Here is a 72,089-nt window from a genome sequence, read left to right on the forward strand (position 1 = left end):
GGACGGGACCAGCGGTGGAGGCTCTGTGCTGGACGGGACCAGCGGTGGAGGCTCTGTGCTGGACGGGACCAGCGTTGGAGGCTCTGTGCTGGACGGGACCAGCGGTGGAGGCTCTGTGCTGGACGGGACCAGCGGTGGAGGCTCTGTGCTGGACGGGACCAGCGGTGGAAGGCTCTGTGCTGGACGGGACCAGCGGTGGAGGCTCTCTGCTGGACGGGACCAGCGGTGGAGGCTCTGTGCTGGACGGGACCAGCGGTGGAGGCTCTGTGCTGGACGGGACCAGCGGTGAAGGCTCTGTGCTGGACGGGACCAGCGGTGAAGGCTCTGTGCTGGACGGGACCTGCGGTGAAGGGACCTGCGGTGAAGGCTCTGTGCTGGACGGGACCAGCGGTGAAGGCTCTGTGCTGGACGGGACCAGCGGTGAAGGCTCTGTGCTGGACGGGACCAGCGGTGAAGGCTCTGTGCTGGACGGGACCAGCGGTGAAGGCTCTGTGCTGGACGGGACCAGCGGTGAAGGCTCTGTGCTGGACGGGACCAGCGGTGAAGGCTCTGTGCTGGACGGGACCAGCGGTGAAGGCTCTGTGCTGGACGGGACCAGCGGTGAAGGCTCTGTGCTGGACGGGACCAGCGGTGAAGGCTCTGTGCTGGACGGGACCAGCGGTGAAGGCTCTGTGCTGGACGGGACCAGCGGTGAAGGCTCTGTGCTGGACGGGACCAGCGGTGAAAGCTCTGTGCTGGACGGGACCTGGGGTGAAGGCTCTGTGCTGGACGGGACCAGCGGTGAAGGCTCTGTGCTGGACGGGACCAGCGGTGGAAGAAGCTCTAGGCTAGCTGTGCATGCGACTGGCCCTGGATCAGCTAACTCTGGATCAACTGGTGCTACAGTGAGAGAGGAACCACAAACCCAAAGAGCTCTGTCCATAAACTCTATAAAAGGTCAATTTAAGTCTTTGAGCAGCAGTATCTGGGCTAGAAAAACTCCTCCTCCCAGTAAACATCCTGATGTAGATGCAAGTTAACTCCAACAAATTCCTCCAAAGAACTCCCATTCTGATTAAACAGAAATGCATCCATAGCGTCCCCCTCCATTACTTTATTGGTCGGTCTTTCTGTCACGGGTGTGTGCGGGTTGAAGAAGACGATGGTCAACAGGTTCCAATTCAAACATAGATTTATTCCATTTCCAGAATCAGGTTAAGACACAAAGCATACACACAAAGGTGACATATAAACCAAGAGCGACCAGGAATGACTGGACAGAGGGAACTAAATACACAAACCAATGAACACTAATGATGTGCAAACAGGTGAGACAGATGATGACGAGGAAATTAGGGAGTGAGATCAGGTGTGGAGACAAGAGGGATTCTGGGAGGTGTAGTGCAAACACAGACGAAGAAGGCGGTGAATGTGACAAAAATATGTCAGTGGGTACAATTTAAACCCTAGCACAATGTCATGGAATGGTAAGGCAGATCGTCAGGATATTCTGCTCCCTAGATGTGACTTATAGCTTACTGACTGATAAAGAGTTCACTGCACTAACAAAGTCTGTGCCTTGTGCAGCGGCTTCATTGTCAAGACCTATTTAATCAGGTAAACGGCAGGAGCTAATGTCTTCGATGGTGGGTTGACCTTTGCCTTTTACCCTACATCTCGGTGCACTGCCCTGTCTTCTCTCATAGTGCCTGCATCCACCTCTTCTCATCTATGCCACTATACAGTAAGTCATTACTGTATATGTTTTGTTCCCCTTAAACCTGTAGAGCCTGACATATGTAACAATAGTCAGAAAAATCTGTTTAAAGATTTTTTTTTTTTGGAATAGTTTATTGAATCTTTAGACAAAATCTAAAAAAAGAAATTTAAATAAAGTTTCCATACAGTACTTGTTTTTTTGTTAAACACCATATTTGAAACACAAGGCTTTTAAGCTTATAAATAGAAGAATATGGAGTTCATACTCGAAGAGAAAAGAAACACCTCATAGGCCCAAACTGAGCATAAATACTGTATGCAATTTGGTGCAGTTGCTGATATTTACTGTACATTGCCAACAAGTAAGAATAAATTCTGAAAGCTTGTAATCTAAATCAATGAGAAATTTATAACAGTATAGCTGATTACTGACATAAAATGCATATACATATCATGGTAGTTGTTGCGAGGGGGGCGTGGTCTCGCGAAGTCTGTAAAGAGAGACGAGTCAGCGAGCTGTGCGGTGAGTAAGTAGGTCAAGTGCAGATGATGAACACCTGTGTCTGATTGTAGTGATCGGCGTGGAGACCGCATATAAGCTGCCAGGAATGAGTGAGCGGGGAGAGAGAGGCTTGGGACTCGCACGCGACCCGCAGCACACGCAGCAGATTGGACTGAGTTTACTCAAGGGGAAAGAGTTGCCGATCAAACGGACTGAGTTTTGCTAAAGTGGAAAGAGTGGTCATCTGACTGAACTGTGAGAGCTGGAGACGATCGCCCCTTTTTGTTTCTTTTATTTCTTTGTTTATAAATAAAGTGTGTGTCCCAATTCCGCCGACCCTGTCTTCTTCTTCCTACACCCACGCTGAGTTTCACTACACTTGTGGCAAAACCCGGGAAGAAGAAGACTGCCGCCACCATGCAGAACCCGCCAGGAACGCCATTTGCGGACCTCATCCAAACGCGCGCGGGTCTTCACAGGGAGCAACACCACGCCCTGCTGGCCGTAAAGGAGGAGCAAGACCAGCGATTCCACATGCTTCTCCAAGGCCAGCAAGAAGACAGCGAGCTGTTCCGGAGCTGGCTCGACCAGGAGATTCGGGCTGTCCCCGATCCAGCTACGGCCTCGAGGATGGCCCCGAGCGGACTGGCCCATGCGACTCATCCCACTGCTATCGGGAGGGTCGCAGATAGCCGCCCACCAACTGCCAGTCCAGAATTTCATGGTTTATAAAGACCTGAGGCGCGCCATTCTTCAGCGGGTCGGCCGGACCCCTGAACAACATCGCCAGCGGTTCAGATCCCTGAGCCTGGAATACTCCGGCCGACCCTTCGTCATGGCGCAACAGCTCCGGGACTCCTGCCGCAGATGGCTGATGGCCAACGGAGGCGACGTCGAGGACGTTATCAACAAGGTGGTACTGGAACAATTCATCTCCATACTGCCCAGGAAGACTGCCCAGTGGGTCCAGTGCCACCGCCCGACGTCGCTGGACCAGGCCATCTACCTGGTGGAGGATCACATGGTGGCGTGCTCAGGGGTCGGCGAGCCCCTTCCATCTGTCTCTCTCTCTCCCTCTCTCTCTCTCTCGTCCCCTCCTCTCCCCAAACCTGTTCCCCTTCCCAGGTCTCGTGGGGGGCTGATGCCCCGGCCGGCGCCGAGATGGAAAACAGGGGCTCCGGTGGAGCCTGTCCCCGCATTCAGGGCCCCACCCAGGGGGGCTGCGTCTGTCGACCACTCCGCTCCGGCTCCGGCAGCCCTGCGCTCTCCATGCCAATCCCTTGACCCTTGGGAAAAGAAAAGCAAGGGAAAGACAGCGGTTGTTCAGGTGGGAGATGCTGAGCCGGGTTCTCCGGCTTCTGCTGCAGGGGAACGGAGTACTCTGGATAGAACTATCCTCACAGAGCACGATGATTTTCCCCTGGAGCAGTCCCAGGACGAGACTTTAAAACATGCGTTTAATCAGGTCCGTTCTATCGACGGCCAGGTACCAACCGCTCTCTTATCCCTATTTTGCTATTTTAAAAGATAAGCTGTATCGGGTGACCCAAGACACCCAGTCAAAAGAGGATACAACGCAGTCATTAGTTCCTAAAAGCCGCCGGGAAATGCTTTTTCAGGCGGCTCACTGTAATCCCATGGCCGGGCATTTAGGTCAAACGGCGACACTAAACCGTCTCATGGCCCGGTTCTTCTGGCCGGGCATTCACGAGAATGTGTGCAAGTGGTGCGCGTCTTGTCGTGAATGTCAGTTGGTGAATCCACCGGCCAATCCAAAAGCACCATTGTGCCCCCTTCCGCTAATGCAGGTCCCCTTCGAACGGATTGGTATGGACCTCATTGGGCCATTGTAACGGTCAGCACGTGGGCACCGCTTTGCATTAATCCTGGTGGATTACGCAACGCGGTACCCTGAAGCAGTCCCGCTTCGTAACATTTCTGCCAAAAGTGTTGCGAGTGCGCTCTTCTCGTTAATCTCCCGGGTGGGAATCCCTAAAGAGATTCTCACCGATCAGGGCACGGCGTTTATGTCACGAACTATTCGCGAACTTTATGAATTATTGGGCATTAAATTGATTCGCACTAGCGTCTACCACCCACAGACAGACGGCTTAGTGGAACGGTTTAATCGCACTTTGAAGTCCATGATTCGGAAGTTCATTCACGAAGACGCCAAAAATTGGGATAATTGGCTAGAACCCCTCTTGTTCGCTGTGCGCGAGGTCCCCAAGGCCTCCACGGGGTTTTCCCCCTTCGAGCTTCTCTATGGGCGTCAGCCCCGCGGGGTGTTAGACGTTCTTAGAGAAACTTGGGAGGACGGACCGACCGCTAGTAAAAACGAAATTCAGTATGTCTTGGACCTGAGAACAAAACTCCACACTTTGGGGCGGCTATCAATGGAGAATTTGTTACAGGCCCAGGACAGACAGAGTCAGCTGTACAACAGGGGGGCTAGACTTCGTCAATTTTCACCGGGAGATAAAGTGCTTGTATTACTCCCTACTTCCAGCTCTAATAGTTTTCCAGCCCGATAGTTTTACTTCCTAAGACCGACGGCTCGGTCCGTTTCTGTGTGGACTACAGAAAGGTGAACGCGGTGTCTAAATTTGATGCTTATCCAATGCCTAGGGTTGACGAATTGCTTGATCGGCTGGGTACTGCTCGTTTTTATTCGACACTGGACTTAACAAAGGGTTATTGGCAGATCCCCTTGTCTCCCATGTCCAAAGAAAAGTCAGCTTTCACAACGCCGTTTGGATTACACCAATTTGTCACCCTTCCTTTCGGCTTGTTCGGGGCTCCTGCGACCTTTCAGCGTCTGATGGACAAAATTCTCCGGCCGCATGCTGCATATGCCGCTGCCAACTTGGATGATATTATCATCTATAGTAACGATTGGCAGCGTCATATGCAGCACTTGCGTGCTGTCCTGAAGACGCTGAGAAGGGCTGGGCTCACGGCCAACCCGAAGAAGTGTGCGATTGGGCGTGTGGAAGTAAGGTATCTGGGCTTCCAGACGATGTACAGCACCATTGAGAAAGAATGTTTAGCCATTAGGTGGGCTGTTCTCACCCTCCGCTACTACCTCCTGGGGTGGGAGTTCACCCTCTGTTCGGACCACGCTCCCCTGCAGTAGCTCCACCGCATGAAGGACACCAACGCGCGGATCACCCGTTGGTATCTTTCTTTACAGCCTTTTAAATTCCAGGTCGTCCACAGGCCGGGTGCATAGATGGCTGTAGCCGACTTCCTCTCCAGGAGGGGGGGGCTGCAGGCCGGATGGCTCCTCGGCCTGAGTCGGGCGGTGGGGGTATGTGGCGAGGGGGGCGTGGTCTCGCGAAGTCTGTAGAGAGAGACGAGTCAGCGAGCTGTGCGGTGAGTAAGTAGGTCAAGTGCAGATGATGAACACCTGTGTCTGATTGCTGTGATTGGCGTGGAGACCGCATATAAGCTGCCAGGAATGAGTGAGCAGGGAGAGAGAGGCTTGGGACTCGCACGCGACCCGCAGCACACGCAGCAGATCGGACTGAGTTTACTCAAGGGGAAAGAGTTGCCAATCAAACGAACTGAGTTTTGCTAAAGTGGAAAGAGTGGTCATCTGACTGAACTGTGAGAGCTGGAGACATACAGCGTGAGCTGGTACAGCGGGCAGAGTGGCTCATATATTGTGCTGTAGTGTTTCAGTACGGTGAATGTGCACGAGTGCCCCTTTTTGTTTCTTTTATTTCTTTGTTTATAAATAAAGTGCGAGTCCCAATTCCGCCGACCCTGTCTTCTTCTTCCTACACCCACGCTGAGTTTCACTACAGTAGCATATTACAATAAGGTTTCATTAGTCAACTACACTAGTTGAAACTAAGATAAACAAACAATGAACAGCTGTAATTGTATAACTTTAACAAATATTAACAACTATAGTAACAGATGTATTGCTCATGGTTAGTTAAATAAATCAACTAATGTTAACAAAATGAAACCTTATTGTAAAGTGTTACCAATATAATTTATCACTCTAGATCTTCCAATAAGGAACAACTTTGAATTGACTGAAGTTATATGGACCAGATGTTTTAGGCTTATGGTGCTGTTTGTTATGGTGTTATTATGTAGCTTGCCAGTCCCAGTCCTCATTCCATTTTATCATACCACAAAGAGTGACAGGGGGATACTTCAAAAACTACCCCTTTGTGATATACAGAAGAAATAAAAAAGCAGGTTAGAACGAATCATATGAACCACATTTTTTTATTCTTACACCAAGACTTATGGTGCTTGTTTGTGTCATTTTGGATCTTGAAATCACAGTTCATTCATGAAATCATTTATTTCTATTATACTGAAAACAGTGGCCAGGGTATTCTACGAAAACTCCCATTGTGTCACACAAAAGAGATAAATCATAGAGGTTTGAAACAATGAGTATGTGTAAGTAATGACAGACATTTCATATCTGGGTAAACAATTTCTTTAAACTCGCCTGCTTTGCTCCATCTGTCTTCGAAGCACACATCATTATGCCAGTTTTGCTTACATGTGTTTGAAACAGTGTGCAGGCATGTGCTTCTCTCTCTGTGTGTGTGTGTGTGTGTGTGTGTGTGTGTGTGTGTGTGTGTGTGTGTGTGTGTGTGTGTGTGTGTGTGTGTGTGTGTGTGTGTGTGTGTGTGTGTGTGTGTGTGTGTGTGTGTGTGTGTGTGTGTGTGTGTGAGATTGACGTACGGCCAGAGGAATGATACTGTCTCTCAGCCTCTGTGCTGGTTCAGTGAGCATGGCACTGACCCACATTCACCACCATCACATTTGCTCTTCCATCCTGTCTCTCACACAGACATTGCGTAACACTGCGGCTCTTCTCTGCACTCAAGTGTTCCACTTTCACTCAGATTCCAAACTGCCAACGTATAATGTGTGTGCAGTAAATGTCTGATATGCATGTGAATACATATGTGCATGCCTGTTTATGTGCCAGTGGATGAGCTGGGCTCATTGTTCTGCATAAATATAAATAAAAATAAATTAAAAAAATTATACAGCATCAACAAATCCCTGCCTTTTCACAACATAATGTGCCTGCTGTTTACAATAGCAGCAAATTATATGTTGTTTGTTACATCGGACAGACTTAATGTAGTTTATGTACTGACCTGGGACACTTTTCATTGTGATGAGCAAAAAAGCATCCTATGCCTTTTCAGAGCCCCATAATTAAAATAAAAAATGTTGATGTTATGCTACGGACTGAGGACAATACAACTAGGAATCCTGCTCTTTAAGTCTGCAGGAAAATCTTTTTATAAATACAGCTTAAAGTACACACAACACACAATACACACAATTTTCCCTCATGGATTTTATTGTTCACACTTTAAAAAAAAATAGAACAAAACTGAAGAATGAAACTATAAATCTTTTAATTGTGTGTTCGCTTTTCAGAACCTTCTATTGTGTTGCATCTTTGCTTATATATATATATATATATATATATATATATATATAAAAAATTAAACAAGTAACACTGCCCCTCAGTGGCTAGAACTGTAAAGACTCTACTTTTCTATTGTTCCCTTTATGTTACAGTCTTTATATCTTATATACTATAAGATATTCCTCGACTAATGCTGTCAGATTTAAGAATTTTGTCTTAATAAAATAACACATTTCCTATGGATACACACACACACACTCACATACATACAAATTCATCTTAGCGAAATGTAAGATCATTAGTGTTGCTTGATTAAGACCTGATTCTGTGGGAGCGCTCAATTTTACAGTCAATGCACATGCAAATTTCCCCATGGCAAAGCGGTGGGAAACAGGTCTGCCCTGTTGGTATGGTACAACATGCTCATCATAAGAGGATGACACTGGAAGAACGAAAGAGAGAGAGGGACAGAGAGACAAAGAGGGAGAGATAGAAAATGGGATTCTAATGAGTCAGCCATCCAGAACCACAACTGATGCCCTGGGGATGATCTGGGGCATACACTCTACCAACACTGTTTATTCTTTCATTTCCACAGGTTAATGGTTTCCTTTATAAAATCTTCATTTCAATATCATAAGGGGATTTAATGGGGCATTTCTGGATTTGACTGACACAAGCAAGGGCAGTCTAAAGGTAAATGTCATTTTCGCATAACTAACAGCCTCAGACATATGTTAAAAAGTATCTGGCAAATGAGTTTGTTCCACTCTACCATTTGAAGACCTTATAATGAATATACATCTCTGGCATAGACACTGCTCTCCTCATTATTTTCATATTATTATAATAAACTCCTCATTTTTAAACTGTCACAGAGGAGAGTAAAGACTTAGGGCTATAGCTACAGCAGCATTCCATGAGGCTGAAATGTTAGGAAAGAAAATTTAGATTTCCTTATTTGGATAAAACCAATTTTGTAACCAATTTTATGGGATTCAGAATGATACAGAAAATGAATAGTAGGGAAACCCATGAGATTAATAGTGCTTGTAGTCACTGGTGTGGTGCACAAACACAAAGCACTTCATCACCTTGTGTTAGTGCCTATGTGCGGGTCAGGGTCATGTCCCCAGAAGAATAGCAAAATATTAAATCACATACATATGGGCCAGCAAACCAGTGTCACGCACCATTCAGAAATTAATGCTTTTTAAAATTCTGATTAAATTCACGAGTTTAAATTGAATTTGAATGGAAGTAATAAATAGGTTTTCATTTTGAACTTGAAAGCAAATAAATTAATTTAAACCATTTCATTTTTCAGAACGGCAGAACTATAGATTGATAGATCGTTAGAACTATAGATTGATATAACCATAGAAAGAACATCAGAAAGAGCGATATAATGACAGAAAGAATAACCGATAAAACAGCAGATAGACCTATAAAAGGAACTATAGACAAAAACAATAGAATGATGGATGGATAGAGCCTCAGTAGAAAGTCTCCATCATGTACAGACTAAGAGTAAGTGTGTTTTCAAAGAGGTGTTACAGTAAGAATGAGAGCTCGTCACATAATTAGTTTTGGCCCTACCATGGAGGAACAGAATTGTTTACCATACTTCAGCCAAAATAACAGTTCCTGATCTGGGTGAGTAATTGCTAATTGCTGTTGCGCTAACTTTCTTTGGACTGTTGCTCCTGGCTCTGAGTACTGAGGCCTCCACTGTATTGCTGTGCATTGAGCGTCTAGATGTGTCACACAGTACCAATAACCCATTTGTCTTCATAACAAAGTATGTGTAGTGATTGCTTTTTGAAAGCAGCGCGTCCCATCTTTTTGTCTGGCGGCAAGCAGCAAGCGCCACTTTTTCAGAAAGACACATTGCATGAGTGGCGCTGAGTCAGCAAACCATCCTGACAGAAACACAGTGCTCTGTCTCATCCAAAAATATGTCCCATGAGACCACAGCAGCTAGACAACAACAACAACAACAACAACAACACGAAGTGGGACACTCATCTCTCACAGGCTGTGGCAGAGTCATGAGATAATGAAGCTGTTGAGAGACAAAGAGTGTGAATAGGAGGGAGGGCGCATGAGTGTGCGAGAGAATGAGTGCGGGTACGAGAAAAAGTGATCACTCTGAAAAAGAGTGACAGTGTGGAAACGACAAAGGATGTGGAGGCACAACAGCATTGCCCTTTCAAGGTCATCTCCTCAGGTATGTGATGTGAGAAAAATGAGCTAGCGATACAACAGCGTGGTCCCTGCTCACAATGAGGCCCATCAGCTCCGCTGTTGGAATATTTTGCCGTGACGAGTTTCATTTATTAAGTGGAGGGCTTGCGTATGCACTGCGCTTGCCGGCAGTCACCTTAGAGCATCCCAATTAACTCCTCTCTAATTGATGTTGGACGTATTAAAGTTAATGAGGCAGCGGTCCATCTGTTGCGTGAGGAAGCAGAGAGGGTATTGTCATTGATAGGGTGAGCGTGAGCATAATGCAGCAAGGATGGTGGTTCTGACGGTGTGCAACAAGACAAAGAGCTGTTTGGCGAGCGGGATCCATAACGCAGCTTTGAGATTACCTCACATCGCTCCATGATGATCCCTCAATTCGCCTCTCATGCATTTTTACGAGTTTCATATATCAGCTATATGAGTCTATATAAGGGAAGTATGACACAATGAATGATTCACAAGGCCTGAACAGCTCAGTATGTCTAATAAATAATAAATCAAAATTTTACTGATGCACACACTGTGTTTTGCTCTCGATTAAATTTTAATCGAGGTGATGGTGGCCGCAGTGGTGTACATGCCATTGTGGCCTGCGCAAATCTATATCACTCTCTCTCGTTGCTTTGTTGTTGTTTCATCCCCCTGTGGTTTATCAAAGAGAAAGATTTCAGACCACCTCATGGTTTATGTTTCTCTGTGCGTGTGGCTGTACTTGCAAGCATATGAATGCGTGTGCTAATGGAAGAGAAAAAATGGGAAACTATAATAAGGCAAAAAGTCTCTTATTATAAATGTATTCTTTGGATCTTTACCTATCCCACTGTATGACTCTTTGGACTAGACAGAAGTGCTTGAAGATTGTTGGTTGCACCCTGGGACAGCAAGAGACCAGTGTCATACAAATCGCACAATATCCTCTGTTTAAAACTAAAGACAAAACAGCTGTGGTTTGCAGAACATTTACAGTAAAAAATATGGTAGCAACATTTCAAGCCCCTACCCTATTTTTTTCTCTCTTTTTTTTATTTTTTATGATTCATTCATCTATGGATTTGCACTACACAAAGAACATTTCAAGAACTACTAACATTCAACAATCCCATCTAACATTCAAGGCAAATGGAGTATTCACACCCCGTTCCTTTCACTGCATTGTGTAACAACTTCCAGATGAATCCACATGAGAGTGCCTGAACTGCTGAATTATGTAACCTCAGTTTTACAGGTCTGCTGAATGGTGTTATTCCTTAAAACAAGTCGGTTGTGAACAAAACAAAAAAAATGCAGGGCAAACAGTACTAAATATAAATAGGCTTATCAACTTTATTTTTTTAAGGAGGAAATGTTTCCCATATATTTTGTTATTGAAACCACAGGTTGAGCATCCAGCAAGAAATAGACCCTATGGCTGAATCCGAAATCGCCCCCTAAATCCTCATTCACTATTCCCTATGTTAGTCCACTAAAACTGTTCACTTGGAGGAGTAAATGAAAAGGACTGAGCAAATTAGGACAGCCATTGAGCGTACATCGGTTGTACACTAGTTATTGCAGTGCAATATGGGATTGAATAAATGCACTCAACAACGTCCACTATGGTTTCGGACACCACTTCAAGTGGCTGTCCCCTCAAATAACGCCCTATTTCGTAGGTATAGGGGGCGATTTCGGATTCAGCCTATGTCACCACTGTCCACTGAAGACAACCCATTTGCTGTTTATTAACATAAATGGAGACAAAATATACAATAAACAAAGACTTGGCTTGACCTGAACCATGAACCAAATTTGTAACAATGGTGACTAATGAGCAATAAGAATCAAATGTGAGTGTGAACAATCAAGACAATAAACCAATCACAAAACAGAACAGAGAAACACATGACCTGAACAACCAATCAGAATATTATACATGAGACTATAGGGGAGCACATGACATGATCACATGATGGAATTAGGGAATCACATGACAAAACAAAACCAGGAAACAAAGGAACGATGACTAGAAAGTAAAAGACATGAAAACATAAACGTGAATCAAAACCAAACGTTAGACTCTATATGCAAGCTGACTGCCTATTAGTATTTCCAATTAAATCTTTTTTATGTTTTGTTATAATATATTATTAACTTAAACAACATTTTATTATACAGTATATTAAACCATGACTTCTTAGTAATCAATTCCAAAAGCTTTAAATACCTCGAGGGTGAATCAAATCAATATCATTGTCATGTTGTGCGTCTCTTCCTCAGTATTCTATTTTGTGCTTAATTTTCCTACAATTTCCATACACTCCGCTACACCGGAAGTTGAGGTGGCCCACTGAGGCTAAATAAGGAAGTGATCATGCACAGAGTCCATTCATCTGTCTATTGGTAGAGGCAGCCAGATTATACAGATACCAACATGGAAAAGTTGTGTGACATGTTCTGAAAAACCCATGAACGAAACTAAACAAGGTAAAATAAAATATGACCCGGACTACATTAAATACAGATTCTCATGTAACAAGAATAAATATGGTTTGTGCTAAGCACTGTTTTGTCCAATCAATGAAAAATAAACATCAAAATGTATGAATTAACAAATATAAAATTATATATTGCATATATTTTGGTATTGTGTCGAGTTGCCACTGGACCCCGGTTTGAAATCTGGGTCCTGAAGGAACACTATATGGAAGCACTGCACTAAAGAAAATTCCTGTGAGATGGTTCAAGACTGCTTTATGGGTCTGGACTTCACAGTCAAAGACATATTAGGAATAACATATGGAGAGAGATATCCATGGATTCTGTGGCTCATTGAATTTTAAGATTGGGTACTTCCCTTTTCCCCTTTGAACTATAGCCAAACTATTTACAATCATCCAATGCATTAACTTTTAGAAGGCCACAGTGAGCCATCATTCTTAATGCTTGAAGGGTTAGTTCACGCTAAAATGAAAATGAAGTCATAATTTACTCACCCTGGTGTTACGATATGCCCTACTTTTTTTCTTGGACCACAATAGGAGAATAGGTGCGCTCACCTATTTAATGACAGTGAATAGCGACCATCATCATACTTTTTTTTAAAAGACGCAGAATGTGAATATATCCGTTGTATTCGTCACAATAAAAAGTTATCGCATTTACGTCCATCAACTGTCATTCTGACAGTCAAATGGAGTTCCAGTCCATACTAGATAATCAACTAGAGGTCAGCCAATGTCAGGTTTTTTGTATACATTACATTTCGGTTTGTTTTTCACCAAACCCTACATCATATACAACCAGAATACCTTTAATATACAACATGTGTCACATGGGACCATTCTGTGATACTTTTGCATCTTTTTTTAAGCTTGGTGCTTTATCCTTGTGAGGTCCAAAAAAAGAAAGAAGAAAGAACAGCATACTCCAGAACAACACCAGGTTGAGTAAATGATGACTTGATATACATTTTTGTGTGAACTATCCCTTTAAGAAGACACTTGTAATGCATGCCTGATGAAGCTAAGAAATTAGAAAAATGCATTGAAGGGGTTTCACCACAAAGATCGAGATTAAGGTAGGAGAAGAGAAAAAGATGGCCTGGCATCAGATGCGTGGCTGGCATATTTAACCTGCCCATCTGCATGAAATATGGCCAGGCGTTCGTCGCTTCACTTCAGTGCTCCCGAGCCCGTACTTAACATTTCCGTAGGTGAAAGGGGAGGCGTCGTTAAGGGGAGCCACGCTCCGGGGATGCTCATCTCCAGCTCTCTCTGAAGCCATTTATTGCATGAGAGCCTCCATATCATGATCAACCCCTGGAAATAACCAAGAGGGTCCATGCCACCACAGTGGCTCACAGTTAGGCCTTTTTTGTCCCCAAATACTTCTCTATTCTATCTGAAAATAAATTCAGGAGCTTATTTGAGACTTTTAGCAATGGGTAGAACTTTTTAGCACTTCATTTGATTCCATTTATCAAATATCTAGGGGAAAGGCCTCTGATAGCTGAATTACGCTGGAGTCAAGCTCCTTTTCTGACTTTAACAATCATACAGTTTATGCTATAAAACAACAGTTTATAGTGACCACAGCTGGCAAGCCCTAAAACTACTAAAAACACCATGCAAATATCATAAAATTACTTGTACGCTATATTCCAAGCCATGCAATAGCTAAAATTAAGATATATATTATATATTATAGATTATAGTATATATATTATATATAGCCTATATATGCATGCACACAAAATCATTTTACACGCTGTTCACAGTGTCTCATGGACAATGTATAGAACAAAGGAATAAGACTGTGAAGCACAGCAATGCCTCTCTCTCCCTTTCCATAAACTGTGCTAGGCACTTCTCGTTGATCTGATATATAGGCCTAGTCGCCTATGGCATGATGGACCAACTTGAATTAATATGCATTTGCTTATGGCTTCCTGTGATAAATTAATTCTAGGGGAGACAATAGAGGTCACAGGGGAGTCTGTTTTTAGGCAGTCACTACTGCCTCTGTATGCTGCTCTGCGCATTCCATAATCCCTCACTATGATGAAAAGGAAAGTCTCACAGAGGGATTTACAGGCTGTGTTTACAATGTGATTATACTGACTGCTGTCAGAGAGGGTTCTATTGTGGTCTTAATAAAGTAATAGGACTGCCTGATGTGTTTTTTTCCCCTATGACTATTCGCATACGGTTTTAAGTGTATTTGTTTTCTCCAGATGGTGAACTTGACAAAGGATTTGTTTTAGAAGACTGGAACCACAGTGTTTTCGTTGTTAATGATAAAATAAATCAGAGTTTTCACTTGCCTGATCTTAGCTTTGTCTAATCAAATAAAATGGTCCTGAGATTCTTATTCTGAGCCATTATGGTAACACTATTTGTCGTGGTGGTCGTATACTTCCTCATTAGAGCAGAGCTGCTTGTTTTGCAGGTTCGCAGGTCGTATTATTGGCCAGCCTATGACAAGGGTCCCGTCCTGGGAGGAGATCCTTAATGACGAAATGCCCCTCTGGATCATCACAGCAACTACGAGAAACCAACCATGCATCACCTGAGTTCCTGCCCTGGAGGGAACAGATAATACTTAATCTAGCCAACCTCATTACGGCTGTCCATGTTTTACTGGCTCCGCTGATATAGCTGAATTTTCTTTCGCTTGGGACACTTGCCTTACTTATGATGAAAAAGTGTCCACCTTATATTTTATTTCTCCCCCTCCCCAAAATACAGGACTATGTCTGGAGGTTATTAACTGCTTTAATTCCTAATGATGTCTGACAGGTGCTCTTCTTGGGGAGATTAAGGACTGGATGCGTTAATGATGGGATTGGCGAGATTGTCATAACTCACAATAGGACCATTAAAGTGATATTACGAAGAGGGCTGCTGTTGATATGTGTTTAACTCTGGCAAGGTGGCACCAGGCAATTTATCCATTTTTTTTTCTTTATGTGATTTTCTCGCCTGCAGGGCCCAGTCTTAGATGTGTGAGGAATCTCAAATAATGCTGGCCATGAAAATCGGAACGCGAATAAGTGGAAATGAGATTGAGTGAAGGTAAAGGAAAAAAGTATAGAGCAAACAGAGTTGTGAAAGATGCAACAATTTGCAGCTAAGCTAATTTTATATTTGTAAAAAATACTAATAGGAGTAGGAAAAGGTAGAAAAGATATATATATATATATATATATATATATATATATATATATATATATATATATTTTTTTTTTTTTTTAGGTTCTTCCAGCAAATCTTCAAAATCATTTGCTGAGGGGATTTTATATCTCTTTGTTTTGTTTTCTGATGGATAAAACTGGACAAAGACATTTTCGTCCTCTAAGGGACCATCAATCATCTCCAAGTATCTAAGATACCACAATGGTGAACCAGTGAAGCCATCCAACCTGAGAGCCTTTGCACTGCAATACTGCCCTCTATTGGCAGATACATTTCCTTTGGTACAAAAGAACAAAGGAAACCACACATTAAAAAGTACACAAAGGAAATTTAGGAATATGTACAATACCTGATAGGTAGTGATCAAAGTCAACCTTAAAGACAGGAATTACCATATTTTTGGTACTACTTTCTCCTCGACCTTTTCTCTGTGGATACTCTTTGACCTTGGAAAAATTTTATTTAATTTTTGAATTGGTGTCATGAGTACATTTCAAATGACTTTAGCTAATCATTACCATTCAGAAGCAAGGAAAACAGTCAAATGATTGTTATCATAATGATTCTCATGAGTATGGGATATTTTGAACCATATGCATTTAAGTAACATCATGGAGGTAATCCACATTGGAAACCACTCTGACTTCAGGGAAATGCAAGTCAAATGACACTCAAGCCACATTAAAGCCACTCTAACCAGCTATTTTATATCCAAACCACACCCATCTTACCTGTTCAAGTCTCTTCCACTCTTTCCCCCTCATTCTGTCTCTTTTACATCTCTGTCTATTCCTCACTTAACAACTCACTCAACATTACATCTATTAGTGCGCTTTGGTTTGAAACAGGTGAGTTGCTTTTACATAAGCTAAACAAAATTGGATTCAAATGGATTTAAGCGAAAAGGAATCACTTACAAACATGTCTGGTATATGTGTGCATGTCTGGTATATGTGCAAGTGTATGTGCAAGTGTGTGTGTGTGTGTGTGTGTGTGTGTGTGTGTGTGTGTGTGTGTGTGTGTGTGTGTGTGTGTGTGTGTGTGTGTGTGTGTGTGTGTGTGTGTGTGTGTGTGTGTGTGTGTGCTTGCGTGCGTGTGTGTGTGTGTGTGAAAACAATCAAATTATGAAATGCAGCTCTGAATCTTATTTATGTTTATTGCTTCATTACAGAATAAAATGGGCTGCTTCACATTTGTCAAAGTTGTGATGGTTGTGTTCAACTTGCTTATCTGCGTAAGTATGCTTTAGTTTCTCATTAAATGTTTACATTTGAGTGCGGGGAGAGGGGTGTTTAGAAGAATAATTGCATTTCTTTATTCATTGACTGAGACTTTTATGTGGGGTGTAAAGAATGAAATAGATTCAGCCTGCCTCCGAATGAGCAATAAATAATTTATCCTCTTCTCTTTACAACAAACGCACACAGTACACACATAAATTGAACTAATGCAAACCGATAACACAATCCATTAGAAAATGTTTCATTGCTCCATGGTGAAGTCTTGATGATCACAATCAAAGTGTAAATGTGAGTAAGTCAGCCACACTTGCTCACATGCAGTTTTCATCTCACTATTGTTCACAGCCACTTTGTTTGAGAGTTAAAGCCTGCAAGTGCCTGAAATGATGGGTATGCTGGGTTGCTGGGTGGGACAGGAGGTTTTTAAGGCTGTAGATACTGGAACAAATGAAAGCGTACATAATAGTGTGCAATATTTCATTCAAAGTATTGCTAGAACAGCATACTGTTGGTTTCTATCTGGTGAACAATTTATCTAATCTACAACTGACGTTGTACTGTCTTTATACTTGTCAAGACTTACATGATATGCTGAATAAGAGGTCAAGGTTTTCTGCAAATAATTTATTCGATGTTAATTAAAAGCAGAAAAAAGAGAGAAATTTATAACTGTGCTTTTTGTTCTTTTTGTCAGAATTCAACATACAGTAAATCAATCAGTTAGTTAATTACTCTTAAGACTGACATAGTGATTCGAGAGCAATGGTTGGTCAGCAATAGATAATCATCACAAATTAGAATCTTGCTTTGTTTTACTGCGTCCACTGATTATGGAGCGCATTCATGGTTAGTAATGCTGTGCGCATTGGCATTATGTGAAATGTTTATTTCCTGCATTAAGTATTTAAGGCCCGTTCACACAAAGGAGAATAACTATGATGGTAATAACTATAAAGTTTTATTAATCATTCTAAATCTATGGAAGTTGTAAAGTCTACACCACAGCTATAACAACAATGACACAGAGGAACTGTATCATTTAAATCACTTCAGAACTTCATTTTTTCAGCTAGTGAACAATAAAAAACATTGACAGCCAATCGGAATACAATCCTACAATGCTTGAGCATTTAATACAGCCGATGATATAACTGCAGCGGTTGTTTATAATAAACAGAATATTATCGTTTTTGATGTTAACTGCCCTGTACTGTCAAATATGCTGCAAATAATGCGGATTTTGTGTGGAGGATGATAACCATATTTTACGTCATTAAAGCTGCTAAATATGAATCAGACTCACAAGAATGCCAAATTATGCAGGTGTTCACGTTTTTGGAGGTTTAGTTGAATGCTATATGGGTATTTGCACCCTATGGGTTGGGGCTTTATGTATGCAGCCTGAACAATCACTTATGCATTTACATTTACTGTGTTCGGATTGCTATCCATTTCAAATGCATCTTCTAGGGTATTTGCACTTTAGTGTTACATGATAGGATAGCTATCATTAAAATCAATGATATCAATAAAATAGAAACATATGAAGTGTTCAAGTGCAAATACTCCCATAGAATATTACTTAAAGTCCCCCTGTGCTGTGGTAAAAATCACACTTTTAATGTTGTTTACATGTCTATGTGGAGTTTTTAATAAGCTTTAAGACAGACCATGTGCAAATTCATTCAAAGTCAACACCATTGGTGAGAATTTTCTCCTTAAAACTCCAGTGAATCAAAGACAGTCTCAAAAACGTGGTTTGAAATAGCTGGTGTTTCTGATGTCACAAACTATGTAACAAATCAAGTTAACGTGTGATTGACAACAAGTGGATCTCTGAGCTTGTGTGAGTAAGTGGAGGCGGGGCTAGTTTGCAAATTCATAGAACCGCGTATACTAATTGAGGCAAGGGTGTAGAGTAACATTAACTATTATAATAGAGTAATATATAACTTATTAATTATAAGGCATGATTTATTTTTTTACAAGGGAATTTTTTTTTAAATATGTCATTTTGGTGATTTTTGACAAATTATTGACTACAGGGGGACTTTAAATAGTTACAACAACTGTTTTTTATTCCTGTTGTTGGGTAAAATACAACAGCTCATATTGATACAACTAAATTAAGGGTTCTTTTGTTAAAAATAGTTTACCTATTTCGTCTTACATTCAGCAAGACAGCCCATACAGTCTTTTTTTTCCTATTTAGATCCCGCTGCACAGTGGTCTTCATAAATCCTGATGTAATAACATGGAAATCCAACTTATTTTCCTCTCCTTCCATGCAGTGTGCCAATTCCTTTCCTGAGTTTACCCTTACACACAATCTGATTTCCATGTAATCTCTCCAGGTGCATGTTCCTTTGACGTGCAATTCCCAACATTAAGCCATACATGGTAGCATTTTATCAAAGCATTACTCACAAAAAACAAAACAAAAAAACATCAGTAATAATTTTAGCAGAAAGAAACTTTGAAGTAAAGAAGTTGAAGATAATATGCCTGTCACATTATATTTGCTTAGAGATCTGCCCATTATCAAAAGCTGACAATTAAACTGCTAAAACAATTCCCAAAGCTCCATGAGCGCAAACGGGAAATGATAAAAATGAAAATTGTTCTCATGCAGAAAAAAAATTAACATTGACAGGAAGGAGTATTGAGTGTTTCATGTTCAGCTGTCAGCCAGCTGAGTTAGATTTGAACGGCCCTGACAGCCATGATTGAGTCTGACAGAACATATCAGGTTTCATAGTTGGTTATGGCACCAACTGTGAATTAACATACTGACACCAACCCACTCATTAACCCAAACCACCCCCAAATGTGTTCTGGGGCTTAGACCTTTTGATATCTGATTGAATGGTATCATTCTGCTTGAAGACATCATTTGAAATAGGCAGAGCCGATGAATGAACCTTTTCTAAGTCTCACAGTTAAATGAGGCAACCTTGGTATTGCATCTGGCTCTTGATACATCAGAGAACACCAAATGACAAAAACACTGTATCCATCATTACCAGGAGATACATGCAATAAACAGACCTGGTTATGTGTCAGACATATTGTCTGTGAAGAGTCCTGGAAGTGACATAAATGCGCAGTCGAGCACCTAGTCCTGCAGGCTTGTGGCCATTAAGGGTACCCTTTGGTTTTCTATTGAGCCATTGCCGTTGTTGAATGACCTACCTCTATGGCAGAACACACATAACTCAGGTACACTCTGGCAATAATGGGAAATCCATGCAGGGCCTCTTATCGTACAACGTAATGGTGAGAATAAAAGGTCATGGGAAAATGCAAATGATAAAGAAGCCGAATCCAAATGACTATACACTATACATGCTATACATATATTATACATACATGCCTCTATACATGCTATTCATGCTATACAGACTATACATGCCTCTGGTCATAAAGCTTTTGTGTGAACTAGATCTTATAGCAAAAACTTGAGCATGAGGTATGGTTATGTTTCATGAACTAAAATATGAGTTACATATATATCACTTAGTATCAGATTTCAGTTTTTTTTGTAATATATAAAAGGTTGTAACCTGCAGCTATAGTCACATCACTGTCCTTAATACAGTTCATATGCAAATATTTCTTTTAAGATATTTTCATATATCATTTACTCTATTTATGAGAGGATTTTGAAGACTACATGATTACTGTGATTAACAACAAAAAGACACTTACGCTGCTCTGTATTTGATACCCCATTATAAACATCAAAAAGCGTGGTTGACACTTAAAAAGACACATGAAGTTGATGTCACATGTCCTCTACAGTGCCAAAACTCCGCTCAGTGCTGCCCATAACACTAGAATGCTACAAACCCTCTGCTTTGGTGCGTGTCTGTAGCCAGTGGGTATAATCTGTCTTTTTCAGCACACGGGCAATATAATCATCATATACAGTACACACGCAATTACAGCTGGGAAGAAGCAAGCTTTGTTTCCAGATCCCCAGAGTAAAGATAAAGCATCAATTTACTTACCTTTTGTAAACACAGCCAGTCTGTCTGGCTAAATCTTAAGTATTTAACATTTACAACAACTGCAAAGTTTACTATTAAAATGCAAAGGTGTACGGAAGTAACATTTTTATCTATTTATTTTTTTGACAGCTGGCAGGCATGTGTTTGACAACTGCAGGGATATGGGCGACTGTGAATATAGATTTCTTTATGGAAGTTTTGCCACCCTTTACTGATGAGTACCTGAGTCATGTCAATGTGGCAATCTTCAGCATCACTATTGGAGCAGTTATGACTCTACTCGGAATGCTGGGGTGCTGCGGAGCTCAGAAAGAGAGCAAATGCCTTCTTATAATGGTAAATCTCAATCATTTTATTACTTAATATCAAAGTGCCATATGAATATAATGTTTTTACGTTAGTGTTGTTTGTATGTTCACTCTCTTCTACTTTGTGCAACCAGTTCTTCTCCATCATCCTGATCATTTGCATTGCTGAGGCGGCAGCTGCAATAGTATCACTGGTTTATTCTTCATATGTGAGTCTCGGCCTAAATCACTGACCTCTCTGCCAAGCCTCCCCATCCCCCCACTCACTCTTTGTCTCTCTTTTCATTTTAGCCTCATGTAAATTCCCATCATACTCTGGCCATCATTAAATTAGGGGGTTTGAAATGGCTCCAGCACATTCAGGCACTTAATAACTCCCAGATTGCCTCAGGCGCTATGCCAGCACTCTCACTTTGAGCAATTTATTGCACTACAATATTGACGTTTAGGCATTTTATATGCAAAACAGGCGATTTACATACAGAGCTTCACCCATTTAGTGAAATGTATAATAATTACAACAACTTTAAATGAGTTATGGAGGGTATTTTAACAGAATAATGTCATTTAATTAAAAAACACAGAGACCTTTTAGGGCAAATTAAAAAACTGAATTTTCCATTTAACAGACAGCAATCTCATTTAGTGCATTGGAATAGTTAAACATTATATATATATATATATATATATATATATATATATATATATATATATATATATACGTATATAATGCTTTTTTTTCTGTGGTGAATAATATTTAAAGCCAACTGATTCTTTTCATTCCCATCTGTGCTCTATTTATCTCTGTGAAGCTTTTATGTATCTTTTTAACAGAAAAAAATTTCAAATATTCATCAACAAATTTCTGTAACAAATTTAGATGGTTGTCTTATCAATTCTTGTTCTGATCAACCTCTAAATTATGCTCTTTCCTTTCAAACTTTCAGCCATGGAGGATTATTCAAAAATCTAAATTTAACACTTGTCAGTTGGATCTTATTCCAAAGTACTTGGTTAAAGCCTGCTTACCTTCTCTCTCTATTCTGATTACTGACATCATACACACTTTGCTTGTTAATGCTATTAGTTTATGCTATTTTATCCCTCCCGCATGAGCGGGGCGATTGAAATACAGGGCTGGGATGGATGAAACATGACAGTTTAAACAGCAACTATTCATCTAATGCTTGTTTTTTTTTAACAATACCTGACTAGTAACTTATGTACATATTGTTACAAACATGTTTTGTAATTTATTTTAATTTAAAGGTTCATATTAACCATTTTTGTTCTGTCGCCCAATAAACAATAGGCGATAAGCCTACGCGCATTTTGCGTAATCTCAAAATATTTTGACGAAGACAGACAAATCAGTATACAATTCATTTTCTTACATTTCTTCCTTGGGTCATATTGAGTGTTTGCTAGTTGAATAGCTTGTTATTATGAACATAACAAAATTATGAACACTTGTTACAACCGTCCCGACAGCGCCTCCTGCCAGTTAAACCTTTTTTGCATTTAAACTAAAAAACTCTGATAATGCACACTTAAGGGTGTGTTAACATTATCATTACAATGATACTGGTGTTCAGCAGGGCTCAGTTTTGGGTCCTCTTTTATTCATTATTTATCTTTTACCCCTTGGTAATAACTTTAGGAAATGTGGTATTCAATTACATTGCTATGCCAATGAAACCCAAATTTACCTGTCCTCCAAACATGCCTCTACTTTTTCCCCATCTATCCTCTCAGATTGTTTAGCTGAGAGTGGTTTACATTAAATCTTCTTAAACTTCAACGCAGTAAAACTGAAATTCTTCTTGTTGGTTTAAAAAACAATCTGTGTTCCTCTGTGAATATTGATAATTTCCCAGTGTCTGTTTCTGTTTACTTTATCATTCGAAGGACATATAAACAGTGTCATTCACTTTGCATATTTTCACATGTAATATTAATTGAATTTGTTCTGGCTCTCTCAGTAAAGAGCACTGCGATTCTTCTTTATGCTTTAGTTACTTTTCGAATTGATTACTGTTACGCTCTTTTTTATGGCCTGCCTTCAAAGCTTCTCTACAAACTCCAGCTAGTACAGAATTCAGCTGCTCGAATTATTTAAAGAACACCTTACTCCCATATTACAACACTTGCTATGGCTCCCAGTTAAATATTGTATTGAGTTGAAAATCTTACTTACTTACTAATCTGACCTTATGGGGTCTCAAGCCTTTAGTCTTGCAGCTTCTTATTTATGGAACTTGTTGCCAGGATGTGCAAAACAATGAAAGTCTTCTTGTTTTTAATTCTCGTCTTAAGATTCAACTTTTTAGATAGGCTTTTATGTGATTGCTTTTTTGCTTGTATCCAGTCTGTCCAGGCTGTAATAATGATTAGAATTTGTTGTTTAATGTTGATTGTTTTACTGTGATTATAAGGCGCCTATAAATAAAATGTATAATAATAATAAATTAATACAAAATTATTATTTAATATTCTAAGTTTAATTTAATAATTTTAAATACATTTTAAACCTAATCACTAATTAAATTACATTAACCATGTTAATTCAAGGTCAGACAGTATTGCATAGATCATCAGGTTTTACATAACTTACCATACCATACAAAACCATAAAAAAATAAGAAGTGTAGTTTAGTTTCACTCGTTATGGTGTCATAATTTGTAATGAAAAAAGTATCACACTGTATATTTTGGGTGTTTGGTAATTGTGGATCTACTCCATTGGGATTTAAAATAGTCTTCTAGGCATTTATGCAGGCGTTGAATCAGTTTGTTCATGAAACATCATTTATATAGCTATCTGGATGAAACGTGGTACTCCATCAACAAGCCAGAGCGGTTAATGCTACTGGGGAGTCACCAAAAAGGAAGAGTGCAGGACATTCTTGTGAATTATACATCGAATAAATCATTTGGAGGAATGATTAAGCATGCAAATGCCCATTTAATGTGCTGTTTGTCACCATCACACTTTTATCCATTCATTCATTTATTTATTATCATGACAGAAGAAATTGGTGTTTTAATAATTCATGTGCAAGTCTTTGAGCAGGTGCTCCATTGTAGTTTCGATAAGAAATAGGCTTCACAAAGTCATAAGAATCGTGCAGTATGGAACTGAATAGCATTACATGTTTGCATTAAAATGTAAAATTGTTATGGAATAAGCCAAATTGTTGTGGAGATTACGTTTTTTAATGTTCAATTGGTCTGAGCTGTTTATTGTGATATCCAAAATGTCATTTCTCCCATTTCAATAACATTTAGCTGATGTGGTGTCATTTGTGAATAACATTTTTTACCGTTTAAATTAAAGATTGTTATTATGATAAGAAAAAGCACATTCAATTTGCGTTCTAATATTGTATTACTTTCAGTTGACATTATAAATGGAATTCTGTGCCGTACGCACTGGTCTCAGATCAGCAATTAGCAATCGGCCCTTTGCCGTACAGTGCTTTGTCCTGTCTAGATTGTGAGGGAATTCCACCAGACATTGATGGATTATCTTGCATGGAATAACTCTACTGATCTGTGTAGCTTCCACTGCTTCATAGGTGGGAGGGGGAGCACTTTTAATCATGTTTTGTCTGCACATCCCCACAGGCATGCTGTGTTGAAGACCACTCTTGCTGACCCCACCTTTCCCAACAAACACACATACACAAGTGACACTTAGCAACAGAGTCCTTGTAACTAAAACTCATCTAGGTTTATTAAATCAAATTCCAACTAATAAGACTGAAGGGAGAAAGTGAGGGAAGATGTAATAATGTAATGTATTCTTTGTGCATCAAAGTGCACAGGAAAGGCACACACAGAATTATGTGCAAATGTGTTCTAATTCAATAATATAGCAACTGTCCCAACATTTAGGATTAATCTTGCATGTAAAGTTGGTTTTAACACTGGCTGACCTGTAGGCCTACTCTACTGCATTTCGCATTTCGAACTTGGATGATATTTGACTTTGATAATGATTAAAGTTTAAATCAGATGTTTAACATCTTACCAGAGTTTGATTTATAATAATTTACCAGTAAATATATCATGGTTTACTAATACATGATCATGTTACAAAATAAAAATAAATGTGCTGACACTTTAAAAAAAAGTTAACACTTTAAAATAAGGTCCTATTAGTTAACAGTAGTTAATGCTTTAACTAACATTAACTAACAATGAGCAATACATTTGTTACATTATTTAATAATGTTTGTTAAATACAATCATTCATTTTTAATTCATGTCAGCTCAGGTGCATTGAATAATATTAACAGATAGCCTACTGTTATACATGTTGTGTTGTACGAAATTTTTATTTTAATAATGTATTAGTAAATGTTGAAATAACATAACATTTAATAAACGATTTAGAAGTAGTGTTAATTGTTAGTTTATTAACTAATTTTTTTTACTAATACTTTTTTTTACAATTTTAATAATTTAACAAATGGAACCTTATTGTAAAGTATTTGTAATGTGTTTTTTAAAGTGTATTGTAAAGCTTATTTTAATTAAATTAAATAATGTGAATGCAACTTTGACAGCCCAAATATTCATGCATTTAACATGCTTTCGCTATTAAATTACAAATGAACACAAAATCTTTGATAGTCAAAAGTATCAATATATAAAGAAATAACCTTAAAATTAACAATAGCAATTTAAAAAAAAAGCTTGATCTAGACTGAAATGACTTACTGCCTTTGTTTTAATTTAGTCATGATAAATGTAATTGGTAGTGGCTTTGTGGAGACAGTGCTGGAAGCAGTTTGCTGTAAAAGAAAAAAAAGTGTATGTTTGCGTTTTTATCGAGTTTCTATTACCTTCTGAATTCTCATGTGTGCCTTTTCATCTGTCCCTTTCTGTCTGTGATTTCGAAAGACTGAGATCATTCTAATAGCGTGGGCCACACCAGGACTGAAGGAGCAGTATGGGAAAGATCAAATCCTCACAGACTCGTGGAACTCAACCATGACAACAGTAAACCACAGCCAACCAAATGCATGCATAGATGAGTATTGATCTGTGCCTCAGGCTTTTCAGTATGTGGTCAAATAAGATTAATCCATCATGTCAAATTTCCTGGCCAAAAGTGCCTTTAAAACCAGTATGGTGTAGTTGACAGTAGATGTGAAAATGAGCTTACTAAACAGACTGCCTCGAGTTTGACAGGCAAATGAAAACCCTTAAAGAGTTTTACAGATCAATAATCACACATATAACATGGGAACATTTATAGATATGTTAACCTTACAAACCCTTATTTGTGAATATGGAACTGACTGTTAGTGCCCTTTCATTTTGTGTAACAGTTGCAGTGTTGTGGCTTCAGCAACTACACAGACTTTTCTGAATCCTACTACTATAAACAGAATGGGGCCCTTTACCCTCCGACCTGTTGTGTAGGTCCTGAGCTCTTCCCCTGTGATGAGGACAATGCTAATTTCAGTAGTGTGGTGGTGAGAAACATGCAGCTCTATCAAATATTTCCACAGCAAAAGATAGCAAGAGTTTGGACATGTTTAAAGCTGCTAGTACAGTAGGTGCTGTATTACCAGGGGCATAGAAACTTTTTGCTGCTGTGTGAAGAAAAATAATGAGTAGCCTATAAATTGCCACGTTATAGTACTTACTAATGCACGAGCTTTTCTCCATATAAAAACATATATACAACAAACACGTACAAACATTTGCAAATGCATATGACCAGTCTGGAACAGCTAAAAGATTACCATTTACTACTGAAACTTTTCTCTACTTCAGCATGTTGAAAGGTTGGGTCATTCCAACTCTTTGGTTTCAAAATAATCTCTGGTTCCCAGTTGGAATTATGAAGTTGATAATTCTGATAGCAGCACTTAGCACAATTGTTTTGAGCCAATCATATGAGCCATAAATAGCATATGATTGATGCTGCATTAAAGTGCACTGGGAAACACGTACCTCAACATACCATGTATTCAAGTCGAAAACATAACACTGAAGTAACTACATCTGAATTTGAAATTATGTAAATGAATAAAATACAGCATACAAAATGAAAATAACTTTCAAAATCAATTATTATAATTCACTACACACTTGCTGTTCTCTCAATAGGCTCTACATAGATTAAATAACATATTTTTAATGTAAGAGTGGCCATTGGCATTTTTTATGGTTTCAGTCTCTTGCTACTTGATACTGTAACTGGTACTTGTTGTCACATTATTTTAACTTATTTTCGCAGTTATGTTATTATTATGTTTCTGCAATGTTTCAAATCGACACAACCAAAGTCATAATTCTGCAACTTGTGTATCATTTATAATTTTGAGTTTCCCACTCTTAAATACAACTTCTCTCTGACATTCGTGCACTCGGAACTCGTAATCACGATATTTCTGAGCTTACTTGAAGGACTCATTAGTCCTGAATTTGAAACTGGATTCTAACAAATTATTCTTCTTAGTTCTGTACCTTAAATAGATGGTAGTAGAAATAGTAAGAGTATAGTGTTCAGAAATCAACCAATCACTATGTAGTAACAGGAAAACGTCATGATAACATCTCTGATTGGCTGAAGGCATCCTAATCAACTATGGCTAGTGCCCACTTACCATCCGTTCTGCAGGAATTACTAGGCGGATATATCCTTATAAATATTCATGAGCCAAGGTGATAAAGTATAAATGTGACCCCCCCCCCCCCCCCCCCCCGCACTGTTCAGATCGTTCCTACACCCCTGTGTAATACAGCAGTGCGTTTATGTGATCTGGGCCCTTTCATCTGATATTGGTTTCTCTTCCAGGGCTGTTTTAAACAAATTGTTAAGGTCACCCAGAGGAAAGTTGACATTGTGGGAGGAATAGCTGCTGGAGTCACTGCCATTGAGGTAAACACAACACATCCATCATGCTGTTACAATAACAAATGTATTGAAAGAAGAGTATTGGGTTTATGTATAGCAGCTCTCAGGATTTTACTATAGCCTTTATCATGATTTTTTAAGCCTTTTGTTACAAAGAACTATTTATCACGTTGCATGTCCAGCAAAAGGTATAGTGAGGGGCATTATTATCTTCACAGTTTCCAAAATGCATTTAAATGTCCTTATGCATGTTATAGGCACTTCAATCATATGCCACATACACATTATTTACCAACAATTGACAATGTATTTTGTTTTCTAGTTGGCAGCGATGGGGGTGTCTATGTATCTCTATTTCTACCTGGACAAAAAAGCAGCCTAAAAGTCTCATCTTACTTGTTTACAATTATGTATGCATTTTGTTTATTCCATAAACTGCAAGCTTAGATAATAATTTAACTGTAGATATTAGTCCACTATTTATTGTAAGATTACAAGGATATTATGAAATTGTCTGTTATTTGATTTTAAAATGGGATGTTACATAACAGTAATCTTTCTTTCTTTTTTCTGAGCATGTAATGTAATCCAAAATAATGAAATAAAATGTTGCCGTATTCCCTTTGTACAAGAGAAAGTAATTTTATAACCAGAGATCAAGTTCATTTACATAGGGAAGCAATAATTGTTTTGCACTGAAATGCTTAATGTCACACAAGCTGTTCTTATACATGAAAAATTAGTTAATTATGGAGAGATAGGAAAGTGTTTTTTCTTTTTTTGCACCATACAAAACTATTCCTATACCCCTTTGAATATTAGAGTGACTTAGGATGATAATTTGCTCTTTTTGTGAACAGATACTAAAAAAATAAAATGTAACATGACATCAATCTCAAGAATCCCTTGAAGTGAAAGGCAAACATGTAAAGAAGTGTGACCTTCTACCTCATTGATTGCATTAGTGTAGAATCAGGATGAGTTAATAGTTTTAAAAGACAAATGCAAAATATTGCCTATAGGATTTTTGACTATAAGTTTCACACACAATATATCTCACTCTACAAAAACAACACCTACTCAAGCTGGCGGTCTGCATCATCATGAAATCACCCCTACAACTTTGGCAAACACAATCGAATCACATTTACGCATGGGATCAACCACACAAAATTTGCCTTGATTTCAATAGTCACACCATTTCCTTTGGGGGCTGCTTCAGATTTCCACATAATTTGCCTGCTTTGCTGTCTGCTTATCTAACAGGAAACAATCGTTTTAAAAATAAAATAAATGTATATTTTTATATTGAGAACTACAGAAAAACTATTTAAAAAATACATAAATATAATCTTAAGTATAAGCTGCCTCTCAATAATAAATCTTTAAAAATAAATACATCGATAACACATTGTTTAACTGCTTGGAAATTAACTGTAAAAAGTTAAAAGTACTGTATGTGTATCATTTGGCCCTCTAGCAGTAAAAAAAAAATTCGCATGCATCTCTTTGAAGAATATTGTTTTGGTTGTGCTTCGGCTCTTAGTGACTGTGAGAATGAATATGGTTATCCTACTCATAGACATAAAATACAGTAGTAGTATTTATTATGTCTAAGATCCTACTGCTCATTAAAGATTCTCTACTACAAAGAGAGATAGTTTAAGGTTATAGCTTATGGAAAGGATCTTAAGTTGACTAGCTTATGACGTTACTGTAGTGCTTGATTTTAGCTATGTATACTTCTTTTAAAGGGGTGGTTGATTATGGTTTCAATTTTTTAACTTTAGTTAGTGTGTAATGTTGCTGTTTGAGCATAAACAACATATGCAAAGTTGCGACGCTCAAAGTTCAAAGCAAAGGAAGATATTTTCTTTTACAGAAATCGCTTTTTAAGGACTACAACAAACGGCTGGAAAGGGACTACAATGAGCTTCTTCACTGGTTAGTGACAGCATTAACCCTAAAATTGCCATAAACCCCACCCCCAGGAATGCGATTTATAAGATTATCATGACAGAATATGCAAAACAATGACTAGATGATAGTTAACTCCACATCAGCTACAAATTCATCAACTAACCATTCAGAAATGTCCTGTTGCATTCTACATTGTCACTTCTTCTTGAGTCTCTCCATCTCAATCCGAATTACCGATTGAACATAAGAGGCTACATTTTCAGTGGATGTCTGTCTTTGTTAAGTAATTGGAGCTCCTAACACACAAGCTCTTGAAGCTCCGCCCTCTGTGCCGGGAGCTGCAGCTCATTTGGATTTAAAAGGGACACACACAAAAACTAAGCGTCTGGGGACATCATAGACTTACTTATTTTACATCTTGTGAAAAGGGCATTATAGGACCCCTTTAAAAAAATGCCAGTACAGAACTAAAACAACCCTTATACATTGACCCTTTAAAGGGCACCTATTATGCCCCTTTTCACAAGATGTAAAATAAGTCTCTGATGTCCTCAGAGTGTGTATGTGAAGTTTTAGCTCAAAATACCCAACAGATCATTTTTTACAGCATGTTTAAATTGTCACTTTTTGGGGCTCGGAAAAACATGCCGTTTTAGTGTGTATCCCTTTAATGCAAATGAACAGCTGCTGCTGGCCCACAGAGCGGAGCCTCACAAGTTCGCGCTCATGACAATCTGACAGCATAGTTTAGTTTAATCACGGTTATAACGTATTTGTCATCTGCTTTTATCCACTATTAATACAAGCCTGTTGTAGCAAACCCCATCCAAATAATGGCCAAAATATACTGATGAGTTCAATGAAGTTTATTGTACATCACACAAGGGATGAAGTGTTAGTTTACTTCATAAAATCACTGTAAGAGCTGAATAGTCGCTGTATAAGAAGTATATCCATAGACTCTCTCTCTCTCTCTTTCATTATCATCAACATACACACAGCGAATAAAACAGAAACACTCTTTACATTACAAATAGTAAACAAATATATATTCAGACCTTTTGAGGGGGTGCTTAATAAACTGGTAAACTTTATATCCATAAAATGACTCAGATGAGCTGTCATAAAGTGTGCGCTCTCACTTTCATTTCTGCCGTGATCACTGATGATCAGTAGTAAGCGGCCTATCACTCCGGATTTGATTTCCATTACACGAGAGTATATGTTAAAAACTTCATGCTGATTTGTACTCGGCTTTCGCCAAGATAAGCACCAACTAAGACGTAGCTTTACAGTAACCTATGCTTCTCCATCCATTTATGCTTCTTTCCATATGGTGATGTGAATCTCCTTCTGTCTGGTGTTAATGGCTGCAGTGTATTTGGCGCGTCAGCACACACAACGGCTGCAACCACAGTGCAGTCTCCCCAGAGGATCAGCATGACAACCGTCTGGATTGAGCCGAGTAGGGGACATCTCTAGGGGCTTCAAGTGGGAACCTTCCGTCCTCAGTGTTTCGTCGACTAGCCCACGACACCTCAAGAGGGCTCGACAGTGACTCTGGCGTCCCAGAGTAACCCCCCTCCGTCCCCCACTCAACTCAGACCAGCTTACTGACCTTTACATCCCTCCTGCTGCTGAGGTTGCTCCTTCCTCGTAGTTCACATGTGACCTAACCACAATCTCACCGCAACCCGACCATACGCGCCAACCCGTTTGACTAAGGCTGTCGAGGCCCACTGCCGTCGTTAAAGCGGGTTCAGTGGCAACGGTTCGTTATGGCATACTACCTACCGCAAAACACAAAATCTGTCCAAACACCAATCCTCATTCACACAAAATACACAGGAACGTAATAACTGTAATAAAAATGCAAACTATACAAATAAACCAACAGACTCTTCGAGTTTTTCAAGAATTCTTCGAAACCGTAGCATGGCGGCCTGTACACAGCCAGCCAGAATCTTTCCGTCTCAACCACAGCCAGTTGCTGCTCCTTTCTGCTGCTTCAGCTAAGTTCTTTACTGTGCAACGCAACTCTTGAAGAATTGGTTTTAACACCTCTTATTGGTGAATGGTCGCCTGGGCGGAGGAATGTTGTCTTCTGTTTTGCTAGAACAGGTGGCAACTTATTGGTCATGTTACGCTTGTCTTCAAATGCTAAAGCCAAACATCGCAGTACTTGGTCATGACGCCAAGTAAACCGTCCTTGGCTAAGATCCACCTTACATCCTGTCAAAATGTGCCTTAATGTGGCAGGTGATGAACACAAAGGACATGAGGGATCCTCTCCTACCCAGAGGTTTAGGTTATGTGGTGATGGGAGAACATCATATGTTGACCTAATAAGGAAACTGATCCTACTCTCTTCCATTGACCAAAGGTCTTGCCATCCCATCTTGCGTTGTTCCATACTCTCCCATCTGTTCCGCTCTCCCTGCTTGGCCTGGGAAATGGCCTTCATACACCTCATCCTCTCCTCCTGCTTTCGCACCTCGTTGACTATCAGCTTCCTCCTTTGAGCTGGGGCTGCCTTGTGCCATTTAGGAGGAGCTAAACTTAGCCCAAAAGCCCCTCTTCCATGCTGTGCCTCTCCCATGATATCACCAATTTGAAGCGCAGCCTTAGAATCTTCCACAGATTTCTTTGCTGACCACTTTCTTCGAGTTTTTAACACAGGTGCTGCCTCCCTTACACATTTGTCGCGTGGCTCTACTAAGGTCATTTCCAGTCTGACCTTGGCGCACTTAAACGCCTCGTTTAAAGCAGAGACTGGCAGCTGCAATACTCCTTTACTATAAAGTCCCACTCTGCTGAGGCAGCGTGGAACTATCAACCATTTCCTTATATATAAACTTATTAACACTTCCAGCTTATCCACTGTTGTCAAAGAAACCTCGTACACAGTCAGTGGCCACTGCAACCTTGGCAGTAGACCAAACTGAAAGCACAAGAGTTTCAGTTTGCCTGGTAGAGCACAGCTGTTTATGCTCTTCAACCCTTCCACTGCCTGTCGTCTAACTTCTCCCACTCAAACTGTGTCCTTTAGATCCCCATCGTACCATCTCCCAAGACTCTTCACTGGCTTCTCAGAAACTGTTGGTATTGCCTCACCACTAGTGAAGAATGTTTTATCTACTACTTTGCCTTTAATTATCGAGATGCTCCTTGATTTAGAGGGCTTAAATTGCATTCGTGCCCATTCAATGTTATCGGTTAATTTACCCAATAACCGATTAGTGCAGGCTACTGTTGTAGTCATGGTTGTCATGTCATCCATGTATGCTCTGATTGGTGGTAGTCGCATCCCAGAAGCCAAGCGCTCTCCTCCTACTACCCATTTTGATGCCCTAATGATTACTTCCATTGCCATGGTAAAAGCCAGTGGAGAAATGGTACATCCTGCCATTATTCCAACCTCTAGGCATTGCCATGTAGTGCTGAATTCTGGAGTTGGCAAATCTCCATAATAGGCTTTCACCAAATTTGTTATTGACATCTGTACCCTGGAAAAATCAAATTCTGCCCAAAGAGAAGCTCATGTGGCACTGAACCATATCCATTAGCCAAATCAAGGAATGTCACATAGAGCTCCTTCCTCTCCTTTTTAGCTAATTGAATTAGTTGCCAGATCACATTGATGTGTTCTAAGCATCCTGAGAACCCTGTAATGCCCGCTTTTTGAACTGAAGTGTCAAAGTAGACAAAGCGCTGGAGACTAAGCTGGATCATGAACAGTTGGAGGAGATACATTCATCCTCGAGTAACAATGAGAGTAAATGAAGACTGCTATGTTTATTCTTACATCCAACAACAAAACACCTCAATCGCTCAGGGCGGGTCTATGCTAAAACGGCAGTGTCAATCAACAGTCTTGGGCGGGGCTTGTGCAAAAGTACGTCACATTGCCCCGAATCTGAAAACGGCTTGTTCTGAGAAACTGCTTAAGATTTATGGGGATTTAAAAAAAAAACAAGCACTTGGTGGATTTTTATTATTATAGGGTGATTGTGTACACACACTCCCAACACACATTTATGTTTAAACGCCATGTAAAAGTTAATTTTGCATAATAGGTGCCATTTAATAGTGTTAGCTACTTTTTCTGTTAAAAAGTCAATTAAAAATCTGTTAAAAATAGAAATGTATCTGTTAAATAAAATACATTACTCGCCTGTTGAACGTCCACGTGGCTTTTATAAGATTTAGAATCCCTAATTTCTCGCCATATGGGAAAAGCCAAGCCAATGTTGTTTCTCGCTTTATTATGAGCTCTTGTTCTCATTTGCCATCAGACTCTTTAACGTGTTCCATGTCAACCTCTCTTATTTCTATGGCCACTAACCTATGACACTCCCACACCATTCACATGTCAGTAGTGTCCAAGCAACTTTTCTATTTACAGATACCAGTAGACACGCATGGGAGGGGAGAGTGATTTCCAGCAAAAAAACATCCCGACAGGTTTAAAATATAAACAGTAGGAGTAGATAATGATTCAGGGTAAGACAAAAACACACTGGAAAAAGGGTTTACCAAATACAAAAGGTTGAAAACCACTGCTTGCCACATCATAAAAGCATTACAATTATAATTATTAGATCTCATTCCAATTCATGTCATGATTCAAAAAATCATTAAAGTAGCAGGTCTTACTATGCATCCTGCAAACTTTAAGAAACAAATAGCTGCCTACAGCAGCAAAACTTAATACACATTTAAGAAAGACAACCAAGGAAATAATAAAAAAAATGGACAGAGGTGAAAAAAGTAAGAAAACAGTTTTATTTTATACAAGAAAACCAATCAATTTCAACTACTTAAAATACAAAACTGTTGGAGAATCTGACAGACACAACCTTTAATACACAATATGTTAAGATGACAAACATTTCTATTATGGTATTGCACATGTTCCAGATATTATGAAAATGTTTAGTGGCATAAAAAAAAAATTATGTAGTGATTTTAGCACTGATCACTGAAACCCACAGCAATCTAATCTGAAATCTCCTCCATGAAATGATTTGGACATTATTGCATGAGAAATCATTTTTTACCACATCTTCACTTACAGAAACTCACATTAACACAGGATAGATCTATGATGCAACTGAGATTGCATTGATTTCAAGTGTTAAACCTCCACTCTGCTCATACAAGGCTTTTTAGTGGCTGTGACACAAATATCTCACCTAAGCAGCATCAACTATCATTCTCTGTGAAAGAGGATTCTTAAAAATCTGTCAGGAAAGACATTTTAGCACAACATAAAAAATTAAAAAATCAATCATATAGTTTAAAAACTGTCAGTTTTAGACTGTGCGGTCCAATACAGGTTATTTTGTGTTGTACAGGGATACTGCTCGTATGTTTTCAGCCACTAAAGAACTTAAACTAATAAAAATATGATAATCTTTTGTTCTAAAAATATATGTCTGTACATAGTTCATTTGTAAACAAATGTAAGCCTTTTGTTTCTTAATGCATTTTTCTTGTGTAAAAGTGAATTCATTAGGTAAAAATAAACCTGCAGTTATCTTGATATTGTCAAAATAAATAGACATAAGTTAAAACGTATGCGCAGGACGGCCCAAAGCACTCAGTGTTAAAAGAAAAGTTACGTATGCCATATCCTCTTAATCCCTTTTTGCAGCATCCTGATTTGACGTAATCTGCGGTCACATTCAGTAACTCAAACCAGCACTGGTAATACTTTAAAACATCTTTCAATTCATTACTAAAGTCAAACCTTCCAGCATGAACTCATATGAAATGTCATGACCTCAGGAAATGCTCCCAATGCAAAATACATACCAACAACAAGAGAAGGTCACGTCACACACCGTTTTTAGAAATCCACACTCATATCGTTCTAGTTTCAAAGAGCCTGTAGTTCCTAGAGGCTACCAGCACAGGATGGTTCATCCTATACTTTGTCTTCCAATAGCCTTAGAGAGTAACACAAGGCCCATTATCGGCCTGACATAGGCCATGTCTGTTAGTGGTTAGGAAAGGCCCTTTGGGTGGGATTAGCAGTGTTTTAAATCTGTTCCACAGGAGGTCCCTCCTCTTTAGGTGCTGGCTCCAGGTGAATGGGAATGACATTATTGGGCTTCTTAACACTGGGGGGAAAATGAAGCAGTGAAGGTCACACACAGAAAGTTAAAAACATGCATGCACACATTTTAAATGAAGTAAAATAAAGTAAGAAAGTAAAATAAAAAATAAATAAATAGTTTCCTAGAAAAGTTTTCAGCTATTACTAACCATATGTTTAGCTTTAATTCCTTTTAAGAGTGGTTTTAAGAATATAATTAATATCATAATATAATATAAAATTGTTTATAATATGTAATTCAATTTACTGAATTACACATCCTACAATGATTTTTTTCTAACCCCTGAAACTGACATTTTTTTTATCTGACATGTTTTATGTTAAGTATTGTTAATAACAGTAAAGGTCTTTAAGCAAAAGGAACTGGATGAATTGTTGAAATTAAGGGTCCCGATCCTGATCTGAACTCTGACTTGTGATGCAGCCTGAATCATAATGACACCGTGTTCGTTCATTGTCCCAGAGGAGAAGTGGCCCTCTGACTGAGGGCGGTTTCTCCCAAGGTTTTTTTCCTCCATTCTGTCACCTGTGGAGTTTGGGTTCCTTGCCAATGTCGCCTCTAGCTTGCTTAGTTTGGGACAATTAATATTCAACAATTGACCTTATCGATCTGACTGTACAGACGCTGTTGTATGAGAACTGAACTGAGCTGGACGATGACATTTTTCTGAACTGTTTTATATTAACTTATTCAATAAATGGTTATCTTTACAACGGAACTGAAACAACAATGAACTGACTTCACCTGAACAACAGCCGAAATGCATAATTTTCCTGTTCTCACAGTAAAGCTACTTTGAAAATAATCTGTATTGTATAAAGCGCTGTATCAATAAATGTGACAAATAACTATGACAAAAATTGCTGAGATTATAGAAAAAAATAGCATGGAAACAACAATTAAGAACACAAATTCTAAATTTAAATCCAACTGAGAATCTGAGACACTTTTGGGGCACACACCTGAATCTGACTAAACTGAACAACCTGAAACAAATCTGCTAGGAAGAATGAGCCAAAAATCCAGTGAAGCTAGCAGCATAGGATGGTTCATCCTATACTTTGTCTTGTGTTTTTGGTTTCATTGATGTAATGTTGTATTTTTGATAGAACATTTCTATCAAAAAAGCAGCATCACATATAAATAATATTGTGTTCCAGTGCTTGGAAATTGGATAAATCAATTGTTAAACGTATACTCACGAGTATGGGGAGATTGGAACAGCAACTACCAGGACATGGTTCTTCTTTCTGAAGAGCCTCCAGAGTCCTTTGTGATAACCTCGTACATCCAGGTCCCACACGTTAAGGCACTATAGGCAATAAACAACATGAGGCCATAACCTAATACTACTCTCACCTCAGTTTTTATATATCTATTCCCTTATATTTCTTAGATTCTCTAAGCCATTTATCTACCCTTGCAGTCTTTTCAACATATAAACAGGCCACAGATCTCATTTAACAGATTCATTGCAACCCGCTGTAACAGTACATGCAGGGTAAATAGTGGCTAACCTGCTCAGAAATGCAGCCATTTGTTTCTTGAGATGCTCAAACAAAATCTCCTATTTATATGTAAACCAAGAATATTCACAAAGCATCCTCAACTAAATTCAACATACCTTTGCCAGTTCTGTCCAGGTGTTTGTATCTGTCTCCTGCTCCATTTTGATGAACATTACAAAGGTCTTTCCCTCAGTGTCTGGGATGAATGAGTCTTCACATGGGTTTTTACTGTGGTCCAGAACCTCAGCCTCACTGCAGACACACAAATTATTACTGTAGTTGTGGTAATGATGCAATTTTAAGGTGTTATATTAACTCTGCAATGAAGGACTAGGATCTTCAGATAAAATTACCGGAGTAGGTTTTGGATTTCAATCTCATAAGCATCTTTCTTCAAGCTGTAAATATGAAGAGAATATCAAAAAAATATTGAACAGAATATAAATAATAGACAAAGAGGTTAATATAGAGATAGCAGGAACAATACATACCTATCTACATTTTTCATCTGAACATTCGGAATAGTGTTGAACTTGTGCTTTTTAAAGTAAACTTCCTGTAGAGAAACATGCATTTCATTGAATTCAAATTGTATATAAAACATTGTCTATTTATAATATTTTACATTTTAAATAAACTCCGTAACACTGGATTCACAGAGTCCTAGATTCAGTTCTCCATTGAAAATTACTCTTAGTCAATAAAATAATGGTTAAGAGTATAAAAGAACTGTTGCAAGTAAACTTACAAGTAAACAACAGAAGTTAACAATCGTCAGTATAACCATCTCACTTACATGGAAGTAACCATTCATATTTAAGCCAATGATGCCAAAGTGATAAGAGCGGGAGACATCAGGAATGACACACTCTCTCCCCTTCCTCTGTTCTGGCATCCGCATCCACATGTCCCAGTCCCATAGCTAAGGGATGGCAACAATACGAATTGAAGAAAAAACAGACGAACAAACAAAAAAGATACCAGAGGCAGGTTTAATATATTTAGATGATACACTACTGTTCAAAAGTTTGATGTCAGTTTTTTTTTTTCTTGAAATAAATAAATACTTTTATTCATCAAACAGATTAAATTGATCAAAAGTGACAGTAAAGACATTTATAATGGTACAAATGATTCCTGAAAAAACAGTTTCCACAAAATTATTGAGCAGCATTTGCAACTATTTGTTTCCAACATTGATGATTAGAAGTTTTTCTTGAGCACCAAATTAGCATATTAGAATGATTTCTGAAAGGGCCATGTGATACTGAAGACTGGAGTAATTGCTATCACAGAAATGAATTACATTTTAAAGCATATCAAAATAGAAAACTTATCTTAATTGTAATATTTGGCAATATTACTGATAAATTTATGTATAAGTTCTTCTATCAAAAACAAATAAATCTTACTGACCCCAAACTAACAATTTTCTTCTCATAGTTTCAAATGACGGCACTATATGGTCCTATTTAAATAAATAGATTTTCTGGTCTTTTCTAGACACTATACGTTACACACCAGACTGACTCTTCAAAGGTTAGCAATTTTATTCAAATCAGAGAAAAAAAAAAAGCTAAATTCCATAGTGAAAACAGCATTTCCCACTGGTGAAAGAAGGAATAATCACTGTTAGAAGTCTCATGTGAGCAAATAGAGCGGAAAACTGTGCCAAATGAGACATCACTTTTGAGGGGTTTTGCATGTAAATTGTACATCTATAAACCTTTCCTATTTAGACCTAATTTATAGGCTAAATGTGGGAATTAGATGCCTCACCTTCTCAGGAGTTGGCCATTTGGGCTCCAGTTCATCCTTGTAAAGGCTTTTTTTAAGCACCCAGCCAAGGCCAGGCATACTTTCCACTCTGTACAACAAAGATGGGTCCTCTGCCGTGTGCTCATAGCCCTACAAAACAGCACAGCAGCAAGGTCAAGTGCACTGCTTGAAGGCCTTTCCAGACTTAGATAAATTTAGGCTGAGGATACACTGACCACTGTTTAGCAGAAGAAAAATACACCAACAGAAAGAGCATATGGCAGCATTTACCCACAAGATGTTATCAAAGTACACAGCCCATTTTCAAGTCATGAACAAATTGAAAATAAACTTTTTTTCCCCCACTCACTTGGTCATTCCAGGCTGAGATACAGTACAGACTGTCATCCTCACTCAACAAATGGATGGTCTGACTGAGAAAGCTAGAGACAAATATGGGAGAAGAAATAAACCAAACATGAAAATATATTTAGAGATGATCTATCAAATGTTATTCAATCTTTTCTATTAAGATTCGTTGAGCTGATTCTGCAATAATACATTTTTAAACAAGCCTGTGAAATAATATAGAAGTCTGCTGCCATCTAGTGAATATCTTTTAGTACTACATGCGTAATTCAGTACAATTTTGTATTATATTACATAACATATTGTTTTTATATTATATTAAATTAAACAGCCATACCTGAAAAAATCTATAGAAATGTCCAGGTCCTCCTCCAGGACAATGGCAAAATCTGCATCCTAAAACACAACCCCCCCCACAAAGTTAGACAAATTGCTAGCTATTTTACAATGTAACTGTAGACAAATTCTAAGGCAGGTGAACATTTACTTACTGGATGCAGATTAAAGGTTGCAGTCAAGCTGGCTTTGTAGTGCTGAGACAAAAGGAACTTCAGAACATTAGTACCATCTTATGGTCATTCATATGCTTCAACACTAAATGCCACAGCAATCAGCTGTAACTGGCCATTATGTTAAGTGACCTTTCCATATTAACTATTCATCTTTCAAAGAAAAAAAAAAAAAACAGCCAAAAACATATCACCTGTGACACTCTAGCGTTCTTAATACTGATAGGCGTATGCTGAACTCCTTTAAGACCGAAGAGATCCACCACATCCATAGGTTCCTAAGCAGAAAATGTTTTTGTTAATTATGTATACATGTATGAAAAAATAATGCATTGAAGAAGAGAGAACAAAGGGGAAAAGGAGATGGCACCTCATAGTATCCATCGATGAAAACAGTGATCATCTGCGGATTGACACCATGGGAGGAAAGAAGAGAGCGCAGCATTCTAGAGAAACAAACATGGCTTTTTCATCAGTCTGGTTTTAAAGGTATGCTTTCTTATATACAGGGTTTCTGATTTCTCTACTGAAGCAAAACCAAAACAGCATAGACACAAAATATTTTTATGTGAGATCATGCCACATGATCTTTCAGAAATATCTAATATGCTCATCGGATTCTCAAGAAATATTTCTTATCAATGTTGCAAACAGTAGTGCTGCCTTATAATTTTGTGGAAACCGTGATGTATATATGTGCACAAATGTAACTAATACATACATGAGGTGGTTTGGTAGTGTGGTAAAGTACAAAGAAATCTAAGTTTACTAACCTATAGAGATAGTTTGGTCTATTTCCAGCTATAACAGCTACTGGGATGTTGTAGACATTGTTGTTAGGCAGCTAGATAGGACATGGAAAGGTTTAGTCAACAACACATATTTAAGACAAAGACTTTGTTCTGCGGTCTAAATGCTTACATAAAGTTATCTCAGGATGAAGGGTATAACAACCACTTACAAGTGTAAGTTTAAACACTTTTGTTTGAAAAAATAAACAATGAAACTTGTAGAGAAACCTTGTAGAGTCTGTCTTGGTATCATACATTTTGTTGTGTGACGATTCTGATATGATAGATCATAGTACCAAAAGTTTATCACTGTAAAATATCAGCATCTGACTCTGATGAATGTACCACTCTTTGTATTTGGAATTTCATTATCCTTAAAGTGTATCTCAAGTATGAAATATTGCCTCTTTAAAAAAATAAATAAAAAAAACACCCCACACAAAAAAAAAAATTCAATAAAATTCATGTTCCACTGACTGTGATTTTGGTATTGATCCAACCTTAAGAAATACTACTGTTCAAAAATGTTAGGCGAATAAGACTTTATGTAACTGAAAGATTGTTTTATATTTTAAAAAGTAATTTACATCTTTTATGGCAAAGCTGAATTTTCAGTAGCCATTACTCCAGTCTTTAGGGTCACATGATCCTTCTAAATCATTCTTATATGCAGAATGCAGCTTAATATTTTTGTGAAAACCGTGATACATTTTTTCAGGATTCTGAAGTAAAAAAAAAAAAAAAAAGCATTTATAATAGAAATGTTTGTATTTGTAACAATGAAACATTTGATCAATGTAATGCATCCTTGCAGAATAGAAGTAATAGGCCTGGTTTTACAGACGGGGCTTAGATTAAGCAAGGATTAGGCCTTAGTTCAATTAGGACATTTAAGTAGCTTTTTTAAACGGGTCTTAGAAAAAAACATTACTGCTGTGCATCTTGACATCCTCAACAAAACAATGGAAGTTGCTTTCAGTTAAAACAGCCTTGTCTGTGAAACTGGGGGATAAAGATTTACTGACCACAAACGGTTTGAACGGTAGTGTATAAAAGGTATTTTAGTCACATGATGTGTGTCTTACTGGGTCCGGATTAAACTCTATAGGGGCTGGATCTTTGCAACTACAAATGCTCCCATATCCTTCCACTTTACTGCAGAAAAGTTTCCTCCGACGGTTCAGCTCTGTGTCTGCCCAATGGCACTCAGCCTCTAAAATCATGAAATAAATAAACAGCTCTGATATAACCCATAACGTAATTGCATCATTTAATCTAACAATCTACACTCATAATAATGGCAAAAGTACCTTCAGAAGCTGTCAGCTGGACCTCAGTCTTCAGCAGCACAGGATCTCCCCATGTGGACAGTGCAGGAGACTTGGAGTGCTTCTCCCCATACACTTGACCTGAGAAAATAAAACAGTATAGGGATGAGCCCGAAGCTGAATGTCTTATTCAGAAAGGCACGGATAATGGCTTCAAAACAAAACAACAAATTTTACAGAGAATAATTTAATAGGGAAAATAGTCTGCAGACAGTCACTCCAAAAATGCACATAAACTGAATTCAGGCTGCTGCAAGAAAACAGGGGGAACCCCCCGAGCAGATCCAGGCAGGTGGTGCTGGGGAAGGTGGAGGGCTGCAATGAACTGATCCGATTCAAAGTTAGGAATAAATAGGTTACGTAGATAGAAAAAACAGAACGATTGGACGACCAATCGGCTTTAAGTGAACCAATCAGGTGATCAGAAGAGTTTCATGACTGAACTTTATATCTAAAATCACTACACAATGAGTGTGTGTAGTAAACGAGTGTAAAGACTATGAATTAAATTAGCACAATGTTCGCAAATGAAATAGCCGTGTTGCCGTCTGTGCGTCTCTCAGAAATCAGACCTTGCCAAGAGTAATATCAACTACTACATTATACGCATTTTCTACTAGATTATTTGATGTTTCTATTTAAATGTTTTAAAGCCATGATACACGAATGAGCGTAAACTGAAATCCGAGCTTGATAAGAGTGATATCAGCTAAGATACCGAATCATACACATTTATTACTTTTTATTTGAATACAGAAATAGATCAAAATAATTTTGAGATTGTAAAAGATATTGGCTCTGCTGCATACCCCTAAAACAGTACATTTATATCACATCACAGAAGGAAAATAATTAGCCATGAGATACAATAAACAAACATACCTAGAATAATAGAGTGAATAGACAAAAAGCATTGTCCTTACCTCCCTTCTTCACAACCAGAGTCCACATATCCCTCCAGCCTAAGGTAACTGCTACCTGACTTCCCAAACCTTTGAGAAGATTCTTCGCAGAATCCTTCAAGTGGAAAGTCCCCTCATCCTGAAGAGGCCAATAAGAAGTGCACTTACAGACAAACAACACAAATCTAAAATCAAGAAAGTGGATGGGAGAGGCATTTCTTTAACCTTAATAGTGAAGATGAGGATTCTGCCACGTGTGACCATGTTGAGGAAGAGGATCATGGCTTCATCCTCATGGGGAGAATAAGTATCAAACACTCTTTTGGCCATTACATGACCCTAAAGGAAGACGATACAGCGACATTTAATTACACAATCTTATAAATAATCTAAATAATGATGGAGTGGACATCGTAAAAATGATAGTAATAATACAAGAAGATACAGTAGATTATGAGGTGTGACTGTGTGTGCTTACAGTGGCCTGATTTAAAACTATAACATGTATGCCTCTGCCCTGCTCCCTCATCTCATCTTCCAGCACCTGCAAAAACACATCAAACATTGTTGATATAGTAATCTGGTAACAGGTTGGCAAATGTGTTATATCATAAAACAGGTTTAGAATCACTTACAGTGGTGCCATCCACTGCCACATACACCTTAGAGCGACTTGAGTACACCTCGATATCCAAAACCTTCCTCCCACTGGCTGGCCTGCGTGGGGTTTCCATGTTGGGCAGGGCATCATCTGAGAAAATGTTAAATGATAGCAAAAAGAAAAATAATATTTCAAAACTAATTACTAATTCAGAACTGAAATAGTGTAAACGCTAAGTTAAAAATAAATAAAAAGATTAAAAAAAGATTTGATCCACACACAGTATGCTGAAATAATTCCACTCAAGTAATAAGACTACTTAATATTTCTAACATGTGAATTGGCCAATCAGGTATCATAAAACATTTAGTGTTCACAAAGACGGTTTTCAACGTTACCATATTCTTGAACAGCATCCTCCTCACTGGCAACTCTCCTTGTGTCAAGAATTAGTTTGATATTTACAATCACTGTGATCAGTAGAAACAGGACAGCACTGGCCTGCAAATGCAAATACACACACACACACACACACACACACACACACACACACACACACACACACGTTTACTTCGCTATCTAAATGGGAACGTTCCATAGACTTAATTTGCTTTTATATACAGCTAATTATAAATACTATATTGAACCCTAGCAAACCACTTTCTGCATTTTTACAATTTAAAAAAAAAAATCTTTATTTTTTTTTTATACAAATGTATACATTTTTACAAATGATGACATCTCCAAAAGGTTGTTTTGTGAGATTTAGCTTACTTATGGGTACATTTTTTTCTCTCTAAAATATTGTTAAGCAGGTACACACACACAAACATAAAAACTGTGCTAATTGAAATGACATACAGTGGGGTCCAAACATCTCAGACCACTGGTAAAAATATTTTTGTAAATTAATAAAAAAAATGATTAGCAGCATTACAATTCAAGTACAATATGAATTGCAAAATGAACAGTATCAAAATTAAAGTATTTGTTATAAAGAAAGCAACTCTCAAACTGCATGAACACCACAAAAATAAATCCAGATGATCATGTTGTAAAGCATGATATAAAATGTTCCACTGAGCATCTGGTGCTTCACTGGAAACAAGAACATGACCTTTGGTGCACAGGTCACATGGCCAGTGTCACAAATTTGCTCTGATTAGTGACCTCAGCTAGAATACTTATTGTTTTCAATGTTGATTTTTTTAAATCCTATTGTACCTTCATCTCAGGATCAAGTGCTGCCCAGCTAACCATAAAAAGTGACCGTTATATTCACTGCAAAATAAACCGATAACCAAATTTTAATTGTAGCAATGTAATTAGTGATCGGAAAAGTGACATTTCTGGATTTGTTGCTACAATCTTTTATGATGTTGTCAGTAATTACGATGTTGCAGACCAACAGTTATGTGTTATCATCATTCAGTTGGTAAATATATTTTAATTGATTATTCGATGGCCAGACATGCAGTAGTTTAACTTAGTGTCATCATTTGCGCAAAACTAATTTAAAGGCCATTTCAACAGGTGTGTGAATTATGAAAGCACACTGACAATAAATTCAGTTTATTGTGAAAAGTACAGCAATGAAATATTTTTATTTATATAAAAAAAGAAGAAATAAAAAAGACCCTGCTCCATGGAGTTTGCCAACCATGCCTAATCTTATAAAGTGACATGCTGACCTGGCAGATTCGTCGCATTGCTCTTTTGTTGGTGAGTCTGTATTTCCATGTTAGGTAGAGGCTGCGCTGCTGGCGGGGGATGAAGGGTTTGGCTCTTGGATTGGGTGTCCAGGTGTCCATGGGTGTCCACTGTCCTGTCCAGTCCTGCCCACTGCTCCTGATCACAATACCTGTCTGTATCCGACAACGCCTGAAATCACGTCTTCTTCATCTACACAGTATGGTGCAATCATAGCAGTTATAAATTATTGACATAAATACTGCTCAAATCTTCTTTGCAATGTTAAAATATGATGCAGGAGACACACCTTTAATGTAAGATACCACAAATGGTTGATGAGCAGCTTAAAACAAAGCACTGCTAAACTGCATTTATAACATTTCTTGCATGTGTACGAGCTGATGATATAAATACCGAATTATTAATAGCGACTATTGCAAATAGATGGTGAGGTAACATTAGCTATCTGAGCACAACAGCTGAAATTATTTCAAAAAGCCTTTTCTGTTGGCTTTGGAAATTCTGTTGATTGTAACGCTTCACAGAATAAATGCTAGTGACCATTTACCTCAGCAGCATGTTATGTTGAACGGAAACGACGTCCCGCCTCTCCAGAAAACGTTACTGTAATTTAAGTTTATGTCGGGTCTAGTAACATTTGGCCATATGCAGGTAATAAGCATTGTGTGAAGCCAGAATGCACAATGCAGGACAGCGCCACTTGTTCGCTTTTCAAAATAAAGCCCCTTATTTGTCCTGTTAAACTATGGTTAAACGTTCTCAGTTCAAATTATTTTAAAAAAATCAATAAAAACTAAAATACGAAAGTATAGAACCACGAAATGTTTAAAAATGTAAAATTAAAATAATGAAATTATAAGAATGAGCTGAAAGTAGTGTAGTTTCTCCTATAGCCATTCAAAGAACATATTTAACGTTAGACTACTCAAAATCACTGTATGACCTAACATGCTTTTTTATGTTACGAAAAACAGCGTAAGATGACTGAATAACAATATAATATATATATATATATATATATATATATATATATATATATATATATATATATATATATATACATATATATATATTTTTTTTTTTTTTATTATTATTATTTAGAGAGAGAGAGAGAGAGAGAGAGAGAGAGAGAGAGAGAGAGAGAGAGAGAGAGAGAGAGAGAGAGAGAGAGAGAGAGAGAGAGATTTAAATATTTTTGTAAAATGTCAAATGACTAAATTCTAAACAATACTTACTAAGCAAGAAAAAAATCGCTTGGTGGTCATATTGAAATTAAAATGCATAACAGAAATATTAATTTAGAGAATTTTCGATGTATGCCAGAAGTGTCAGGGTGTTAGCTGAACTTGCCTTTTTTGTTGTTGTTGTTGTTGTTGTTTTGTCTATTTAGGTTGTATTTTGGTCAAACAGATGTGCAAAGATGTTGTATTTCTTTTTCCATTATGCTACTAATTTGTGCAGAGAAGAAATGCCCAATTCCCAGGTTACAAATTGTGGGAACAGATTTATCAGATCATCTCTTGCAAGCGGAAAAGGTGGGGTAAATAAATGCCTCTGAATGTTCGCTTGGTTGTTGCACTGTCATTATGTCTTTCTTGCACACTTTTTCTCTTTAAAAAGCCCCATCGCTAAAGGAAAACATGGGACTTCTGTCAACTGCTGGTTACTTAGGTGAGCTTTTTCTTCTCAATATATACTCTTGTATGAACTCTTTTTAACAGCTGCCTGCTCAATTGATTAACTCCTCAAGAACCAGATCTGTTTTGTCAATGTTTATCCTATAATTCATGAGCCTGGTTTAATTTATAAAGTCTACAATACAATACACTCATTATGGAGAAACATGTTAACATATTGTTGTTGCATTATATAACTTTTCAGTGCTGCTTTCCTCCTTATTCACACATGGAGCATTTGAAAGTGTGAATCAGTATGAATCAGTCAAAGATTCTCACTCAGACGCTTCTCTAGAGGTCCGGCCTGACAACAGACAACACCTCAGGGGGGGAAAGTTCACCCTTCGCTGCTCAGTAAATGCTGGTAATTCAACAGGCTGGATACTGAGGAGGCTTCAAGGTGCTAAAACGAGGTCTGGATGTTTGCAGATGAATGGCACAGAATCTATAGACAGGCCTGAAGAATGTCATTTCATTGACATTGACAGTAAGAACAGTGGACTTTACTGGTGTGAGAATACTGCTGAAAACAAGACAAGCAACACCATCAACATCACCGTGGTCTGTAAGAACATCAGTGGCAATAATAAAGATATTTTTTATTAATGTGTGAATTGTGAAAAGCATGGGAGATGTATTACATATATCACACACACACACACACACACACACACACACACACACACACACACACACACACACACACACACACACACACACACACACACACACACACACACACACACACACACACACACACACACGTATGTACGTATATATATATATGTATATATATCATCAAAATCGTATATCGCATTGTGACATTTTATAAACAGTTTAATGTCAATTAAAAAGTGCACTTGTGTTTTGATCGTATGAAATACTGAAAGTGATTTAAAATGCTCATTAAAATCATAAAATTATACTTTCATAATATTGTAAAGCAATACACTTATATAAGCATATATTTATAGGCCTAATATCTATTCCCAGATGGTACAGTGATTCTCCTGAGCACACTCCGTCCAGTGATGAAAGGTGAGTCAGTAACTCTGCAATACTGTTAACTAGCTTTTAGTTAGATGTGTGAGGTCTGTATGTCTTTTAAGTCACTGTGTATACATAATGTGCATAATTTGATCAGTTCAGTCACTTTGTGTCTTCAGAGAACTCCACAGATGATTCAGATGACGAACAGCCATATACAGGTATGAGATCCAGAACATCCGTGATTGAAATTTTGGTTTCAATGCTATTGCCATCCTTATAAACTCTGTAATGCAGGAACTTTGGTCTGGGTGTCAGTGCTCAGTATCATCTTGGTTCTTCTGGTGCTTCTTTCTGTGCTCTGGCTGCTGTTTCCAGGTTTTAGGTAAGCTACAGTATTTTGGCGATTTGGTGGTTTTTTGAATTTTGAATTAATTCTTACATTTTCGTACAATCTGCTTAAAACCAACTGAGGATTAGTAGTGGTGGACCTTCATGCGTACATGCAAATCAAATCATACGAACTCACACAAGATCACTAACTTGTAAAATAGTTGTTATACTCTTGCATGAACTCTTTTTAGAGAATAATAGACTTCTGTGTCACGTTGCTCTCTGTATCAAATATCTGCAATGTTTATGCATGCTTTTCAGAGAGAAATTGCATGTCTGTCCAAATGGGGCATTTAGAAGGGAAAGGGTCCAACAGGAAATGCCTAAAACCAAGCAGGACGTGACTGAAATCCAGTGGGATCTTCCCTGGATGGAGATTGACAATTTGTTGGACAAGCAACAAAATCCTGGCAGATGAACATTCCACATTCCAAATGTAGATGTTATCAGATACAAACAGTCACTGTGCTTTATAAAGTGAGTCATGGGCAAAATGACAGGTGAATAAAGAGGCCGATACTGATATATGGAAGTGTTTTCAGTTGAATAATTGTTATCATAAGCTTTAGATATGGGGTTAGAGGTCTTTAAGGAATAATTACATCAGCTGTTTTTATTTGCAAAATGACTATCGATTTGTATTTTTGAGTGGCTTAACATATAAAACCTTCTGCAAAGGATGCCAGGCAAGCTGATGATGAACATGTTTTTGTAGAATTATGGTTATTTTACAGTGCAGTGTTGACATAGAACACATTTATTTAAATAAATAAATAAGATAAATAATAAATAACAGAGATGAATCATGCATCAAAAATTTACTGAAAATGCTTATGTATTTAATGTTGACATTGTGACATTTGATAAACTGTTTAATTGTCATAAAAAGTCAATTTCTGTATACTAAAAGTATTCTTTTATGAATAACATTTTAAAAGGACATTTTAGTATAGCAAGCAATTCAATATATTGTAAAAAATACACTTTCAAGAATGTGTAAGCATTTCTAAACGTATTGTAAATTTAAGAATTTTATTTTAAATAAATACATTTTAAAAATGCACTAGTATGTACGATTAAAAATTATGCTAACAAAATACTTATCTATCTTGTGTATTATCATGTGATATCAATGCATTTTAAAATGTTAAATGTTGTTTAGTGTACTTTATTGTAAAATGTGTTACATGAAATGTATTATAAATAAATGTATTTTAATATGTAGGCTACGTCAATCTGTTTTCAGTTCAAAGATTATACATGGCCATTTTAGACTATAACAGCAAATTTATGTATGCTTTTAAGATTTTTTAAACATCTCAAACTCAACGTCTTAGACATATGCAAATTGTACAATTTACTTTTAAATAATATTTGGCTAAACTCCTTAAGAACAATACAATTGAACAGTAATTCATGCTGCTCCAAAAATAAAGTAGTCCATACAACTCATGAACTAGATTTCAAGTCTATAAAAGCTGGCATTTAAGTTGTAACAATCGGCCTAATCGGTAGAGTAACAAGAGTAAAATTGGGGTCAGATTAATTGAGGTTGGGAAGTGAATAAATTAAGTGTATTTACATTTTCTGCAAGGAATTTATGGCACACGATGACTCTTAAGGACTATGCTATGGAACAATGGACTCTTTTAAAAGACTTCCCAACAGTTTAATCTGACCCCAATTTTACTCTTGTAACTCTACCGATTAGGCCGATTGTTACAAAGCTGCATCAAAATGCAGCACATCTCAATAGATCACAAAGAGAACCAGTGCGGTTTCGTATTAATGACATCAAACAGAGCATCATGAGCTGCCACAACTGAATGCACTAAACCTAATGTGACAGTACAGTATGTACGGAGATTAGTATCCCAATTGAGACTCTCCCAGCATGGGCGGCTATTTAGAATAATTTATTCCTACTCCCCCACCTCTAACCTTCTGTCCTCTCACTCAGACATGCCCCCTGCCTGTCTGGAGATCTGGCTTGACAGCAGACAGCACTTCAGGGGTGAGCACTTTTCCCTTTGCTTCTCAGTAAATGATGCTAACTCAACAAGCTATCTAATCTATAGATGGTGGGGAGGCTCCATCCAGATCAATTAAAAATGAACAATAGTGTATTTTTAAATTATCATTAATCAAGATAATAAATGCTCAATCAAAGGCAATGATAAAGATAATGAAACATGTTCAATGTTACAGTTCATTGCCTGGTTTTACAGACAGGGCTTAGATTAAAACAGGATTAGGCCTTAGTTCAATTAGGGCGTTTTAACTATAGCTTTTATAAAAACTCCTTAGAAAAAAACATGACTGATGTGTATCTTGAGACAAAACTATAAATATTTTAAGATATGTCAGTGCAAGTTTCTTCCTGTTAAACCAGTTCATGCATTTTGGGACTACAGTAGCTTAAGCCTTCTGTGAAACCGGGGGTTGATGTGCTATAATGTTAACTAATTTAACCTTAAAGTTAACAACAATTTATTGATATTTCAGAACTTCTACACACATTTACAAATGCTGATCAGTTCTCTGTATAGAAAATGTAAAATAATGCAGACAAAACAGGAAAAATACCTCCAAGAAAATGTCCACCCTGGTAGATAGAATGACACCCCTATAAAGTGTACTCAAGGACACACCTTTATTATTATTTTCTTTTAATAATATTATTTTCTTCTTCTTCTTTTTTTTAACAATATGACACTAGAGTTTAGGCCCTTTTATTTCAGTAAAATTGTATTTTAGGCATGTTTTAAACATTGTCATCATCATAGACACTGTTTTCCAGAGTAGGGGTTAAGGGAAAATGAAGTGAAAATGTCCTCTCATGTTGAGTCCATGGAGCTGTCACCTCAGGGATTGCATGTCCTGGTTTTTGTCTGGCCTATCACAAACAGACGTTCTAGTGTACATGCTCCATGCAGGCCTTGAAGGACCTGACAAGTACATTTCTATGCAATACTTGGCTGGTATAGGTGGGAGGAAAGTAAAGTGACCTGAAACCTGGATTTGAAACACAAAAAATGAATGAATGAATGAATGAATGAATGAATGAATGAATCGGAGCCAATAAAATCACCAATAATAAATAATTAAATAAACAAATATGGTATACATGCTTCCATACGTATATGCACGCAGGCTACATTCAAACATATAAATACATAGAATCATATACTTTTAAATATATAATTAATAGTGACTGCGTTTGCTTATTAAGCTTGGAAATGATGACAAGATAACGTATTTTAAGAGACAAAATTACACATTTCAGTTTTAACATTTCTGTTACCAGGAGTCAAATATTACCCAAAGTAAGAACACTAGAGGGCAGCATGTCTTTGCATTGTATGTATGTAATGTATTTCTTAAACGCCAATTCACCCATTATGTCATTAATAATAATATTATAAGTCTAATCAAATCAAGTAAAATACAGTCAACAATACAAAATATATCTAAAACACTCCTTTTTTAAAGGGAACAGTAAAGTATGCTTACCCTGAGTGTAAGATTGTGAATTTAATGCTGTTATTTGGAGAAAATATGGTTTGGTTTTAACAAAATCAAATAAAGGACAGCGAAAATTCTTCGTTATAGTCTGCATTATACTCATCCATGATATTGTAGGTTTCTAATGAGGTCTGCATTTTTTCTGTTAATTTTTATTTTATTTGCGAACATGCAAACCTCTAATTTCTCTTTTATATTCCTCTCTGCATGACAGCAGCATGCTGCTGCTGACAGACGATCAGATGCTGATGAGGGAGGGGGTCTGACCGCATACTGTGCCCTGCCTGGCCTTTCCTGCTAGTGACTGGCAGTTTGAAAGGGGCACCTTGGAGATGCAGGTCGAAGGGCAAAATGCTATGGCTAAAAGCAGAATGAGTGTTTACAGCATTTTCTCTCTAAACTTATAACTAAAGACCAGGAAGCCTTAAAAAAATGTATTTGCATTTGTTATGACTTTTAAATGCTAAAACAAGACTGCAACAACAATAATAGGCCTAGACTATACCACAACACAGCATTTTCAAATGACTTTGGACAAGGAGTAATTTGTGCATGTGCAAAAGTGCAATTAAATACACCGACCCCTGAGGACATCTCAACTGGACTGAAATGTGGAGTCACTTTCACATAATTCCACCATTGAGGCACTTTACAGTTTCTACATTTCAAATATGATTGCCAGTCGAGAGACCTGATCAGAGATTTTGTCTGTGTTTGCTGCTGTTTTTTGAAAGCGGGATTACATTGAAGTGCTAAACATCTCTAAATATTCATGTTCATGTTATTATTTTTTTCTCTTTGGAATAACACTCACTGATGAATAATGCACCAACCAGACCATGATATGTCTTAAGATAGTAAATAATCCATTTTTAATTCATGTTGACAGAGATTGGACATTTTTATTGTGATTTTATAGTAAGAAAAACATATGAGGCGCCACGTAGGATTAAATCAAACTTCGCTTATCAATAGATACATAACACACGTGCATATACACCTATAAATTACTCGCATATACATGTATACTACTGGTTGTTAAAAAAAAAAAAATGAAATCCATACCAATACATATTATGTTAGTAATGAATGTATATACACTTGTGAATAACTTGCATATACATATAAACTTGACGCACGCATCACCTATAAATACTCGTATATAAACTTCCATGCATATACAACTATAAACACTCGCATATACATATAAACTTCCATGCATATACACCTATAAACATTCGCATATAGCCTACATATAAACGTCCATGCATATACACCTACAAACACTCGCATATACATATAAACTTCCATGCATATACACCTATAAACACTCGCACATACACTCGCTGCACGCAGACACACAAACACTCACACATACATATAAACTTCCATGCATACTGTACACCTATAAACACTCGCACATATAAACCCGATGCGCGCATACACATCCATAAAACACTCGCGCATACAAAATAGAACGTGGATGCATGCTTTAGTTGTGTAGGCTATATATGTATATGCGAGTGATTTCATATGTGGATGTGCGTGAACTTTTTAGTGCAAACGGAAGGCTTTTCAGTGTAAAAGGGATGTCTTCCTCATGCAGATCAACATGGTTCTCTTACGAGAGTATCTCTCGTACTGCGTAATATCTTACACTATGGGTAAAACCTCTTTTCCACGAGATATTGAAGCCAGAAATTATCCTTAATTTTGAATCAATGTAAAACGCTGTGCGGCAGCATGCAGACATAGGCAAGACGGCTCACGCGCCTATTGGCTGCCCTGCGGCAACAGCAGCAGCCTATCGAGAGAGGCCCTGCGTGACGTGACGACCAATGGGAGCGCTTCGCGCCCATTTCGTCAGGTCCTGCCAGAATAGGCGTGGCCTTGGCCTATAAATACACTTGACAGGCTAATACAAACTGATTTTCATCTCTTCAGCAAAGCACTACTGCATCGCTGGATCCGGAGTGAGAAGCCACGCCGTCTGATAGCAAGCCTTCTGCGGGACGAGCCTTCGAGCCTGAAGCCGCTGGCCTTCACCTCGCCGCCTTCAGCCGCCGTACCTGCTACGCTTTCCGGCGTTAATATCCTTTTTCACTGCTAAGAGTGTGTGTTCGCCGCTGCAACTCACACTCTCTCTCTTCTCTGTATTCTAAAAGAGCTAGCTTCTTTTTAAAGATGCAAAGATCCTGCGGCTCGTGCCGAGCCACACTCAGCGACGGGGACCGTCACGTCATCTGCGTTTCCTGCCTGGGTGAGGATCATGCGGCTCTCGCTCTCGTCGACGGCGGATGCCCTCACTGTGAGCTGATGCCTATGGTGACTCTGAGGCCTGGCATCCTTCTCAGAGCCTGCACTTCAACCCGCCATAGCGCCGCGCCGTATCTGAGTAACGTATTCTGAGTAACTCAATCTGAGTAACGTATTCTGAATACTTGGATTACTTCCACATTGAATTGCATTGAATAAGTGTAGGAATGCGGTCATCACATCCTGCTTACTAAACAGGTCTATGCTGGTGTGTATTTCTGCATGTTCCAACTGGCTGAATGTGTTATAGTCCCATGTCTCCCTGAAAGTGCAATATATTAGGCCTATAATTTGCTATAGAAGAACAAAGACTATAGTGTATGTTGCGGTCACCGCTGCGGTGATGTGGTGACTCGTACATGTAACATGTAAGGGTGGCGCTGCCAAAAGCACCTAAAAGCTGTCTCAAAGAACCGGCAAAAGTAATGATTGAATATGTTAGTGTCGGCTGCAAAGATTAAGTTGACGATGCTGACTCGCGATCTTCGCAGCAGCCTAGTGAACGAGCCGGAGAGAAATGCACATTTCATACGGATTACATAAACAGAGAGCAGTCTGTTTTTTTTTTGTTATGAATTGTTCTGTTTAAAAGTAGACATGTCTGTGAGGGAAGAAGGCTAGCCTACCTTATACGCTAAGTTTCGGTTCATTTATGAGACGAGCCCCAGTTCACGCGCTGGCGCCTCCGTGCCCTGATGTCTATTGTCTGCTATAATTACTTCTTATTTTTTAAATCCAGGCAATTGGTTGATAAAACATTGATTCAAATTTAGATACAATTAATACAAATCGAAATTCACTTTAAATAAAGGCTTTGTGCATCTGTTTGATGTCTCTGTGGAAGTTTTAAAGCAGTCTTTTAGTGCCGCTTTTACGGAGTGGTAACCTCCGCCTAACACTGTTTTTTCCTCATAAATGCGAACAAGAAAAATAAAATAAAATGAATATTTTATGTTCTGTGTAGAGCCAACCTTTCTTCATCCGGTGTGGGTTTTACTTTTGTTTTCGCAGTGTAGCCTAATTCACAGAAGTAGGCCTAGCCTATTAAAAAATATTTGCACTAAAAGTTAAATATTTTTTGTGTCACGCATGTTTTATTTCCCATATTAAATATAAAACGCATGTGTATACAGATATTTTTCTAATGTCTGGACTCCTTTATTAAGGGAGTATGGATATATAAACAGACATTTCAATATATTGGAATTAAATGCATTTTCTGAGAATGTATATTTCAAGTTTTGACTGCAAATGATTACATCCTGGAATTGCTCAATTTTAAAGAATTATTCCTCAACTAGTTTTGTGGTGTAGGTCTACATATTTTATAATGTTAACTTCAAATAATACTAATAGTAATTTAAAGATGCATGTGTTAGCATTGGATCTGGACGGGAAGGATAACTCTGGGAGTTGGAAGGTGAGTGTCGTGATTCTGCCTTCTCACACGCGACACAGGTTCGTGGATCTGAGTGTCGCAATTTCGGTTTCATATTGCATATCCTTACAGCCCTGTAGCTAGTAGCCTACCTGATACAACTATAAAATAGCAAGGTGACCAGTAAAACTACAGCAGAAGACTACCCCAGGCTAATTAAAAAAATTATAATAATAACTTTAAGATGCTTCTTTAGGTTGGAGGTGGAGTCTTTGGACACTAAAAGGAGGATGGTTGCTTGCAAGCAGAAGTTGCACTGCACAGTTATATTTGTTCTCCCTTCTCTTTCTTTAATGTGAAATGCTGTTTGAATTTCCAAGATAGAAACGCATTCTTGCCCTGGCTTTGTTGCTCCTGCTCCATCTCTACCTCTAGCTCCCGCTGCTCCTCTTCCGACTCCATTGTGACTAATCACGCAAACCGCACATTATTTCGTTTTCATATTGGGGCTTCTGGGAAATGCATGGAGTTGCCTTCATTTATTTAGAGAGCGAATAAACTCGTGAAACAGAGAAGTATCTTCATGTAATCCATCGATTTCATCAATGTAACTGTATTCTAAATACCAACTATTTAAATTGTAACTGTAACGAAATACAGTTACTCATAATTTGTATTCTGAATACGTAACGCCGGTACATGTATTCCGTTACTCCTCAACACTGCCGACGAACAGCGGCCGCCGTCTGCCACCGCTTCAGCCATTAAGATCGCCGAAACAGCTGAGGCCTGTTCTATCCTGGCGTTCGGACAGTGAGGTTTTGGACCTCCCCCCGCTGTTCGCGAGCCTTCCGGGAGAAGAGCTGGCATTGAGTCAGAGTTGATGCGTCTGCTCTCTCAAGCCGTCGACAACCTCGGCCTCGACTGGGAGGCGCCCGGCTGGATAGATGCTTCCTCAAGAAGGACCACGCCCCATCACAGTCCAGACACGCGCCTCTTCTTCCTGAGCTTCACGAAGAAGTCGCGAGGTCTTGGAACGCCCCCTGCTCGGCCAGGATGCGTAGCTCTGTCTCTGCTGCATTCTCCACAGTGGACGGTGCGAAAGATAGAGGGTACCTTTCTCTTCCTCCTGTGGAAGAAGCGGTAGCATCACAACTCTGCCCGCCCTCTGCTGGACGGCGAGCACAGACGGTGTTGCCATCTAAAGCCAGCCGAGTGACGTCAGCCATGCACGGTCGCGCTTACATCGCCGCCGGGCAAGCTGCGTCGGCGCTACACACAATGGCCATCCTGCAGATCTTCCAGGCCGACCTTCTCCGAAAAATGGACGAGGAAGGCGCGGGATCGATCAGCGTTGCGGATTTAAGGAGCGCTACAGACCTGGCTCTACGCACCGCTAAATCTGCTGCACAAGCCATTAGGCGGAACATGGCCTCTCTCACCGTGACTGAAAGACACCTGTGGTTCACACTGTCTGAGATGACGGATACGGAGCGCTCTGTGTTTCTCGACGCGCCCATTTCGTCAGCAGGCCTCTTTGGATCTGCCGTCAAAGATTTCGCGGACAGATTCCAGGAGGTTCAAAAGACATCGCAGGCTATGAAGTACTTCCTTCCCGAAGCGCTCTAGCTCCGCAGCAGGTCGCTCGAAACAGCCATCTGCCCAGAGCTCACAGCCTGCACCACCCGCCGCCGCTTCTCAGCGCCGAGAACAAAGACCGCGCTCTTGCTCTGCTGGACGCCGCCCCCCTCAGCGCGGGCCCCGGTCGAGGATCGAGATCAAGCCCAAGGTCTCAAAGCCTTCCTAGCCATCCTAGGAAATCAGAATCAGAATCAATTTTATTGCCAAGTAGTGTTGTGCACATACAAGGAATTTGCTTTGGTAATAAGGTGTTACCGAGGCTTCTATAATCAGCGCCAACTTGAGGAAAATACAGCATGACATGAGGAGAGGTGAGGAGAAAAAAAAGGCAACCCCCAGACTATGCTCCTGTAAGGAGAACAGTCTGGGAACAGGAAAAAACACCTCAGCAACATTAGCACATAAACAGTACACTCTACAACATGAACAAGACATTGCAACACGGTTGGGAGTGGGGGATGGAGGTAGTCCAGCCTAGGCAAGCACATCCAGTTCTGCAGCCATTATGGCGCTGGTCACAGACCCGCCTGTCAGACTGGGGGTACGAAGCGGCGAAGGCGGGGGATGGGGTGTGGGGCAGGTGCATATCTGTGTATGTGTAAGTTCATGTGTGTGTAGGCCTGGAGAGAGTCGCTAAGCCAGCACCATAATCTAGGAGCCTCAGTCCGCAAGATTGTCATAGCGATACACAGCAAGTTGCCATGGAGACAACCTTGATCATGTCCCAGGCAGAGTCAACAATCACCAGGTGTCTGAGGAGTCGGGGAAGGAACGCAAGAGCGGCTCACTGCAGTCCTCTTCCGGGAGAGTTGTTGTTCCAGCAGCGGCCTTGGCCAAGGTCAGTGCAGGTAGGGGGGTACCTAATCCCAAAGATTAGGATTGTTTGGTCTTGGGGCAAGTGGCCGCATTAAATTTATACAGGCTATTCTCCTGGTCCATTTTGGTCTCTGAAACGATCCATTTGCCTTTGCAAAGCTGTGAGCTTCTCCATGATGTTATCCATATTGTGGTTCATAGACCCAGTCTGAGTGCTGACAGCTCTGCCCACCGCTTCAATCATCACAGGCAGCCTTGCGGGGCTTTTGACAGCTGTCACCGTCTGCTTAGTTCCTCAATAAACCAGGGCAATGCCTAATCCAATCAGCAGAAGACCTGTTATCATTGTACCGAATAGGTAGATATCTTCAATTTCCTCCACGGAAAGAGCCGCCAGACACACGACCCGCCACCTGTCCCACGCATCCATCGTGTAGCCAGCTGCCAACCTTCCGGTAGGGCAGTCAGGTTCCCCCGAACCCAAGCTTCTCGTCAAGAAGATGGTGTCAATTGCGTTGAGAGACCAGTTGATCAAATCCATAATTTCTTGGTTTTGGAGAGCAGTGTAGCGAGAGTCTCTCAAAGTACAAGACAGTACACTAGACGTGACGAGAGAAGCAAAGCAGGAGAGGTAAGGGGAGGGAGAGAAAAATGCGACCGCCTTCGTTGAGAGCCAAGAAGGAAAAAAAGCGACGGTGTTCGAATCTCGCTGCGGCCAGATTTTCACCGAAACATTTCGCTCGTCCAGTTCCATGCGATGTGACTTTTCCCGCCTATTTAGCAGTCAACAAGCCGGTTAATTTGCCCGATTGCCTGCACACAAAAGCCGTTTTTACGGCTACCCAGATAAATCCAATAAAAAGTGTATTTTCTGGTGTCCCGGCCAAGGACGATGGTGATATGAGTGTTGTAAGAATGCCCACGTCTCAGTGCCCATTCCCACACACAGACACAGCCGGCCACAGTTCAGGACTAGCACAAATAAAATTGACTCATGTTGATTGTGCAAACGTAGTGAATGTGCCCACGACACAGTGCCCACAAACACTACACGATGCGTGTCCCACGCTTTCTGTAGAAACAAAACCAACACACATTCAGTCAGCGCAAGCCGACGGTGTTTTCAGTGCAGTGAATGTGCCTGCTGTCCCACGTCCACATTCTCTCACAGACACGCTGAACATATCAATACACAGTCCTACCGTTCGGCCTGTCCCTAGCACCCCGTACATTTACGAAGTGCATGGACGCGGCTCTCGCACCCCTGAGACTTCAGGGCATGCAAGTTTTGAACTACTTGGACGATTGGCTGATTCTAGCTCGATCACACTCAGAGCTCACAGAACACAGTGCCACATTACTGGAGCATCTCGAGAATCTGGGTCTTACAGTCAATTGGGCCAAGAGTTCGCTGTTTCCCAGCCAGAAAATTTCTTTTCTGGGAACAGTGCTGGACTCGCTGTCTATGACAGCACGTCTGTCACCGAAGCGCGGACTGGACATTCAGCGCGCCGCAAAATCCTTCCGCCGCGGCGCTATAGTCCCGCTCAAAAGGTTTCAGAAAATGCTGGGTCTCATGGCCTCAGCATCTTCAGTTCTTCAGCTGGGCCTGCTTCGCATGCGCCGACTGCAGTTATGGCTGAAAGCGCGAGTTCCGCCCCGGGCATGGACCTATGGTCTGTTTCGCCTTAGGGTCGACATAAAATTCGTTTCGGCTCTCGAACCTTGGAAAATAGCCGACTGGTATCAGTCAGGCGTGAGTCTGGTGACTCCCTCGAGTGTGATGGTGGTGTCCACAGACGCCTCCACCTCGGGATGGGGAGCGCTGCTCGAGGGCAGACCGTTCTTTGGCCAGTGGTCGGAACGGGAAAAGCTTCTACACATAAACTGCCTTGAAATGCTGGCAGTCGACAACGCACTACGGCGTTTTTGTCCCCAGATAAAAGGCCACAACGTCCTAGTCCGGTCGGACAACATGTCAGTGGTGGCATACATAAATCGCCAGGGCGGCGTCAGGTCCCGAAACCTTTACAGGCTGACGGAACGCCTCCTGGTCTGGGCTCAGAACAAACTGCTTTCACTGAAAGCAGCGCATGTGCCTGGTCACCTGAATCTGGGACCAGAGAGACTGTCCAGAGACAATGTCCCAGCAGGGGAATGGTCGCTGCACCCGCAGACGATCCAACTGCTGTGGGAGACATTCGGCAGAGCGCAGGTGGACCTGTTCGCGTCCCAGGAAAACGCTCACTGTCCGAACTTTTTCTCCAAGAGCAGGGATGCGCTGGCCCACATATGGCCCCGCTGCCCCCTCTATGATTTTCCCCCCGTCTCGCTCCTGCCTCAAGTGCTGGAACGACTCATGGAAAACGGATGCCCAGTGCTGCTCGTGGCTCCGCTCTGGACGAACCAGATTTGGTTCCCAGTCCTGATGCGGCTGACCAGCACTGCCCCGTGGCCTATACTGGTGAGGAGAGACCTCCTCTCTCAGGCAAAGGGCTCGATTTTGCATCCTCGCCCGGATTTATGGTCCCCACATGCATGACCCATCAACGGGTACCCGCTAACCTCCCGGAGGGAGTGTTAAACATGATCACGCAGGCTAGGGCCCCGTCTACTAGACGGCTCTACTCCTCGAAATGGTCAGTGTTCTCTACCTGGTGTCAAGCTCAGGGCTTTTCACCCATAGACTGCGGGGTTACGGAAGTGCTCTCCTTCCTTCAGGAGCTGCTGGATAAGGGTAAAACCACGTCCACGCTCAAAGTATACGTGGCGGCCATAGCGGCGTTTGCAAAACCGACGTCTGGCCAGTCACTGGGGTGAAACAACCTGGTCGTGCGATTCCTCAGGGGAGCTTGGAGGCTGAATCCTCCCAGACCCCCCTCTGTCCCAGTGTGGGACCTTTCTATGGTTCTGGAAGCAATGAAAGGTGCCCCATTCGAGCCAATCCATTTGTCAGACATGAAACACCTGTCTTTCAAAACGGTATTTCTTGTGGCGCTGAGAGCTTATGTGTCCCGCTCGTCTGTCTTCAGACAGACTGAGCGGCTCTTTGTTTTTTTTTTGGCGGACGCTCCAAGGGACTGGCCGCATCAAAACAAAGCCTATCCAGATGGATAGTCGATGCCATAGCGCTTTCTTACACTTCTAAGGGCCTGCAGTTTCCTTTGGGTGTCAGAGCGCACTCCATGAGAGGCGTGGCCTCGTCGTGGGCGTGGTCTAGCGGGATTTCCTTTCTATGATATCTGTATGGCGGCGGGCTGGGCCTCGCCGTCTACATTTATAATGTTCTATAACCTAGAGGTTCCCGGCTTACAGGCCAAGCTGCTGTCGGTCTAGAATTCAGTACTAACTGCCCCGCTGCGCCGGGGCAGAATGCTGAGTTTTGCTTGTGCATCACTCACTGATCGATAGAACAGCTCCATGGGTGTTGAATAACCCGTACTTATACCCAGTTCAGACTGGACACGTTCACCCTGTCTGCGTGAAACACTGTTAACATAACTAGCTCCTGTGGGATGCTATTTCATGGGGAATGATGCTTGTAGCCTCTCTTCACAGACTCTCTGTGAGTCTACGGTGATTATGCACTATATGAGCCCCGGGCTACTGCCCTTGGGACTTTGGTGTCGGATCCCAGTACGCACGTCGTGTTGCATTGTGTTCCCCATAGTGTAAGATATTACGCAGTACGAGAGATACTCTCGTAAGAGAACGTACTCGGTTACTGACGTAACCTCGGTTCTCTCTAGAGAGGGAACGAGTACTGCGTATCTTGCCGTGCATACAACAGCGCTGGTTCGCTTCAGTGATGAAAACCAGTTTGTATCAGCCGGTCGAGTGTATTTATAGGCCAAAGCGCCCCCATTGGGTGTCACATCACGCAGGGCCTCTCTCGATAGGCTGCTGCTGTTGCCGCAGGGCAGCCAATAGACGCGCGAGCCGTCTTGCCAATGTCTGCATGCTGCCGCACAGGGTTTTACATAAATTCAAAATTAAGGAAATTTTTGGCTTCAATATCTCGTGGAAAAGAGGTTTTCCCCATAGCGTAAGATATTACGCAGTACTCGTTCCCTCTCTAGAGAGAACCGAGGTTACGTTAGTAACCGAGTACGATTTCAGAGTGACCATAATAGCTGTTACGTTTGTTAGTGTTTTATTTGCTTATGCAAGGAGCAATGAAGACGTTATACTCGATTTCTTAAATAGTGTATTACAGTGCCTAACGTGTATACAGCAAGAGCCGAGAGAAATACTTTATCGAGATTTAGATAACCATGCCAGAACAATTAACAGTCTTTTGTCTGTGGTTCGTTATGATCAAAATGCCGAAACCAGAGAATGCATAGTTATTCTCGAGACCAAATCACACATCCGCTTGATATTGGAAGACCTGCTGGAGCTGGACTAAGAGCAGTCCCACCACCTACATGTAACACAGGCCACAGAGGTCGTCTGCGCTATGACATTTCGTATGAGCAACTGTGCCATTGTCTGCGGTTTGGGTTTAACTGGCAGGGAATCGCATCCTTATTCGGAATAGACCGCCGCACTTTGTTCCAGCACAGGCAGCGTCTTGGAATCAGACCGTTGGGGTTTGCAGAACTGTCAAACTATGAGTTGAACACACTTGTCAGACAGATTTAGCAAAGAACCCCAAATGCAGGGGAGACCTACATTCTGGGCAGTCTCCGGTCTCGCTCCACCCGCATCCAGCGCTGGAGGGTGAGACAAAGTTTACACGAGATAGATCCTATTGGAAGGTCACTCAGGCGCCGACGTGCAGTTAGAAGAATTTAACTCCTAACCAACTGTGGTATGTGCAAGTTATTTGACAACTTCATTAAAATATACCTTAAAATGAACGAATGTTAATTAATTAAATATGGTATTTATGTTGTATCTATCCCTAAGGGGCTATTCCACGTGACACTATAAAACAATTAGAACATTACAATTAAACACTTAAAAATGAGCTTGTAATGAATTCTGTCTCTTAACAGGCATATAGACGGAAACCATAAACTGGTCAGATGGAGGCTGGTTTTCCACGGGTGTGTTGACTGATATAGCCGCACCATTATTTATCTCAACTGTCTGAACAATAATAGAGCATTAAGTGTTCTGTCTTTGTTCCAAGAAGGGGTTCAAAACTTTGGATTGCCATCAAGAGTTAGATGTGACCATGGCATGGAAAACATTGAGGTTGCACGCTACATGTTAAATAGAAGGGGACTAAATAGAGGAAGTGTCATTACGGCCCGCAGTGTGCATAATCAACGGATCAAACGTTTATGGGCAGAACTGAACAGAGTTGTTTCATATTATTATTCGGACTTGTTTACTTTCATGGAGGACCAAGGTATACTAGACTCTCTGTGTGAGCTTCACATATATTGTTTGCATTTTATTTTCTTACCTCGGATCCAGAGGGCAGTTAGGGAATTTAGGAACATGTGGAATAACCATTTCTACCATAAAGAAGGATTCTCGAAAAAAGAATTTATTTTGTGAAAGGAGTTTACAGACAAAAATAAAGGTAGATGCTCGACAAGCTCCGTCTCTGAGTTCTTTGGCGTAGGCCTCGTCCTCCGTCAGGGTCTGAAGGTTAGCTTATAGGTCCTGCCTGATGTTAGAGGCAGGGGCGGAGCCTACCCCCCGACGAGTGGACGGGAGCCATTCTGGTGGTGGGGAGGATGGGGGAAAACTTTGCTACGACACCTGCGGGCAACAACATGGAACGGTAGGATCAGTCTTTTATATTCAATGTCGAGCTGTGATTGGTAGTGTGGAATTATAAATTAGTGACGTGCAATGGAGTCTTTCTGGTAGAACTTACGCTTACGCTTTCATTTCTACCATAAAGACTCAGAAGGATTCTCGAAAAAAGAATTTATTTTGTGAAAGGAGTTTACAGACAAAAATAAAGGTAGATGCTCGACAAGCTCCGTCTCTGAGTTCTTTGGCGTAGGCCTCGTCCTCCGTCAGGGTCTGAAGGTTAGCTTATAGGTCCTGCCTGATGTTAGAGGCAGGGGCGGAGCCTACCCCCAAAAAGTGAGGAAAATGTGACTAATTCCATAAATACCTATGAGGATTCGGAAAGCATACAGTAGGATTAATAAATAGGGAAGACAATAAGACGACTTTTAATTGCTTATCTTAAAGTCAGGTACTAAGCATAAAAGATTAAAACTACGATATGTTCTGAGATAAGATAACTTATAAGAGACTTCAGCAAGATCGAGAGTAGGAATGTCACTCTATATGGGCAGAGCTTATTTTTAAACGTGGTTGAAGCCGCGTCTGGCCGCAAAACTTGAAATGGGAATTTTAGCGAAGCCTTGATAGGCTGAGTTGTTAAGATACATACATACGAAAGCCTCGACTGCCCATGATAGTAGGCTTTAAAGTAATCATTAAAACTGTACATTAAGCCTCGATAGGCTGATGCCTCGATAGGCTTAGTTCATGCGACAGAACCGAGATTAAATGTAATATGCGTTTATGAAATAAGACAAGATTGTCTAAGGCCACGGTAGGCTAATCCCTCGATTGGCTGATGCCTCGATAGGCTGATGCCTCGATAGGCTGATGCCTCGATAGGCTTAGTCCATACGTCAGAACCGAGATTAAATGTAATATGCGTTTATGAAATAAGCCACGATTGGCTAATGCCTCGATGGGCTGGTGCCTCGATGGGCTGGCGCCTCGATGGGCAATCGGCTGACGCCTCGATAGGCTGGTGCCTCGATAGGCTAAGTTCATGCTGATGCCTCGATAGGCTTAGTTCATGCGTCAGAACCGAGATTAATGTGATAAGCATTATTGAAAAGACCACGATAGCCTTAAATGCCAGTGTAAGTAGAGTTTCAGAAGCCGCGATAGGCTTAGCCATATTGCAGCTATCGTGAATGACCATCACGATAGACATAGCAAACAGGGATATGAATAACTTTGAGCATTATATAGTATTTCCCATCAAAGCTAATCTATAATAATCAGCTAAGGGCTGAGTTAATGGTGAAGAACGAAATAAATCTGGCAAGCCGAGATTAACTGCATATGTAACTTAAAAGAGCAGGGAAAAACGAACGTATGATATGAATCATTAACCACCGCCACCAGTAGCTAGCGAAGAATTTACTGATGAATTCCGTACATACCCATGTACATACCTATGAGGATTCTGAAAGGCATGCAGAAGAATTAATAAAATAGGGAAGACAATTAGACAACTTCTTTATTGCTCATCTTAAGGTGAGGTACTGTATGTGAAAGATTAAACCTACGAGATTTACTGAGATGAAGATAATTGATTGGAAGCTTTAAAAGATCGAAATGGGGAATGTCACTATGTGAGCTGAGCTTCTTATCTTCTGAATAAGAACAGAAGCCACGTCTGCCCCCAAAACTTGAGATGGAGATTTTAAATGAAGCCTCGATCGGCTGAGATTTTAAGATGCATACATCCTGGGTATGAATATAGGGAGAAAATAAATAAAAGCAAAGTTAAATAGCATATGCACCAGCCCTCGTCTTTCTTTAAAAAATAGGTCCGTAATGACCTTACATTTATAAATAATGAGGCTGTCGCCAGGCGACTTCCCGAGGAGCCACAAAAGGCAGAGATGACACATTGGCATTACTGCTATCAGGTAAGCTACGATATGCGCAAAATATTTGGCTTTAGCGTACGGTCATGAAAGCTCGGTCAATTGTGAAGTCTCTGTAGGCTGAGTTCATGTATCGGAACCGAGATTAGTTGAAAGCTCGATAGCATAATTGTAATAGGCTACGTATAGCCATGAAACGATCACAGTGATTGTAAAATAGGTCCGTGATTGACCATATACAGTATTTATAAATGATGAGGGCAGTTGCCAGGTCGACTTTTCCGAGGAGGCACGAGAGGCAGAGATAAGACATTGAGATGATTACAATCAGGAAAGCTACGATTTGAGTTTATGAACGAAGGCTGCGATCGGCCATGAAAAAAAAAAAAAATGGCTTCGAGTACAATCATGAAAGCTTTTTCAAAAGTGATGCCTCGGTAGGCTGAGTTCATGCATCAGAATCGAGATTAGTTGAAAGCTTCGATAGCATTTATGTAATAGGCTACGTTTAGCCATGAAACAATACCAGTAATCGAAAAATAGGTCCATGATTGACTTTATATTTATAATGATAAAGGCTGAAGCCAGGGAGACTTTACCGAGGAGCCATGATAGGCAGAGATATGGCATTAAGATGATTACAACCAGGAAAGCTAGGATATGCATTTATGAACAAAGGCCGCGATCGGCGATGAAATATTTGTCATTAGGGTTCCAATCATGAAAGCTTGTTCGATAGCGATGCCTCGATAGGCCGATGCCTCAATATGGCGGGGTACATGCATCAGAATTGAGATTAGTCGAAGGCTTCGATATCATTAATGTAATAGGCTTCGTTTAGCAATGAAACATTACCAGTGATCGTAAAATAGGTCCATGATTGACCTTACATATATAATGATAAAAAGCTGAAGCCAGGGTGACTTTTCAGAGGAGCCACGATAGGCAGAGATATGACATTAGATGAATGCAATCAGGAAAGCTACGATATGCATTTATGAACAAAGGCCGCGATCGGCCATGAAATATTTGTCATTAGGGTTCAAATCATGAAAGCTTGTTCGATAGCGATGCCTCGATAGGCCGATGCCTCGATATGGCCGAGTTCATGCATCAGAACTGAGATTAGTCGAAGGCTTCGATAGCATTAATGTAATAGGCTTCGTTTAGCAATGAAACATTACCAGTGATTGTAAAATAGGTCTGTGATTGACCATACATGTATAATGATAAAAAGCTGAACTTTTCAGAGGAGCCACGATAGGCAGAGATATGACATTGGATGGTTACAATCATGAAAGCTACGATATGTGTTTATGAACAAAGGCCACGATCGACCATGAAATATTTGGCTTAGAGCACAATCATGAAAGCTTTTTTAATAGTGAAGCCTAGATAGGCTGATGCCTCGATTGGCTGAGTTCATGCATCAGAACTGAGATTAGTCGAAAGCTTCGATAGCATTAATGTAATAGGCTACGTTTAGCCATGAAACGATACCAGTATTCGTAAAATAGGTCCATGATTGACCTTATATTTATTATGATAAAGGCTGAAGCCAGGGAGACTTTACCGAGGAGCCGCGATAGGCTGAAATAAAACGAGATGATTAAACCAGGAAAGCTACAATATGCATTTATGAACGAAGCCCGCGATCGGCCATGAATTATTTGGCTTTGGATTACAATCGTGAAAGCTCACACAAGTTATGCCTCGATAGGCAGAATTCATGCGACGAGAACGAAATCAAGTCGAAAGCTTCGATAACATTAATGAAATAGCCCAAGATTGGTCATAAAATGGCAGTAATCGTAGAATTTCAGAAGCTGTGATAGGCTTAAAAATATTGCAGCAATCAGAAACGAAAGTCACGATAGACATAGCAAGCAATGATACGAATAACCTTGGAGCGTTGTCATTATGGTATTTTCGAAGCTATTCTTCATTAAACAATTATGGGATGAGTTGATGGTAAAGAACGAAATAAAGAAAGCCGCGATTGACTGCGTGTAACTAAACAGATTAGCAGCGAAAAGCAGACGTATGATAGATGTATGGATTGTTAACCACCACCAGTAGCTAGCAAACAAAATTTACCTTGAATGTCGGTTGAGAGGGCTTGTTGAGCATTTAGTAGAACATACGTGCCGGATCTGATGTAGGTCTTGTATGCTGTGGACGACCATCTGCCGAGCATTTGGATAGGGGAGTCGGGAACGCCGCATTCGGCTACTGTTGTTGTGGCTCTGAACGATAGGAATGCCCAGTGTATATATGTGGAGAAGGACCGGAGAATTAAGGTGGAAGCTACATGGGTTCAAAACCAGTGCTTTGTCATTGGAAGACCGTTCGGTTATATGAAAAAAGGGGAGTATTGAAGTGTTGTCATGCTTTGAGATATGACCATAGAGGTATAAGGGAAATAGGAATTATAGACTTTAGATATAGTAATAACGCCAGAGACTCCAGAAGAACCTGTTTTCGAAAACTTAAATAAAAAGGTGGGAGAAAGACGTAAATCGGAAATAGACAAGCCACGAGCCAAATTAAAATGTTTTGAAACTGATGCGAATTCCCCTGATCGCATAAACCTGTAAAACACGGTTAGAAAACGCTTTTTCTTGGATGCATGATCATGCACGCTGTTAAAACATGGCTACAATCTGAATATGTATATAGGAAGAGAAAAGAACATTTAGGATGGGAAGTAATAAAGGGGGTTAAATGGATTTCACTTTCTGAAATGTTGCTGTTATAGCACAAACAACATCTGCAAAGTTACGACGCAAGAACTTCAAGCATTGAAGACATAATATATATATTTTTATATATATAAATTTGAACTATTAATTGCTGTTGATTTATGATTGAATAAGAGATAGTTATATTTACAGAAAACGAGCTGAGATCAAATAGTGTGTCCCCTTTTATTAGTTGAAGTCTGCAATCATCTAGGTATAAGTCGAGATCTTTCCGGCGCTCGGGAAGTGATTGAAAAACATCTCCATAAATGCATTACCGAAATAATAACAAATTCAGAGAAGGGCGTAAAACGAGTTGAATAAGTTAGCCTTAATAGGTACTGCTCCTTTACGATTGAAGCCAATTCGTCTCGTCTCTCACAATGGTGAGTGAACAGATGAGCGCAAGCTGTAATATATGGCATATACTGTGATTTAATAACAAAGTTACTCTTAAGCTTGATTTAATTCTATTCAGCAACCCAGTTGATAGTATTTTGCAACTGGCTGTGAGTGCGTGGGATCGACGATTCAGTTACGTGAATCTTTGCATACACTTACCATTTCAATGGGCCAACTGTTTACTGTTTAAAGCGTTGCAGTATGTTGCGTTGCAGACTGCAGTATCGGCAGTTATTTTAAAGCTACCACATCACCACATTTGAACTTCACCGCTTGAAGGGAACAGTAGAGTAGGAATTTAATATACTTACCTGAATGAAGTTTAATCATAGTAAAAGGGGAACTTTTTGTAAAAACGCTGAGTGGAGATCGACTCTCGTGAGATTAAAAGCTGCCACACGCTTACACAAGTGTGTCGCACTCGCGCATCGCGAAAGTTGCTGAGATCAAAATCGACGATGTGACTTGTGTTGTTATGTTTGGTATCGAAAGGAGAGTAAGTGAACGCCGCGCTGTTTCTGCGAACTGAATGGAAGCGTAATTGGCATCGAAAACTTTGCTACGACACCTGCGGGCAACAACATGGAACGGTAGGATCAGTCTTTTATATTCAATGTCGAGCTGTGATTGGTAGTGTGGAATTATAAATTAGTGACGTGCAATGGAGTCTTTCTGGTAGAATTTACGCTTACGCTTTCATGGACTCTCAACTGAAAGAGGACAAACCCCTCTGCAGTTATGGCACAGGGGTATTGTTAATCATATTGGGATCAACAACAGCTATATCTGGTGTGTTAGAGAGTGATGAACATTTTGACATCAATGAAAACAGACCACCACCTGAACTACAGACCAGGAATAATATAGTTCCTGAAAACATTTACCGGCCAAATGACACCACCATGGAAAATTGACACAGATACCCCTTATACAATCTGCAAAATGTTAATATATAAAAAAGGAGGATCAAAATGTTTTATTTTCTATTTAGTAGGACTACCCTGACCAAGCTATTTCACATAACAGATGCTTACATATAATTTACATCACACAATAATAGCCAAATTTATAAAAACACCCCAAACAGTTAAGATACACTCGTTTCTTAATACTGTATGATGTTACCTGGACAATCAACTCTTTTTATGTTTGTGATAGTTATGACTCATGTTTGTCATTGACCTGGCTCTTAATGTATTGAATTGTGTTAATATTTGCATCACTTAATATTTGAAACTTCAGTAACTGATCTCTCAACTATCCATAGTGTGAAAAGATAAATCTCTACATCATACATACATCACTGCTAGAACATGCTCACAAATGCAGATAATGTTGGAAAAGCAGAGAAATGTAAGGATTTTTTAAAAGTGTTTTGGACAGTTTAATGGCTAATAAAACAAGACACTCATGAACAGCTATCACAACGCTTAAAAACATACAACACAACATTTAGAATGAAGAGTCTGAACACCTTTGAACTGGGTTATTTTGGTAAAATCAAGTATTATTTTTGTGTTCTGTGAAATACACAGGTCAGTGCTTAAATAAAACAAAATGTGATTCATACGATCTGTCTTTTTTAAATATCACTTTTAGAAGAGATATTTATTAGCACAGCTGTATATACAAATAGATATTGTATCAATGGAGTTAGCAGACCACTAGCAGCAATAGCGTCACATACAACAATATATGCGTTTAACATCACATGACACTAAAAAGCTTCATATTGACATTTGTCTTTATATTGCAGAACAAATGATAATTTACTGCTTCAAATCAATGAATTGATTTAAATTATGATGCTGTAAAAAAACGTTGCTCCAACTTAAATTAATTTGTTAACCCACTGGCTTTATTTTTATTTTCATTTTTAATTAAACTTTACATTTTCAGTCAGCAGAGTAACAAATTATTTTAAGTTGACAAATTATTGTTTACAGTGTGCACTTCAAATATATTTGAATGAGATGTTATCAGCAAGCCAATAAATGTTCCAGTTCCACTAATTATTGTCTGTAACTTATTAAAAGTGAAATGTGCTTATTACAAAGATTAAGTCAAGTCAAGTCAAATATATTTATATAGCGCTTTTCACAATACAGATTGTATCAAAGCTGCTTCACAGTATCAATCAAAACAACTTAATGTTTGTTTATTACTGGAAAAAAGACATCCAAGTTTGGTAGAGCTGATCAATGGTATGATTGGTTAATTAATTTGAATATCCCCAACTGAGCAAGCCAAAGGCAACAGTGGCAAGGAACCGAAAAACTCCATCCAGTGACCTAATGGTGTCCTAACACCCCATCAGGTGACCCAATGGAGAAAAAAAACCTTGGGAGAACCCAGGCTCAGTCGGGGGCCAGTTCTCCTCTGGCGTTTATGAACTAGAGGCCGAATTTACAGTAACTGTAAGATAAAAAATTTATATGAATGCCTGGCTAAATAGATGCGTCTTCAGTCTAGTTTTAAACTGGGAGAGCGAGTCTGAGCAACGAACAATATCAGGAAGGCTATTCCAGAGCTTCGGAGCTAAATGTGAAAATGCTCTGCCTCCTTTGGTGGATCTGGATATCCTAGGAATGACCAGAAACCTCGAATCTAGTGATCTTAAAGAGCGCGATGGATTGTAAGGCGATAGAAGATCCGTTAAATAGACTGGAGCTAAACCATTTAGAGCTTTATAAGTCAAAAGCAATACCTTGTAATTAATACGGAACTTTATAGGTAACCAATGAAGTGATGATAAAATCGGTGTTATATGATCATATTTTCTTAATCTAGTAAGAACTCTAGCGGCTGCATTTTGGACTAACTGTAGCTTGTTTATTGAAGATGCAGGACAACCAGCTAATAAAGCATTACAGTAATCTAGTCTCGAGGTCATGAATGCATGAACTAACTTTTCTGCATCAGAGACTGATAGCATATTACGTAGCTTAGCAATGTTTCTAAGGTGGAAAAAGGCTGTTTTTGTAACATATGAAATATGCTTTTCAAAAGACAGGTTGCAGTCTAATGTAACACCCAGGTCTTTTACTGTAGCGGATAGAGTAACAGGGCATCCTACTATGTTAAAGTCGTGCTGTGAAAGGTT

The 72,089-nt window shown here is 39.7% G+C and overlaps 3 protein-coding genes across 11 annotated transcripts; 2 read left to right on the plus strand and 1 right to left on the minus strand.

The window, feature by feature from the left end:
- Positions 1–16,283: 16,283 nt before the first annotated feature.
- On the plus strand, positions 16,284–28,418 carry tspan1 (tetraspanin 1). Of its 2 annotated transcripts, none has more exons than XM_077199955.1 (8): positions 16,284–16,392; positions 16,716–16,778; positions 20,925–21,131; positions 21,238–21,312; positions 26,012–26,110; positions 26,443–26,532; positions 27,921–28,004; positions 28,303–28,418. In XM_077199955.1, exons 2-8 carry the CDS (start codon positions 16,722–16,724, stop codon positions 28,360–28,362), a joined length of 672 nt encoding a protein of 223 aa, XP_077056070.1. In that variant the 5' UTR covers positions 16,284–16,392; positions 16,716–16,721; the 3' UTR covers positions 28,363–28,418. The 2 variants fall into 2 exon arrangements, with proteins under 2 accessions (XP_077056070.1, XP_077056071.1); XM_077199956.1 differs by having other exon boundaries at positions 16,286–16,392; positions 26,443–26,589.
- A 6,244-nt stretch (positions 28,419–34,662) lies between these two features.
- On the minus strand, positions 34,663–46,219 carry pomgnt1 (protein O-linked mannose N-acetylglucosaminyltransferase 1 (beta 1,2-)). 8 transcript variants are annotated; one of them, XM_077198578.1, is made up of 23 exons: positions 46,049–46,168; positions 45,788–45,878; positions 45,480–45,690; positions 44,187–44,289; positions 43,823–43,938; positions 43,666–43,731; positions 43,413–43,526; positions 43,209–43,326; positions 42,268–42,366; positions 42,043–42,170; positions 40,940–41,010; positions 40,537–40,612; positions 40,361–40,444; positions 40,149–40,190; positions 39,995–40,053; positions 39,659–39,731; positions 39,310–39,438; positions 38,327–38,452; positions 38,022–38,086; positions 37,884–37,928; positions 37,647–37,782; positions 37,225–37,334; positions 34,663–36,025 (listed from the first exon to the last, which is right to left on the minus strand). In XM_077198578.1, the coding sequence occupies exons 3-23, from the start codon at positions 45,597–45,599 to the stop codon at positions 35,944–35,946; spliced, it is 1,962 nt and encodes a 653-aa protein (XP_077054693.1). In that variant the 5' UTR covers positions 45,600–45,690; positions 45,788–45,878; positions 46,049–46,168; the 3' UTR covers positions 34,663–35,943. The 8 variants fall into 8 exon arrangements, with proteins under 8 accessions (XP_077054693.1, XP_077054692.1, XP_077054694.1 ...); XM_077198577.1 differs by lacking the exon at positions 45,788–45,878 and having other exon boundaries at positions 46,049–46,219; XM_077198579.1 differs by lacking the exon at positions 45,788–45,878 and having other exon boundaries at positions 45,480–45,653; positions 46,049–46,179.
- Positions 46,220–47,060: 841 nt separating this feature from the next.
- On the plus strand, positions 47,061–49,786 carry LOC143707212 (uncharacterized). Its single transcript, XM_077199957.1, has 6 exons — positions 47,061–47,172; positions 47,383–47,742; positions 48,171–48,215; positions 48,344–48,385; positions 48,462–48,549; positions 48,819–49,786. The coding sequence occupies exons 1-6, from the start codon at positions 47,142–47,144 to the stop codon at positions 48,973–48,975; spliced, it is 723 nt and encodes a 240-aa protein (XP_077056072.1). The 5' UTR covers positions 47,061–47,141; the 3' UTR covers positions 48,976–49,786.
- Positions 49,787–72,089: the final 22,303 nt, after the last annotated feature.

This window comes from Siphateles boraxobius, unplaced genomic scaffold, assembly GCF_051911475.1.
Source record: "Siphateles boraxobius isolate OS27281-9 unplaced genomic scaffold, OSU_SipBor_1 41, whole genome shotgun sequence".
Taxonomy (NCBI): domain Eukaryota; kingdom Metazoa; phylum Chordata; class Actinopteri; order Cypriniformes; family Leuciscidae; genus Siphateles; species Siphateles boraxobius.

What these genes read in the sequence shown, in the direction of transcription:
- LOC143707212 (XM_077199957.1), top strand. Translation starts at nt 47,142, where the DNA reads ATGGGACTTCTGTCAACTGCTGGTTACTTAG. An exon ending in GTCAACTGCTGGTTACTTAG is followed by an intron (nt 47,173 to 47,382) that starts GTGAGCTTTTTC and finishes ATAACTTTTCAG; the next exon opens with TGCTGCTTTCCTCCTTATTC. An exon ending in TGACGAACAGCCATATACAG is followed by an intron (nt 48,386 to 48,461) that starts GTATGAGATCCA and finishes TCTGTAATGCAG; the next exon opens with GAACTTTGGTCTGGGTGTCA.
- pomgnt1 (XM_077198572.1), bottom strand. An exon ending in TAGTTTTAAATCAGGCCACT is followed by an intron (nt 43,527 to 43,665) that starts GTAAGCACACAC and finishes GTCTTCCTTTAG; the next exon opens with GGTCATGTAATGGCCAAAAG. An exon ending in CAACCTTTAATCTGCATCCA is followed by an intron (nt 40,054 to 40,148) that starts GTAAGTAAATGT and finishes GTTGTGTTTTAG; the next exon opens with GATGCAGATTTTGCCATTGT.
- tspan1 (XM_077199956.1), top strand. Translation starts at nt 16,722, where the DNA reads ATGGGCTGCTTCACATTTGTCAAAGTTGTGATGGTTGTGTTCAACTTG. An exon ending in CACTGGTTTATTCTTCATAT is followed by an intron (nt 21,313 to 26,011) that starts GTGAGTCTCGGC and finishes TGATTTCGAAAG; the next exon opens with ACTGAGATCATTCTAATAGC. An exon ending in CTGGAGTCACTGCCATTGAG is followed by an intron (nt 28,005 to 28,302) that starts GTAAACACAACA and finishes TTTGTTTTCTAG; the next exon opens with TTGGCAGCGATGGGGGTGTC.